Here is a 72089-nt window from a genome sequence, read left to right on the forward strand (position 1 = left end):
TAATACTTAATTCACAATTTGTTTTGTTTGATTTGTTTTTTAGCTTTATTTAATTTTTGTTTTTTTTAACTATATTAATCTATTTGTTAAATGTTTGAGATTCATTTTTATTTTTAGGTAGATAAGAATTTATTTTTTTTGAAATAAGATGGAAGAGAGTGATATATTTAATACTTGATTTCATTTTGGATGGTGGAGATATATATGATAGTTGTGTCTTCTTTTAATCTTTGTAATCCAATAATTTGTTAATTATGAGATTAGAGATGTTGATATAATTTTCAGGGGAGAGATTCCCGATGAATGGTGATTCTTATCAATGTTTACCATATGTTACTAATTATGCTTAGTATGGGAGAGATGTTGCCATGTGCAAGGAAACATTAGATCAAAAAATAAAAATAATAAAAAATAAATATGGATCTATTAAGAAAAATAATAAAAATAATAAATCTATAACAATGATTCCTCTTGAGTTGAGGGTTGCTAAAATGACTTTCTATATTTAAGAAAAATAATAAATCTATGACAATGCTTCCCCTGACTTGAGGGTTGTTATGACAAGCCTCAACTAGAATGTTATTGCATAGTTTAGTACCATTGAGGGTTTGTTGGAAGAAATTAAATCCAATATGAGAGTGAGGTAAAGGTGTTCCTTGTCCCTTACAATTTTGCCATATACATTGATAAGCTAGAAAATTGTTTGGAAGATGCAAGTCGTATTGGGCTCATGCTTGTAAACAAGCCTCAAAATAAACTCCATGAAAAAAAATGTTTGCATCGATGTTGAATTCATTCATTTACACAAAAGTAAGGTAGGTACGAGTCAACTTTGTCTTAGTAACTTATTAACGGAAAGTAAATCTATTAATTAACTAATATGGTACAAAATAATCTCGAATGAAACATTCCTCCCTTAATTAATTTCAAGGGACATTTGACATGCCAATTAACATTATGAATTTTCAAACTTTCGACGTCCTAGTACTTTGGTAAAAATATCTTCGATCTTCTTCTAAAGTAGGAAAATGTGTAAGATGAATGGCTTTGGCCTCCTCTACAAATCAAATCAAGTAATATTGGTGTTGACATGTCTGCTTCGATCACGAAATTTAGGATTCTTGGCTAATTGAATTGCAAAAGAGTTGTCAATGAATAAAGTAGACAAAGTATTTTATTTCTTCTGCAAATATTCAACTATTTTGCAAAGCTAAATTATTTCTTTTGTAGCTTGAGTTGTTGCAACATACTTGACTTAAGTGGTAGAATTAACAGGAACATATTGCTTTCATGATCTGCAAGTGATAGTTGTTGATTCAAGGATCATCAAATAACCAAAAGTTGACAGCCCATGCTCCTTATCTCCATCAAAATCTGAATTTGAATAACCAATGTAATTGTAGTCTGAAACTTTGGAATATTTGATGCCATATGACTGAGTGCTTTCTAAATATTTGAGCACTCATTTTGCTTGTTGTCGTCCAATGGCCTTCAAGGGTCGTAATGTTGAGTTGGTAGCGATCATTTACGCATTGAAGATGTGTAAGCACTATATTTTTGGAAGGAGGTTTGTCCTTATGAGTGATCACAATGGATTGAGGTACTTATTTTATCAACCGAATCTAAATTCCAGTGAAGCTAGATGGTTAGTTACTCTCAGTGAGTTTGACTTCGAGATCAGGTACATTAAGATAACAGGATCGCAAATGCTTTTAGTAGAAGAGCACAGGTGAATTACATTGCAAAAGTGAGTTCTTATGGGACAAACTTGTAGGAGCGGATCTTGCAGCTAGTACACTAGGATGACAAGTACCAACAACTTAAGCATAGGTTACAACAACATGATACACGTAATAGGGATGAGAAGTATCATCTCAAATGGCTTGGTAAAATTAAGAAACAAGATTTATGTGTCGGATGATGGCGAGATTAAGAATCTTATCTTGAGGGAATTTCATGTTAAGCTATATTCAAGTCACCCGAGATATCAAAATACATTGACAACAATTTAGAAATTCTATCATTCACCAAACTTGAAGAAATAGATGGTTGAGTTTGTTGCGAGATGTTTGGATTTCCAGTAGGTAAAAGTAGAGTGTAAGAATCTAGGTGATTTATTGTAGCCAATTATGATTGCATAATCGAGGGAGGTCACTTCCATGGATTTCATTACAGGTTTTCTGAGGACATTACAGCAACATAATTCCATCATGGTTATGATTGACAAGTTAAGTAAGGTAGCTCACTTCATTTCAATTAAGTCTATGAATTCGGCAAGTGAGGTAGCTCATATTTTCATGAGGTAGATAATGAGATTTCATGGTGTTCCTAAGAAGATTTTATTTTATAGAGATGCCAATTTCACTTCCAGGTTTCGGAAGGAGTTGTTTCCAGGCCTAGGGGATAGAGTTAGCCTTTATAACAAATTATCATTCATAGATAGATGGATAGACATAGAGGGATTATGGGATTCTTGAGGACATGTTGAGGATGTATGTTATGCATCAACATAAGAAGTGGGAAGAGCATATTCCACTAGTATATTTTGCTTATAACAATGGATATCAAGAGTCCTTGAGGATGAGTCCATTTGAGACAATTTATGGATACAGTTTTAGTTGGAGTGATTAAGTGAACAAGGTATGGATTGGACTGGACATGTTGGAAAAAAGCGAACAAGAAATGCAAGTTATCAAGAAGAATCTAAATGCAGCACCGGATAAGCAGAAGAGTTATGTAGATCAACTAATCGAAATCTGGATTACGAGCAAAATTTTCCTAAAAAATCAAAGTGCTCATAATCGCTCAAAACTTGAACGACCACGTCTCAGCGATATGATCCCAAGATAGCTTGTGTCACTCAAAACAGAGCTCGTATGAGAAAGAGGAACTTTTGTCCGCTTTCACAAACAGAGAAAATTTTGGGTACAGGGTTGATTGGAACGTTGACTTGGCATCCGTACAGCCCAGTCAGCAAAAATAATATTCCAAGGAATAGTCCCAAAATATTCCCATAGGTGGCTCTATCAAGTTGTGACAAACGTCAGCATGTACTTGGTCAAAGGAATTTGTGAGGACCAATGAGAGGCTGACATGTGACAAGCCTAGGGGCCACCACGTGCCCTCTCAATGGTCATGTAAACATATTTGGAAGATCTGCAGAATCGAACCGTGACCTCACCCACACAAGCACCGTGCTTTACCGCTATACCAACACTGTGTTTCTTAACCAACTATGGGCACGATTTTCATTTAAAGAGTTAAAACGTGGCAGTTGGGTAAAGAGTGGGCCAACCCCTACCGCATGTGACCAACACCATAACTAGAGGTCGATGCTTATTGCTAACCATGCGCTTAATGTGATAAGTGGAGTTTAACGGTAATTAAACCATCATTATCACTTAATTAAATGCAGATTTAGTTGGTGGCAGTTTTGGCAGGTCCAACAAATCCGACATTGCACTATTAGCGTGCACAATTGAAAGAAAGAATTAAGCACTATTAGCATGCACAATTGAATTTAACCAACCAATTCCAATTCGGCCCGTTTCATTTTGTTTGAAAAGACTATACACGAACATTTCATCGCTGAAAAAAGCATTCTAAAGAATGGGGCTGGGGCCGCCGATGGAGCCTATTGATTCTTTTACTATGGAGGCACCGCCGATGGATTCTGTTGATTCTTTTACTATGGCTATGGAGGCGCTGCCGATGGAGTATGTTGATTCTTTTACTATGGAGGCTCCCGCGGGACAAGCCAATTCTCCAATATAGCACGACCGGCTCTTCGTGATCTTTTGTAGACCAACAATAATGTCACAACCGCCAGTACTATGAGTAGTACTAGAGCGAGTGACACACTAATGACTACCGTCCAGAATTTGAATGCATTCCTGGGGCAGGATTTTATCGCACTGTTGTAGAGTCCAGAATTAAAGAAAGCCGCGGCACCAAATTTCTTGACGTCCGCGTCATTGGCTCTTCCCGATAAGTTATTGTAAGAAATATTCAGAAATTACAACTTGTGGCCGACATCAATTGTGAATGGCCCAGAGAGATTATTACAGGAAAGGTCGAGATAGAGTAAGGAACTAATTCGAGCTAGAGAATCAATAGGTCCATTCAGATTACAGTGGGATAGATCCAGGTATTTAAGCCTGCTTGAATTCTTCTTTTTTGACAGCACTAGTGGTGAAGTAATTGAGAGCAAATTATTTCCAGCCAGAGAAATCTTGGTGACGCTTTCCATAGTGAGCAGTTGAGCAAGTACCTTGTTACCCATAATCTTGTTGTGGGATAGGTCGACAACCTTAAGATTTCGAAAAATTTCAAGATTCAACGTGTTGTCGAATGTACTGAATCTGTTATAAGACACATTCACCGTGTGTAACGCTGAAAATCTTGGAAAGACGTTGAAGTTGAGGGTTCCTCCCAATGCGTTGCTCGCCAAATTTAGGTGTGTGAGCATTGTCATCTTCCATAGGTCGTCTCCTAAACGCCCCGAGAGAGAATTGTGTGAGAGGTCGAGCGTTTAAAGATGGGGTAATTTAGAGAGCACCCGCCAGTTCACCACTCTTGACATCTTCCGTGAATTTAATTTAATTTCTCGGATACTACTGCCACACCTCCTCGCGCTCCCGCAAATGTCCGAGACATTCAATCCTGACACACTCTGAAAAGCCATTTGGATGATGTCAATGTCCGAATCTTTCGCCGAGACATTGAATTCAGAGTCCATTTTATGATTTGGATGTCGGAATCGTTGGCCGAGGCGCGTCCAGGAAGATTAGACAAGAGAATCATCAGTAACAGCCAAAGTGCAAACCTTGCAATTTCCATTGAATATTGGAGAACTTTAAATACAACCGTTCTGCAAACAGGATCAACATGATCAGGATTATTTATTTATTTGTGTGCAATTAAAGAAAGATGCTGAAAAAAATTAATAGTGCCTACCCCTGTCTCACTATTCTTTCTCACAAACAGTAACACACTATTCTTTCTCACAAACAGTAACACGATTGTTTCACCGCAGTAGTATTCTTTCTCGCAAACAGGATTATTAAAACAGCCACATGAACAGTAGTATTCTTCTCGCAAACAGGATTGTACAAGCACAGGAGGTTTATCAAAACAAGAACGAAAATTTGAGTCCGCGCTTAGGTTTCTGCCAATGCCAATACTGTCATCAAATAATAACTGATATCTCCTAACTTCCCTCCCTTTTTAACATATTTCAGCTAACTGATATCTCCTAACTTCCCTCCCTTTTTAACCTATTTCAGCTTGAGCCAGCTAGCCATTCCAATTGTGGGCCCGCCACCAACTTTTAACATATTTCAGCCCCAGCCAGCTAGCCATTCCAATTGTGGGCCCGCCACCAACGTCTAGTCAAACTTATTGTAGATGGTGAAACTAACCTATTTTACTAACGTTTAAAATCTATAAAATTTCATTGTAATTATTTTTTCACAGTATATTTACTTATATAACAAAAACGCAATTTTTTTAATTTTTATTTTATTTTGCTAAAGTTTAATAGTTATAAAATTTCATTGTAATTTTTTCACGGTATGTTTACTTGTTTCAATTTCTCCAATAACATATTCATGTTTTTATTAATCAAATATATTATATATATATATATATATATATATATATATATATATATATAGATATATATATATAATTTTAATGTTAAGTGGAATGAATGTTTCTTTTTAATAGTGTGAGAAACTTTTAGTTTTTGTATTTCAATTCCTCCAATAACATATTCCTAAAACACAGTTAGCATTTTCATATCTTCTTAATATAGGATTAGTTTGTACTTTCTCTTCTCAAGTTTTTGGTAGAAACTTATGAATTCCTTCAACTAAGATGCATTAGATTATTATATAGTATAAATATTTAGTAGAAAAGACTTCAGTAGGATTGAAACAATGATAAGTATTCACATCATATAGCGATGTTGAAAGATGGATTATTTTAAATTAATTTTAAATTATATATTTGATTTTTATTAACAAATAATTTATTTAATACTTAATTCACAATTTGTTTTGTTTTGATTTGTTTTTTAGTTTTATTTAATTTCCTTTTTTTAATGTATTAATCTATTTGTTAAATGTTTAAGATTCATTTTTATTTTTTAGGTAGATAAGAGTTTATTATTTTTGAAATAAGATGGAAGAGAGTGATATATTTAATAGTTGATTTCATTTTGGATGGTGGAGATATATATAATAGTTGTGTCTTCTTTTAATCTTTGTAATCCAATAATTTGTTAATTATGAGATTAGAGATGTTGATATAATTTTGAGGGGAGAGATTCCCGATGAATGGTGATTCTTATCAATGTTTACCATATGTTACTAATTATGCTTAGTATGGGAGAGATGTTGCCATGTGCAAGGAAACATTAGATCAAAAAATAAAAATAATAAAAAATAAATCTGGATCTATTAAGAAAAATAATAAAAATAATAAATCTATAACAATGATTCCTCTTGAGTTGAGGGTTGCTAAGATGACTTTCCTATATTTAAGAAAAATAATAAATCTATGAGAATGCTTCCCATTGACTTGAGGGTTGTTATGACAAGCCTCAACTAGAATGTTATTGCATAGTTTAGTACCATTGAGGGTTTGTTGGAAGAAATTAAATCCAATATGAGAGTGAGGTAAAGGTGTTCCTTGTCCCTTACAATTTTTGCCATATACATTGATAAGCTAGAAAATTGTTCGGAAGATGCAAGTCGTATTGGGCTCATGCTTGTAAACAAGCCTCAAAATAAACTCCATGAAAAAAAATTGATTGCATCGATGTTGAATTCATTCATTTACACAAAAGTAAGGTAGGTACGAGTCAACTTTGTCTTAGTAACTTATTAACGGAAAAGTAAAACTATCAATTAACTAATATGGTACAAAATAATCTCGAACGAAACATTCCTCCCTTAATTAATTTCAAGGGACATTTGACATGCCAATTAACATTATGAATTTTCAAACTTTCCACGTCCTAGTACTTTGGTAAAAATATCTTCGATCTTCTCTAAAGTAGGAAAATGTGTAAGATGAATGGCTTCGGCCTCTACATAATGTCAAATCAAGTAATATTTGGTGTTGACATGTCTGCTTCGATCATGAAATTTAGGATTCTTGGCTAATTGAATTGCAAAATAGTTTTCAATGAATAAAGGAGACGAAGTATTTTATTTCTTCTGCAAATATTCAACTATTTTGCGAAACTAAATTATTTCTTTTGTAGCTTGAGTTGTTGCAACATACTTGACTTAAGTGGTAGAATTAACAGGAACATATTGCTTTCATGATCTGCAAGTGATAGTTTTTGATTCAAGGATCATCAAATAACCAAAAGTTGACAGCCCATGCTCCTTATCTCCATCAAAATCTGAATTTGAATAACCAATGTAATTGTAGCCTGAAACTTTGGAATATTTGATGCCATATGACTGAGTGCTTTCTAAATATTTGAGCACTCATTTTGCTTGTTGTCATCCAATGTCCTTCAAGGGTCGTAATGTTGAGTTGGTAGCGATCATTTACGCATTGAAGATGTGTAAGCACTATATTTTTGGAAGGAGGTTTGTCCTTATGAGTGATCACAATGGATTGTATGGATTGGACTGGACATGTTGGAAAAAAGCGAACAAGAAATGCAAGTTATCAAGAAGAATCTAAATGCAGCACAGGATAAGCAAAAGAGTTATGTAGATCAACTAATCGAAATCGGGATTACGAGCAAAATTTTCCTAAAAAATCAAAGTGCTCATAATCGCTCAAAACTTGAACGACCACGTCTCAGCGATATGATCCCAAGATAGCTTGTGTCACTCAAAACAGAGCTCGTATGAGAAAGATAGAGACTTTTGTCCGCTTTCACAAACAGAGAAAATTTTGGGTACAGGGTTGATTGGAACGATGACTTGGCATCGTACAACTCAGTCAGCAAAAATAATATTCCAAGGAATAATCCCAAAGTATTCCCATAGGTGGCTCTATCAAGTTGTGACAAACGTCAGCATGTACTTGGTCAAAGGAATTTGTGAGGACCAATGAGAGGCTGACATGTGACAAGCCTAGGGGCCACCACGTGCCCTCTCAAAGGTCATGTAAACATATTTGGAAGATCTGCAGAATCGAACCGTGACCTCACCCACATAAGCACCGTGCTTTACCGCTATACCAAAACTGTGTTTCTTAACCAACTATGGGCACGATTTTCATTTAAAGAGTTAAAACGTGGCAGTTGGGTAAAGAGTGGGCCAACCCCTACTGCATGTGACCAACACCATAACTGGAGGTCGATGCTTATTGCTAACCATGCGCTTAATGTGATAAGTGGAGTTTAACGGTAATTAAACCATCATTATCACTTAATTAAATGCATATTTAGTTGGTGGCAGTTTTGGCAGGTCCAACAAATCTGACATTGCTCCATTTTTGGCAGGTTTAACTGGAGTCTCTACAGATTTGGTGGCATTTTCCTAGGGAAAACTGAAGAGCCACAACTTCTTCAAAATTCGACCAATTTTGGCTAAAAAAGAGTCATTCCTAGATGATTTGGATTCTCTAAATACAATGGAATAGGTTGTGGAGGCATAAGGCACTTATGTATGTGATTTTTCTACTTTGAAGTTTAAGAAAACCTAGGGCCACCAAGACAGGAAGTCAAGGCTAGATCAACTAAAGTCTAATTGCAGAGCTTGAGTAGTCATTTTTTGGGTTTCTCGGTCTTCCGAATCCAATGGAGAAGGTTGCAAAGCCATTGGAGCACTGAATGTGTATGTAATTAGAGAATTGACCAATAATACGAAGAGGGCCTAGCCATTGGAGTAGGTCCAAAGAGATGTAGCCCAAAAGGGGTGAAATCCTTTATCATCTTTTTGTTATGAGTTGCTATGTTTTACTTATCTACAATTTACTTGTTATATATGCTTTTTAAACAACTATTAACTTCATAAATTTCTCATAAAAGACACTCAACACTTGACACATAATTCCTCACATTTTTTGTTAATTTGAGATGATACTAAACACATTTTTTTTAAATACTGATGAGGGATCTTTCATATAATTAGCAAGTTTTCCCAACATTTAGATAAAGTAGGTATTAAAGAATTGTTAGCTCATTTTAACCCTGAGATGGTTTTCCAAGGTTAGTTAGAAAATTAGTTATTGGTTTTGTATTTGTGCAAGGAGAATTTAACTGTGTGCAAATTTATGCGTGTAAGCTGAAGAAGGGAGATGGTCTGAGATGCTTCTTTGGTGAGAAACATTTTGAATATTTGTGAAGATTTTTTATGCATTACAAGTGTGATGGAAGCTTCAACAAGTGATGTTTCTAATCCATGTTCCTTAGCAAGACTCTTTGATTTAGAGATGTTGCAAGAGCTTATCATCATGAGAGATATGGTGCAAGAGATGAATGAAGATAGGAAGGAGAACACTATATTTGAAGAGGAGTTGATGGCCATGAAGGAGGAGAAGAAAGAGCTTCTTGAAAATATGCATGACATGGAGATTCAACTTCATGATGCCAAGGAAACCCTAGCCAAGTATGTTAATGAAAATGAGGTATGCAATTCAAGTTTATATTCAATTTCCTCTCAAAATGAATGTTTTGGTGCTTTTGACAAACACACTAGAGGAATAGGGTCCAAATTATTGATGAAGATGGGTTATGAAGGTAAAGGTTAGGCAAACATGCAAAAGGCATAGTTGAGCCAATTGTTGTTGAGGAAAGGCCCGGGTGTTTGGGTCTTGGTTATGGACAACATGATGGAGAATGCTCCAAAGTCAAGGAGGCACATGAAGGTGTTCCAAGAAGGACTTTAATTACATGTTCATTACCTCAAGCTTGTGAAGTTTGTGTTCACAAGGAATGCAAAGTTTTTATACCCACTTTGCAAGAAGATTCTCATCAGCGTGCAACTAGTGGAAATGGGAAACAAGAGGATGTTGATAGCTCTAAGGTAATTGAAACCATTGCTGGTATTCCAAAGAGAGCCACTACCTCATCAAATTCACCTCTTTAAGAAGGCAACAGAGGTGAATGTGCAAGGTATAAATCTGCCTTTAATCAAGTTTCTTTTGATTATGATAAACATGGTAAATCTTCACATAGGATTTGGAGAACATTTACATGTTCCTTTTTTGGGTTGAATAACAATATTGTTTTGAGGTGTTGGAAGATGATAGACATACAGATGAAACTTTCAAAACAAAAGAGACAAAAATCCAAAGGTCTATTGGATGATGGAAACCATGTTGAAAAGAAGATGCAATTATTTTGCACTCATTACCATAAGCAGGGTCTTCTTCTAGACAAATGTTGGACTTTGCATCCAACAAGTCATCCATGACATTTGAAGAAGGTGGAGATAGATTTTAGCAAGAATGGAAAAGGGAATTCCATAATTGATGTGGGTCAGGATGATACACATGATGAATTGCAGCTGAAAGAAGCGCCATTGAAATGGTTTGGAAAGAGATGGTTAGATTTCTTAACCAATTAAGGCCTTCCATTTATTTTGATAATTGATGCAAATTTTTCCTTATTGATGCATTTCCTTGTTATTTGGATGCACTTATTTTCTCCTGAAAGTATGTTGCATATTGCATGAAGCAAGATGTTGGAAAAGTAGAGTTAGGTTGACTCAAATGCAGAAAAGATGGAAATTTTCAACTACAAATTTGCATGCATGTTGCATTCTTGAACTTGCATGTTTATGACAGGAAGGTGTTCAAAAGTGGAGTATGTTGACTCACTTTATTGCAACCAATTTGGTTATTCCAGCTCTTAAAGTACTCATACATACCAATGGGATTCTTGTACTTGTGATTGTACTTGTGAGAGTTGAGAATTATTATGCATGCATGAGAGTTTGTGTCTGTGAACAATGAAATTTTTAATAGTTTCATTGTGCTTGAAAATGCGTGAGTGATTGACTTGTGTTGGTTGATTGCTTTGTTAACATGTATGTTGTCAACTTGAGAATGTTGATCATTTGCACATGCATGAGTGTCAACTTATGTGGTCGATTGATTGTTACATGTATGTTATATCGACTTGGAAGATTTGATTTTGTCTTCAAAGATAAAAGGGAGATTTGAAAAATTGTTTCATGAGAATGTAGAATTCTTCTTGTAAATCATTAAGTTGTTGTACATGTTTTTGCTGGACTTGAAAGTCAGTTGTTTGAAGAAGCATGTTTTGTTGACTTGTGTTTAGTAGAGGGTTTATACACCAAGATGTAAGAGTACATGGGGATGTGCACATGATGTAACATTTGTTTATTTGAAGAAACAAAAGGAAGAGTTCATCAAGTTATATTCTTGCATGAGTGTTTTTCAAGGCTAATGGTGTTTCTTGTGACAAGATGTTGCAGGATTTTGGAAGGTCTACGCTTGAGCAAGAGGCCCATGATTAGCCTTCATTCTCAAATAATGACATGAGTAGCATGTGAATACTGGAGGATGATGGAATCAAGAAGCGAAAGTGGACAAAATTGCCAACAAAAATTTCACCCATTGTAGACCATTTGATGTGTTGACACCAAGAAGTGAAAGAGATGGTGGATGCATTCTTCTAGATGTGGAATTTGGAACCCTGGAGGTAAAAGAATGGTCATTTATTTTCTTGTTATTATTGATATTGTAACTCATTGTTGTATTTCACTCAGATGGGCTTAACTTGGAAAAGTGATTTCCAAAGAGAAGCTTGCATTGAATGCATGTGTTGCAAAGGAGGAACATGATTCTTAGTGGGAAGGCTATTAGTTATCTTTCCAAGCACCAAGAGATCACTTTGGTACAGAAGGGTGTTTAATCAGCAAGTAGCCAATAAGTGTTGGATTGGGTCAGCAGTAAAAGGAGAACATTGGTTGAAGTGCCAAGCCATTTGCAAGGCAAGGCATGTCAGTGAACCAAAGTGGTTGTCATGGAGATTTTTCCAAGTAGAATCAGTTGATAAACATGGGAAGGAGAAGAGTATTACTCTCATCAGATAACCAACTTTTGTGGGTCCAAACTCCTGTCAGTGGGAAGGAGTGATCGGAATCTGGATTAGGGGAAATTTTTTTTCTCAAAAGTCAAAGTGCTTAGAATCACTCAAATCTTGAGTGACCACGTCTGTCTTGGTGATATGATACCAACGAAACTCGTTTCACTCAAAACAGAGCTCGTATGAGAAGGATAGAGACTTATGTCCGCTTTCACAAATAGGGAAAACATTGGGCACAGGGCTGACTGGGATGCTGACTAGGCATCTGTATAGCCCAGTCAATAAAAAGAATATCCCAAGGAATATTTCTTAGAATATTCCTGGAATATTCCCACAGGTGGTTTAATTAGGTTGTGAGAAATGTTGGCATGTAATTGTTCAAATGCATTTGGGAGGAGCAATGAGAGGTTGACACGTGGAAAGGCCAGAGGCCATCATGTGCCCTCTCAAAGGTCATGTAAAATTATTTGGAAGGCTAGCAGAGTCAAACCCGCGACCTCGCCCACACAAGCGCCATTATTTACCGCTATACTACCACCATGTTTCTTAACCAATTATGGGAAATTTTTTCATTTAAAGAGTTAAAATGTGGTGGTTGGGGAAAGAGAGGGCCAGCCCCCTTTGCATGTGACCAACACTGTAACCGGAGGCCAGTGCTTATTGCTAATCGCGTACTTAATGTGCTAAGAGGAGTTTAACATTAATTAAACCCTGATTATCAACTAATTAAGTGTGATTTAGTTGGAAGAAGTTTTGTCAGGTCTGAAAAATCCGGCATTGATCCATTTTTGGTGGAGTTAGCTGGAGTTTCTCCAGATTCGGTGGAGTTTTCCTAGGGAAAACTGAAGAGACCATAACTTGTTCAAAATTCGACCAATTTTGGCTCATAAAGATTCATCCCTAGATGATTTGGATGCTCTAAACACAATGGAACATGTTTCATAGGTAGAAAGACACTTCCATATGTGTTTTTTCTACGTTGAAGTTTAAGGAAGCCTAGGGCCACCAGGAGAGGAGGTCAATCCTAGATGAGCTGAAGTCCAATTGCAGAGCCTAGATAGTCATTTTTTGGGTTTTTGGGTCTTCTGAATTCAATGGAGTAGGTTGCAAATCCATTGGAGCATTGCATGTGCATATAATCAAAGAATTGACCATTAATCCAAAGAGGGCCTAGCCATTGAAGCACATCCAAGGAGATGTAGCCCAGGAGGGGTGAACTCCTTTATCACCTTTGTGTTATGAGTTGTTGTGTTTTACTTCTCTGGAATTTATTTGTTGTATATGTGTTTTATACAACTAATTAACCTCATAAATTTCTCATAAAAGACACTCAACATTTGACACATAATTCCTCACATTTTGGTTAATTTGAGACAATACTAAACACATTTTTTTAATACTAATAAGGGAGATTTCATAGCATTAACAAGTTTTCCCAAAATTCAGATCATCAACACAATGTATTTAAGGAGTTTCAGGTTGTGGAGCATGTGTACTTGCACATCAAACCCAAGAGGAGATCCTTGAGGATTGGACCATGTGACAGGTTGGCGCCTCAATATTGTGGGCCTTTTGATATCCTTGAGAGGATTGGATTAGTGACCGACTGACTTACAATTCCTCTAATGGTGAAATTCCATGATGTTTTCCATGTTTATTTGCTTAAAAGATACGTGAAGGATGGTGATCATTTGACTGACTAGTTTGTATTGCAAATAGAACTAGAAGGAGAATTCCAGTTGGAAAATCAGTGCATTTTGCAATGAAAGATGCTCATGCTCCATAATCGAGAAATCAAGCAGGTTAAAGTGCAGTGGAAGCACTTTAGGCCTAATGAAGCTACATGGGAGATGGTTGATCAAATGCAGGCTATGTATCCTTCTCTATTTCTGGTTGAGCGGATGTATTCTGATATATGTGTTTGATGTTGTGTTTTGGTCATGTAAATATATATAAATATATATATATATAAATAAATATATATATATATATATATATATATATATATATATATATATGTATATATATATATATATATATATATATATGTATATATAGATATATATAGATATATATATATATATAGATATATATATATATATATATATATATATATATATATATATATATATATCTATATATATATATATATCTATATATATCTACATATACATATATATATATATATATACATATATATATATGGTGTTCATGGCATGATGGTCATGGTCCTGGCAGTTTGATATGATTTAAATGTTGCATTGAGTTGTGTTATAAAGCTCCATGGGAAACATGTGTTTTGTTGGTTTATAAGCGTCATTGAACACCGAGGACGATGTTCCCCAAAGGGGAAGGTGTTTGCAACAACCCCTAGTTGATTTCCTATGTAAATAAAAATAAGACCAAGGTCATAGGACACTTATTCCAAGCTGAATGTTGGGAGAAACATAATGATGGGTATCACTGGCGATTAATTAATGGCTATGGAAATTCATTTAATAGGGTAAGGTATGGAGGGAAAAGCCTCCATCAAGAGGAATAGTTGACCTCATTTAGCTAGCATATGTCCAACTTATTTGAGATCCTTTTTTACTTTTTTTGCCTTTGAATCTTCTTGGTTTTCGTTTGTGGCTTTGTGTATTCTCTAGAGTTGTGGGTTTGGATAGCTTGACTTGAAGAGCCTCATATTTGGAGAGGTTAGTTAATTTTGATCCCATATTTTTAGATAAGTTCGGTATAACATTTGAAACTTCTATTATTGGACCATTTTGAGGACCTTACTTTGTATTTGCTTTACTAGATTTGCAAGAGTGACCTCATCCACACCCATATCCTTTGTATCTCTTTTAGCTCCCTTTTGAGAAGATTGTTCCTCTTTTATAGTGTTATTATGTGGCTTCTCATAGCTTGGTTTTGGGGCCTTTGTTTTTGTTGGGTTGTGATCTATAGGTGGGTCCACCAAGAAGGTTTATGAAATAAAGACATCTTCCATTTCTAAATCATCACAAAGTAACAAACTTGTAAGAGGATTTAGGAGCGTCTTTGGGCTGATGAGTTTCCTAGTGCCGTGTGTTCCTTATGCAAGTGGTGACTTCCTCAAAGCTTTTTCCATCATTTTTATTTACCTAAGTTTGAGGATATTCATGCTCTATCAAGGGGAATTTGCAAATAGGTGGTCGTACTCGTGAGATCTCCGACAATGAAATGGGACCGTGTTCATAGTCTAGGGTTTGTTGATGCAACTTTTCATGATAATAGAGATTTGTGGAGGTTGACAAGCGCTCCAGGATGTTCATATATATGAAAATGAAAGCATATGAGGTGCATTGACACCTCTTGTTTGGTTATGATATTTTTACAAGAATTACAATTGTGTTCCCTATACCCTCTAAGGCCTCTTCATTCCAAAATTCCCTGTGGAGAGAGAAGTTTCAAATCCATACTGGAGCATCTAGAAATTCATCATTCTCCAAATTGTAGCACTCCTTCCATAATCATATGAGGAGGCATGCCTTATTGATGAAATAGGGTCCACTTTCAAAAACCCAATTATGTTATTCCATATTTTTGAATATAACCATGGAAAACTCTTGGCCTTGAGTTTTAGATCTATTTGGTCCTTGCATTTCCATTTGTTTTGAATCTAGCTTACCAGAGCTCTCTCCATTCGTCATAGTCCTATGAACTTGCAAATCAAGGAGGAATCCTTAATATATTGTGTTCAATCCTCTAATATTCAATATCTAACTTCGAGTTTAGGTTTTCTCGACAATTCTTTGGGTAGGAATCTACCCTGGTTATGGTTATACCAGTAGGCCCCCATGAGAGTTTTGTATCCACCACCAGAACCAATTATTCAACATGTGCTTCTGAGTCTGATGGTGATTGACGAGGTGTAGTTGATGCATTATCGTTGGTGGCACTATCTCTTGAGACAACATTTCGACAGAAGGGAGTTGTGATCCATCCAAACGACTGTGTCATTTTGACACTCGAGAGAAGGGTGACATGGAAGATTGTGTGAAATCCCTAAGAGGAACATGAAAATGAAGAGGGAAGGTGTTGAAAGAGAATACCAACATGCATACACGCCAATATGGTCTCATTATATGATATTTATTTTTTTGATTAGTTTTTCAACAAATATTAATATAAAATTAAATATGTGCAAGTATGTTCATGTGAAATAATGAAGGGTGGGATCTTAAGTATTATTTCAAATTTTGGTAGGAAAGAAAAACATGGAAACTTATTTGCTTATATGTTTTGATGAAATAAAAGTAATTTCATTGAGGTTTTTATTGAAATTGTTTTTTGAATGTTTAAATTAGCGTAATTCTTCAAGAAGAAAAAATTAAAAATGTTTTTCAGTTTAGATTTGTTGGTGCCTGTTGTATTATTTAATTAGATAAGGATAGTGAAATAGATACATAACAAAGAAATTTAGTTTACGAGATTCATTCCAAATTTTTTATACAAAATTCAAAATGTTTAATTATTCAACTTAACTTTCACAAAAAAAAAATTATTATTATTATTATTATTATATATATATATATATATATATATATATATATATATATATATATATATTTTAAATGGAATTTTTATATTCCTTATTTTTTTTTAAATAATAATTTTGATATGAAACATTGATATTAATTTAATCCTTTTGTTAATGGTGACATGTATAATATTTTTTATTCTATTTTAAAAATCACAAATTTAAATGATGTTGAGATTTTTTTTTTCTTTTTAAATATAATGAACTTTGTAACACTTATCAATTCTAAGTGAAAAAAATAAAAAATCATTGCCATAAAATAAAATAACACTCATTATGAACCATATAATTTTAGAACCTTTCAATGAATTCATTTTTTTGCTCGAGTTCAATGAAATATCAACATGAGAATTTAATAACACGTACTTTGTTTTCATTGTGTACTCAATGGAATGTGTCATAAACTTACGCAGTTAACTGGATTCTAATCACATAATTTTGTAAGCCAGGTTATGATTGTGGTACTATTGTGCTAAAAGCAATATTATGTGCACTTAATATCCTTTACGGGTGTTGGGTGGGCACTAACTATCCCGTAGTTTTGTCATCACGAGGAGCTTCTCAAGGGTTCTATAGATCAGACACCTGGAACAATGTTTGTCATTGATCATGTAGGGTTACAATCCTATGGTCACAATTTCTCAAAAGGTGATAAGGGAAAATTACCAGGATTTCCCTCAGATTATGTTGCTCATTTGAAAGGAAAATGAACCATGAGCGCTCTACAACGAACTCTTCAGGTAAATCATTCTCTGTTTGATTACGTGACTCATTCTAGTTTCTTCCATGAGGTTGGTCACTTCAATATTAAGCGAGGGAAAGTTGGTGGAGTTTTGGTCTGGAACCTACATGGTTTAGAATTGCAAGAAGCCATTCTACTCAATTCCACTCATATTTGTAAGATATTTCGTGTAATATAAGTTAAAATTTACATTTCGAAGTTGGATTTTTATCTCTCATTTCTCTTTGCCTATTACGAGGGTTTCTTACACTAAGGGTTGCAAATTTAAGGTTGTAGAGGTCTGGTGAGGGTTCAACATCAGACAACTCCCTGATGATGCAAAATGCCCAAGGCATACTCGATTTATTTCTTTTATTAGGATTTTTGTATCCAGATGAATTAATTATTGTACCCCCTTTATTTACAAGTTAACACTCGGGTAATACTTCTGAAAAACTAAATCGGTTTTCTTCAAACATTTTCTGTTGCAATGGTTTTGATGTCGTGATGCCTTGATTGAAGGTTTCCTTCTACTACGAGTACTTATGCATTTGAGCTTCTCTTTGATGGAGTAGGAACCTGTTTATTGTTCTGTATGTATCTCAATTAGGTTGTGGCGGAAATTTCTTACATATATTTATGTAGTTTCTCTTTTAAAGACGTTGGCTTCCTTCAGCAGAGTTGTTTTGTTGACTCGACCATGCAATCGTATTTTTGTTCTTGGTTATTGCCCAACACATTTGGGACATCCCTAGTTATCATTATATGTAGTTTGTTCTTAATTTTCAGAGAAGGGTTTGATATGTTCTTTTGCTTAATGTATTTGAGAGAAGCTGGAATTAATTGAAATTTCAATCTTTCTATGTGTTGCTTTCAAGTTTTCTTTTCATGGGTGTACAGACATATTTGCTCCGTGTATCTGGTTAGTCATAGATTCTAGATATTTTAGTTAATTTTATGTGTGACTCTAGAAAGGTATTCACAATTCTATATTTAATTTTTTTTTTTTTGTCTTGACCAATAATTTAAAATACCAAAGTTTGTTTAGTTAATGGGATTCAATCAGGATTGTTCCCAGGTGGCCAGTTGTTTCTAGCCTAGCTTGGGAACTAACCTAAAGCGAAATTTTATCGTTTTGTCTTCTTCAGTCTTAGTAGGATACACACAACTATTTACAACCACCCATTTTCCTAAGAACAATAGGGTCTGACCCTTGTAGCATGTTTAACTTATTAGAAGGGAACAAACCCACCCATTAAATCGTAATCCTATGAATAAATTCTTGTGCTAAGTTTAGTTTATTCACAAATGTCCCAAATAGCACATTCTGTTGTTACTCAATTGTGAAATACATTCACATTCACTTATATTATTTTATTAAGGTTACTATTTAGTATACATGCTAGAACCCAACTCTCTTAATTCAACTACAGACACAGGATTTAATAATGAACACACATAGAACTAAAACATCTTTACAGATACAGTGTGTTAAATACTTATCTGAAGTATTGAGTTATCTAAGAATCCATGAGGTAACCATGCCACAAAATCTTTGAGAAAGATAATTACGTCCTTTTCTCTCCCCCGAGAATCTTTGAACCAAAACAATTTCATTCCATCAGTACCCCAACAAGGTCAATTCTTAGGCACTAGAAACCCTTAGGCTTGAATTGGAATTGCTTCCACTGGCCCTTGGTTCAATTCAGGAATACCTCCTGGCAATGTCCTACCTTCACCCCACACTATCCTATGCAGGCATTCAATCTAGTTATTATTTTCCTTTCCTCCCGTTGCCTCCGGCTCCATTCTGATTTCCTTCCTAGGCTTCCCCCTTTGAGATAATCTGTTTTATGTCAAATGAAAATAAGGTAACTTATTTTGTAACTGTCTTGTAAAAGTTATTCTTTCTTTTTCAAGGTTCCCTCTGTGATTCCAAGATTACCTTCACTATTATTTGCATATAAGTATATGTTTTAGAAATAAGCATAAGCATAATTTAGTTATCCAAAATTCACATTAGGCTTCCACTTAGCCTTTAAATCTTTTGTTTTGAGAAATAACAAAATTAAATTCAAGTAACTCACAGATTCAAAATCTCTAGAGGGACGTTACATCTTCCCCTCGAAGCATAACATCATCCCCAGTGTTATCTTGTCACTTGAATAAATCATGATAATCTTCCTCCATAAAATGCTCATCCTCCCAATTAGCCTCTTCAAGGCTAAAGTGCCTCCACTACACTTTAACCTGGGTGATGGCTCACCTCCGTAACATTGTTTCTCTCTACTCGAGAATAAGCTGAGGCTCTACCAGACACTGTCCATCTGGCTCGACCTATCACATAAACAATCATCATAGTTAGCTCATATTAATCATCTTATCATTACTACTTATACATCATTGATTTTCCTTTCTTTTAAACGTTACGTGGATATCTTTCCAATGAATAAGATGTCTAGGATCATATACATATTTCTTCAGTAATGAAACACAAAATACTTTATGAAATCTTATGTGACTAGGAAATGCTAAATGATATGCCATTGGTCCAATTCTCTCTATTATTTGAAAAGGGCCACAAAATCGAGGGTAAGTCTTGCACTGCTACCCCATCTTAAGGTACTTTTCTTTAGCTTAATTCGTACATATACATGATGCCTGACTCTAAAATATAAATAAGTTATTTTCTTACCAGCATAAGCCTTCTGCCTATCTTGGGAAGATCTTCAATTTTATCTTTAATTTTTTTCATTGTTTACTCCATCTCTATAAACATATCCAGTCCTCGTATTATTGTACCTTCAGGACTATTCTAGTTAATATGCATTTTTCATTTCCTCCCATACAACACCTCGAATGGGCTCATCTTTAACAATTCATGATAACTATTATTATATGCAAAGTCAATGAGATGTAAATATTCTTCCCACTTGTTAGATTGTTTCATAACAAACATTATTACCATATATTCTAGTACTTGGTTCACACGTTTAGTCTTCCCATCCATTTGAGGATGGTGCATTGTGCTGAACTGAACCTGAGGTCTCAATCCTGTGAAGAGAGTCTTCTAGAAAGTTGAGGTGAATTTTACATCTCTGACAGATATAACTATTTTAGGTACCCAATGTAATTGAAACACTTACATCTATTGAATCTATATGTGGCTCGTGAGTAAACTTTCCCATCTCTACGTCATTCGGGTAATAAACTACTAGCGTACAGTAGGCCATCTATCCATACAACTATTCATGCGTGGACGAAGAGAGAAGCCACTCAAGAAAGGAAAAATAGCTTTGGATGTGGAGAAGCTATGGGTTCAGGAAAAATAATAGTGTCGGGCCTTGGTTTGGGGGGGAGAGGGGATACATGTGAGTAGAATCCCCTCTTTCCTCATGATTCCTTTACCCCTATTGTTATTCCAAGATGAACCTACCCACCTATATTGAAATGCTCCTAGACCAGCCTAGTTATTGATATGGTCCAACCACTAATAATATACACACAATATACACGCAGTATTGTTTCTTCCAAGGAGCACCATGATTGTTTTACCACAATATTCTTTCTTGCACTGAGCAACACGATTGTTTTACTGCATTATTCTTTCTTACAATGAGAAACATGATTTTTTTACCGCAATATTCTTTCTTGCAATCAACAACACGATTGTTTTACCACAATATTCTTTCTCGCAAACCGGGTTATTAAAACAGGCACAGGATTATTAAAATAGGAATAGGTGCGGTGAAAATATGAATGTGCGCTTAGGGTTCTGCCAATGCCAATACTATCACCAAAATCAAAATAACTGATATTGCCAATACTATCATCAAAATCAACATAATAACTGATATCTGGGAACTTCCCTCCCTTTTTAACATATTTCTGCCTGCGAGCAAGCCTGCTCCCACATGAGCGTTTCCAATTCTGGGCACGCCACCAACGTCTAGTCAAACTTATGGTGGATGGTCAAACTAGCTTATTTTAATAATACATTTACTAAGGTATACATTTAATATCTAAATAGGATAGTTTCTCCCAACGTCTATACATTTAATATCTAAATAGGCTAGTTGCTCCCAATGTCTATACATTTAATATCTAAATACGATTGTTGCTCCCAAATTGAAATAGTCTATAAAACTTCATTTTAATTTTTTCACTATCTATTTATTTATTTTAACAATAATGTAGTTTTTCTTGATATATACTTATATTTTTCCCAATCTTGAGAAATAAAAAGAAAATAAAAGCCTTGAATTCATTTCAATAAAAAGAAAATAAAAGCTTTGAATTCATTGCAATAATAATAATGTCACAGCCATAGGCATCCATACAATAGAAAAATCAAATCTGGAGAAAAGATTGGTTTCGACTCTAAAACATGTGCACCTTTGTAACATATGGAATTGGTCTCCACTCTAAAACATGTGCACCTTTGTAACATATCCCACACTGATCATGCCAATCACACTAATTTAATTTTAGGTATAATTTTTATTAATGCACATTGAGAAAAGTTCGTTAATTCGAGGACTACGAGTCATGGTTAATGATATAATGCAATAAATCACTGGTCATTAATTCGATGGTGCATTACCGAACCCATGCATTGTTATTTGAATTAATATCGCAGGAGGGTTTTACTCTTACCACCGAATTCAATCCTAATATGTTGGTTAATGTTTATTGTTACGGTGCATTACCGAACCCGTGCATTGTTATTTGAATTAATATTGCAGGAGGTTTTTACTCTTACCACCGAATTCAATCCTAATATGCTAGTTAATGTTTATTGTTATGGTGCACTACCGAACCCATGCATTTTTATTTGAATTAATATGGTAGGAGGGTTTTACTCTTACCACTAAATTCAATCCTAATATGCTAGTTAATGTTTATTGTTTTGGTGCATTATCGAACCCATGCATTGTTATTTGAATTAATATTGCAAGAGGGTTTTAATATTACCACCGAATTCAATCCTAATATGCTGGTTATTGTTTATTGTTATGATTTATATATATGATACCTGGGTCACAATAAATGAATTCTAATATCAGGGGCAATTTACGTCAACCAAACCCTCCAGATATCCCAGGTGTCACTCATTTGGAGCCATTGGGAAACCCACCTGTAGATTGACGGCGTAGAAAGAATTTGCAGATCCTACGGTGAGGAGGCAAGCGGATAGTTAGCGTAACCACCGCCTCACTATTGCGGCCTCCTCCTTCGATCATTTGCAACACACCGTTAGAACCATGGCTCTCTGGACCTGCAACACACTGCTAGAACGATGGCTCTCCAGAGCTGCAACACTTCTGCCAAAACTGTGGCTCTACAGACCTGCAACACACTGCCAGAACCACCATGTCTCTCCAGAGCTGCAACACTTGCGCCAAAACCATGGCTCTCCGGACCTGCAACACACTGCCAGAATCACCATGGCTCTCCAGAGCTGTAACACTTGTGCCAGAACCATGGCTCTCTGGACCTGCAACACACTGCCAGAACCACCATGGCTCTCTAGATCTGCAACACTTGTGCCAGAACCATGGCTCTATAGACCTGCAACACACTGCCAGAACCACCATGGCTCTCCAGAGCTGCAACACTTGTGCTAGAACCATGGCTCTCCAGACCTGCAACACACTGCCAGAACCACCATGGCTCTCCAGAGTTGCAACACTTGTGCCAGAACCATGGCTCTCTGGACCTGCAACACACTGCCAGAACCACCATGTCTCTCCAGAGCTGCAACACTTGTGCCAGAACCATGGCTTTCTAGACTTGCAACACACTGCCAGAACCACCATGGCTCTCCAGAGCTGCAACACTTGTGCCAGAACCATGGCTCTCCAGACCTGCAACAAACTGCCAGAACCACCATGGCTCTCGAGAGTTGCAACACTTGTGCCAGAACCATGGCTCTCCAGACCTGCAACACACTGTCAGAACCACCATGGCTCTCCAGAGCTACAACACTCATGCCAGAACCATGGCTCTCCAGACCTACAACACATTGCCAGAGCCACCATGGCTCTCTAGAGCTGCAACACTTGTGCGAGAACCATGGCTCTCCAGACCTGCAACACACTGCCAGAACCATGCTATAGATAATAAGAATCTAGTCTTAGTGTTTACTCAGGGTTTTCGTGTACTTAGGAGGAATGGTGTAAATGTCGGTGCTATTAGGGTCTCCAATCACTGATTGGCATTATGGTTACAGGGGCGTGGTAGGATTGTTTTGCTACAGTATTTTATCCTCTGGCCAGGCAGCACTACAGGTTGCATCACTAATCATTCAATTTGGAGTTACAACTTTGACCTTTTCCATCTCGACAGTACAGTACTTGTGTCGTTCGCATTTGTTTAGGGGATAAATCCTCTGCTAGGCCAGGCTACTAGTGCGGCTAGCGGCTTATTGGTGACCACTTCCAAGTATACTCCTCAAGCACAGAAAGGAAACTGATATCTCAGTTAATTTGTTAGGGTTTTTTAAATTCCTTATGTTTGAAAACGATGGTAATCGATTTTCTTGGCTTAGTTACAGGCGGGTTTCACATAGATGTTCACTTCACGCTATTGCTGCTCGACTTCTCTAGAATTTGGTACTCACCAAGCTGGAGTTCCTAGCCTTCACAGACCCAAGTTCCAACTGTGTATTTTTCTGTTGCTAGCTATGATTTCGGGTTATGGATGTTGGTTAGGGTTTTAAACCCTGCCTGCACATGACAGGGTAGTTGTATTTATTCTTTGGTGGATGCATTTTTCTAAATTTATAACTAAATTTACGCTAGAATATATCATACCCTAGTACCTTATAAGCTAGAATATATCGTACCATAATAACTCTTCTAAATTTTCTGTAAGAAATGAATGTAATTCGTGTGTGTGTGTGTGAAATATAATCTTTTCCATTTTCCATTTGGTTACTGTTGTAACAACTTGCATCACTAATCATTCAATTTGGCAGCCTCGGATTGCTACCACCATGTAGCTTGGTAGGAGGTTAACCCTAGTTTACTTGAGGATTTACTACCCAATTTTCCCTCTGTTCTCCATGAACTCTCAATTTTCCCCCTTATTCATCACATGTTCATTCTTTCCTTTAATATTAAGGTTCCTCGAACAACATTTCTATTTACCTGATTCTATTCTATTTACCTGATTCACTATTACCTAATTCTATTTCTATTTACGCGATTCACTATTTACCTGATTCTATTTCTATTTCTATTTACTGATTCTATTTCTGTTTCTATTTACTTATTCTATTTCTGTTTCTATTTCTATTTACCTGATTCTATTTCTATTCTATTTACCTGATTCAGTACTCTAAACATAACTTGTTTATATAATAAACAGGAAGACAAACATAATTATAATTAGTAGAAGTAGACCTAACAAATCATAGTTTTGGGATCTTCAAAAATAAATAAGTAGAAGTAAATATAATCATAGTTTTTGGATGTTGAGAAATATAAGGAACTAAAGGAAATATGTAGACAATATGAACAAACAAAAAGTAGTTGAAGTATGAGAAGTAAAGAATTGCGTATGCGGCCATGATAGATTTCACAGGTGGCCTATCAAATGTTGGGAATTTTCTGGTAAATTTCAAAACAAATAAACTGCACAGAGAACAATGCTCTGTATTTCTCCAGGATCTTAACACAAAAAAAAAAAATTGAGCAGACAGGGTTTTACACACTCATAAAAACTCTTTGTATTCATTAATAAGACAACCTGTTACAAAAGGCTCTTCCTCTTAATAGAGGGATTCACCAAGAACTTCCAGTTCCATAAAAAAAGATTACTCTATCTCTTCTGGAAATTTTACACTACTGTGTGTAAAATTTCTTTACATTCACTGCTGTAAAAAGGACAATCTTACATTTACTGCTGTAAAGAAAAAAAAATTCTTTACATTCACTGCTGTAAAAAGGACAATCTTACATTTACTGCTGTAAAGAAAAAAAATTTCTTTTACATGTGCTGCTTCCCATTACATTTTGTTTCTTCAAAAAAATATCTTCATGCTGCTGCATTTTTTTTCATATTCACACTGTTGTGTGTTTTTACAATACATATGCCGCGCACACTAAAAACTACATCCGTGAATAAAATTAAAAACAATATAATTAAAATACTATTAGCCATGCCCATACTTCCGTGACTTAAACAAATAATAAAATTAAAACATTTACCTATATCTACCCACCAAAGTACATTTACATTAATTTCATTTAATTGATTTATGGACAAAACCGGCGGTCAACAGAACTTTACTTCACGTCACGTAATGGTGCAGCAGGCCTGTGCACAACTTTGGCTTTAATCAACGGACATCATCCATCCTTGCAATTAGACGAATATTGCTTTCCCAAACCAAACGAATAATACGTCCCGATGAAAAGGTGGTTTTGAAAAAGTACTGTGGACACGCGTCGAAAGGTGTACAGTATCGGAGCCCCTCGGAGGAAAACCACTGCCTCAGCAAAAGCGGTCTGATGGGAGACTAGTGGTATTTCTGAATTAAATACGCGCGGCAGTTTGAAATTAATATTTCAACACTCCCCTTTAATTTCAACTTCTCGACATTCAATCATACCCAAACATTTCCTCAAAAATTGGAAGCTTTTCTGTTCCAATGGCTTGGTCAGAGTGTTTGCAACCTGCTCTTGAGTCCTCCAATGTTTTAAAACAATTTCTCCATTGCTTACCAATTCCTTGATGTAATGAAACCTTGTGTCAATGTGTTTCGTTCTCTTATGAAACACAGCATTCTTGGATAATGCAATAGCTGAGCTATTGTCACAAAAAATCATCGTTCTTTTTGCCTGCTCTTGGCCTAAGCTCCTTAACATTCTTCTCATCCAAATTGCTTGACATGCTACTGCTGTAGCTGCCACATATTCTGCCTCTGCTGTAGACAATGATACAATAGGCTGTTTCTTAGAAGCCCATGAAATGTCTCCTGAACCCATGTGAAAGACATAACAGGATGTGCTTTTCCGATCATCTACACTTCCAGCCTAATCACTATCAGTGTATCCAATTAAATCTGAACATTCTGAGACAGTATATAAAATTCCTAACCTTTTAGTACCTTTAACATACCTCAAAATTCTTTTTGCTGCCTGCCAATGTGCTTATTTCGGCCTCTCCATGAATCTGGAAATTAAACTAAAAGCAAACATTATATCTGGCCTAGTTGCTGTCAAATACATAAGGCTGCCAACTATGCTCTTGTACAAACTAGGATCAAAGTCCTTGTTGATGTCCTCTTTGCTGAGTTTTAATCCCATCACTGTGGGAGTGATTGCTGCCTTGCTGTCCTGCATGTTAAATCTTTCCAACACTTCATTAACATATTTTTCTTGTGAGATAAAAATCCCATTTTCATTTTGATCTACTTCTATTCCTAAGAAGTATCTCAGCAAACCCATGTCAGTCATTTCAAATTCCTCTTTCATGACTGCTTTGAAATTTTCAATGAGATATTCATCATTACCTGTGAAAATAACATCATCAACATATAACACAACAATTAGTAATTTACCATCCTTTTCTTTGATGTAGAGGGTGGGTTCTCCCTCACACTTTTCAAATCCATTTTCCAGTAGATAGGAATCTATCCTACTGTACCATGCTCTTGGTGCTTGCTTCAGCCCATAAAGAGCTTTCTCCAATATGCACACTTTGTGCTCTTGGCCTTTCTTTTCATAGCCTAGAGGTTGCTCAATGTAAATGTCTTCCATTAACAATCCATTCAGGAATGCTGACTTCACATCCATTTGGTAAACTTTCCACTTGTTTTGTGCTGCTATGGACAGCACTGCTCTCACTGTTTCCATTCTTGCTACCGGTGCAAAAGTTTCCTCATAGTCTCTCCCATACTGCTGCTTATATCCTTTGACAACAAGTCTTGCCTTGTGTCTTTCTATTTTGCCTTCAGCATTGCTCTTGGTTTTGTAGACCCATTTAACTCCAATGACTTCCTTTCCTTTTGGTAGTTCAACCAAATCCCATGTCTTGTCTCTTTCTATGGCATTGATCTCCTCATCCATAGCTTCTATCCATTTCCTATCCTTAATATCATCTTCGAAATGAATAGGGTCATCAACATGACAATATAAAGCAAACAAAGAATTCATACCTTCATCATAAATGTCACTTAAATTTCTGAACTTCTTACCTCTTTCATTTGGTGTACAAGTGCTTGAAGACGCACTTGAATTTCCTCCTTGTGGTGTGCTTGGAGAAGCACTTTCATTTCTCCTCAAGGGTGTCTCTTGCTGCCCTTGTGTTGGCGCTGCTGTTTGGGGATGTATTTCAACCATCTCCTCATCATCTTCGCCATGTGACAAAAAGCTTTTAACATTTACTGTTTTCTCTATGCTTCCATCCCAAGCTTCCTCCTCAATGAATTGAACATCTCTGCTCACAAAAAACTTCTTGGTAGATGGGATATACAACCTGTAATCTTTGGGTTCCTCACTGTATCCAATGAAAATACATTTCTCCCCTTTGCTGTCCAACTTCCTCCTTAGCTGATCTGGAACGTGTGCATAAGCCACACAACCAAAAATTTTCATGTGGGTGACTCCTTGCTTTCTCCCACTCCATGCTTCTTCCAACACTCTGTTCATGACTACTTTTGTAGGGAATATATTCAAAATATATACTGCACAGTGTGCAGCTTCAACCCAATAATCATTTGGCAAATGCTTTGTGTTTAACATACTCCTCACTATATCCATGATGGTCCTATTCTTTCTTTCAGCTACTCCATTTTGCTGCGGAGTGTACCTTGAGGTAAACTATTTGTGTATTCCATTTTCTCTACAAAACCATAAGAATTCCTTGGAGATATACTCACCTCCTCTATCAGTTCTTAGAACTTTGGCTTTGGTTTTCCACAAGTGCTTTGAAATTCCGAAATTTTTCAAACACTTCACTTTTGTTCTTTAGAAAATAAGCCCAAGTTTTTCTAGTAAAATCATCAATGAATGTTATAAAATATTGGCTGCCTGCTAGTGATGGAGTTTGCATTGGTCCACATAAGTCTGAGTGAACAATTTCTAAGGGTGCCTTTGCCCTTATACTTTTCCCTGATGGAAAACTTTATCTGTGTTGTTTCCCCAAGATACAACCTTCACAAAGGTTGTCCAGTTTCTCTATCAATGGTAATCCTCTTACCATTCCTTTTCTACTCAACAAGTTAAGACCTCCAAAGTTGAGATGTCCAAATCTCAAGTGCCACAACCAATTTTCATCCTTTGGTTCGCTTTGGAAAGCCTCTTGGGTAACTGCTGCAATTACTTCTTTATTTTTCAAATCTACCTTTATTCTGAGAGGGAACATCATGTTCCTCTTCATCTTCACTTCAACAATACATCATTTGTTGGGTGCTCTATCCATGATGGTGCATACATCATTCTCAAAGAAAACATTGTACCCCTTTTGAACAAGCTGTCCAATACTTAAGAGGTTACACTTCATTCTAGGAACATAATAGACATTTGCTATGGTTTTCTTTTCACCTTTCTTTGTAAATATGTTTACTTCTCCTTTTCCCATAACAGAAATTTTACTATCAGTCCCAAGTGTGACTTGTGACTTCACACTTTGATCTAGAGCAGAAAATATAGCTATGTTTCCTGTCATATGGTTACTACAATAGGAATCTAGAAACCATATATCATCACTGTTTGTTTCAGCCATGTTACAAGCTAACAGCACATTATCTTGGCTGATATTTTGTCTAGTGAAATTTGCACTAGATCTACTACTCATATCATGCTGCTTCTTCCTACATTCATTTTCATAATGACCCATACAATAATAGCATTAGACATTGGATTTTCATACCTTTGTCCTTGAGCATGATGTTGTCCACTTTGTTGACTGCTGCCTTGGCCTTGGTTCTGATTTGGAATGTTGCCTCTTCCTTAAGCATTTTCTGAACTGTTCCTTCCACCTCTGTTTTGGCTTTTGCCTCTTCCTCTCTTGCTTCCTTTGCCTTGACCTCTTCCTCTTCCAAAGGACATCTGGGTCTTAAAGACTTGCTCTAGAGATGATATTTCATTTCTACTCAACCTCTGCTCATGTGTTACCAGTGATGCATGAAGTTCATCAACTGAAAAGTTTGTGAGATCCTTTGTCTCTTCTATGGTGGTGACAATCACATCAAATTTTAAGAGTAGGACCCTCAATAGTTTCTCCACGATCCTCCTTTCTTCAAGAGTTTCTCCATGAGATCTTATTTGTGTGACCAGACCAATCACATGTGTGAAGAATGAGTCAATATTGTCTGACTCCTTCATACACAGATTTTCAAAATATCTCCTTAGCAATTGTAGTTTTACTGTTTTCACTTTCTCCATGCCTTGATAGGTTGTCTTGAGAGTTTTCCATGCTTCTTTGGATGTCTTTGTTGCTGCTATCCTTGGAAACACACTCTCATGCACTGCTTGATATAAAAATACGAGGGATTTTGAATCCTTCTTCTTATTTCTCTTCAACAGATCTTTCTCTGCCTGAGTTAATCTATTAAACTCATCTTCATCTCCTGGTTCTTCAAACCCATATTCAACAAGTTCCCATAAATATTCTGAGGCAAACAGGGCTCTCATGGTTATTGCCCAATAGTCATAGTTTTTCCCATTAAATTGTGGGAGCTGAGTATTAAAAATACACTAGTGCTGGTGTTGGTGTTGGAGCCAGCCATTCTTTCACTTTAACTATGGTTCAAATATACTTGACTGTGTATTTAAAAATCACTGACTGTCTTCAACAGCTACACAGAAAAAAAACTTGGAGAAATACCTGAATCCTTTCTTGACTGTGTCTTCACTCTGCTGGAGAAGCTGCTGCAGCAAAGAAAATTATTCTAAGCAAGAAACATCTCTTGAGGGGTTCTTGTTTTTTAGAAGAAGAGTTCATTGTAAAACAATAGGAGGAAAGAAGGGAGGAAATTTTAAAGGTTAGGGAAGCAAGCGATGAAGGAAAGAGAGCATGGATTTATAAAGGCAACGCTGTGATAGCACAATTTTGACCTCTTTCTAGAACAGAGCAGCAAGATGGTAATAAAGAAGAGGCAACAAACTCTTCAACAGGAAATCAGAAAGCAAGGTCGGTATGGGAAAACAAGGACAAAGACTCAGATGTGAGTCTTGCATGTCAAAATAAATAGTAATCAAGTCATACCCAGGTTTCCTTAAGATTAGTTTGTTGGAACTGCAGAGGTTACCCATGGAGACGAGGACCTGGGTTAGGGCCTATTGCGGAAAATAGAGACATAATTTGCCTCATAGAAACACATGAGCATGAAGGGTGCAAGACACCTTTGTTTGAAGGATACTGGAAGATGGCAGTGTGGAACAAAGCAGCAGGGAATGGCAAAGGGCACAGGGGTATCATGGTTTTAGTAAGGAAGAAAGAAGGTCATCTTATTCAGTTAGAAAAAGAAGACTCAAATAAACAATTCATTTGGTTTAAAATATTAGAAAATGGAAACCACATCATAATTGCAACATGCTATTTTGTGCCACAGGTTTCAAAAATCTACAAAGGTAGAGGGATTGACCACAGATCCATTTGCAGATTTAAAAGCGGATATTGCAACATATTCACAGCTAGGTGAAGTCCTTATAGTGGGTGATTTCAATGCTAGGACTACAAGTGAGCAAGCTAGCATTCTTTGTTTTAAAGATGATTGTGACCCTATTTGGCTTACAGAAGAAAGTAATCATCAGTGGAAAATAATTTCAGAGGACAAGGGCTGCAATCTCTTTGGTGAACAATTGCTTACTCTATGTGGGGCCTTTGATTTAGTCATTTGTAATGGCTTGACTAGATGGGCAAAGTCCGGTAATTTCACTTGCAATACTTACAATGGAGAAAGTGTGGTAGATTATGTAATTTTCTCGCATGGTTTGTGTGAGAAAATGGAAGAATTTTTGGTTGGAGATTAGCTGTGGGATTTGAAATCAGATCACAAGCCAATTTATTTATGTTTCTCTTGGATTGGAAGAAAAAAATTAGAGTAAAAAATTCAGCATGTTAACAAAATCTCCCACAGGGCAGAATTCTTTTGATGCCAAAAAATTGTAATACCTTCAAAATGATGCTAGAGAGGCTCTTTGAGAATGCGAAAATTACAATTCACAACCTTCATAGTCATGAATTAACATATTTAATTCAATGCGCATTTGCAAAGTGCAAAAGAACAAAAATTAAGAAGTTTGAAACAAATTGCTTTCTGGTTAATGCTTTGTTTGACGAGGAATGCAAAAAGGCAAGGAGAATGTGGAAAGAGTCAAACAAGGATAACATAAAGCTCAAATCGTACAAGCAGTTATTATGCAAGAAAAAGGCCGATTCATGGTTTCAAGGAGGGAAGAACTAAGCTTCCTTGGGAAAAATAATCCCAAATTATTTTGGAAGGAGCTCCAACCGAAAAAGATACAAATTGGAAATAATATTACAACTTCTAAATGGTTTGATTATGAAAGACAGGGTCCCAAGGTTGACCCTCCCCCCTTGGTCAACACTGATACTGAACTCTTCATGGTACAAGAGGTAGAGATGGGTATCAAGAAGTTGGGCGTTGGAAAAACAAAAGACTTAGATGAACTCCAAGCAGAATGTCTAAAGTGGGGCTCAAAGATTTTTGCACCTCACATTACAAAAATCTTCAACAACATCATACAACAAGGGCTCCCCACAAATTGGTCAACTAGTTTGGCAATACCTCTTTTCAAGAGCAGTGACATCAATAATCCCTCCAATTATAGGATCATCATGATAAACCCTTTGTTTGCAAAGCTATTTGGAAGCATGCTAGAAAACAAAATTAGCAAGTGGGCAGAAGAAAGAGATAAGTGTGCTAAAGGGCAAGCAGGTTTTAGACCTAAACATTCCACAGTTGATCATTGCATAACTTTAAGGCACATCATTAAAAAACTTTGGGAGAAAAAGGAACAAGCCTTTTGTTGCTTTGTTGATTTCAGAAAAACGTTTGACTCGGTTCCTAGGGATAAACTTTGGCAAAGAATGGAGGAATTTGGGGTTCTTAAACATTTGAGAGCAGTTGTGCATAGGTTGTATGAAGATGTGAAAGTCAAAATTAGAACTTTAGCATGCATTTCTAAAAGTTTTAGAAGCGATATCAGGGTCAAGCAAGGTTGCCCACTATCTCCTACCCTTTTGGTTTATATATCGACAAGCTTGAGGAGTGGTTAAATTCGCAAGGGGTTATGGTATCTATGTGTGCAAGTTTGTTATAAGGATTCTTTTGTATGCAAATGACCTTATTCTGATTGCTAAATCGGCTCTTGGTTTGCAAGAGCACTTACTATCCCTTGAGCATTTTTGTAGAAGTGTGGGGATGCAAGTCAATATCAGCAAAAAGAAAGTAGTGGTCTTCTCTAAGAAAAGAAAACATAACCAGCATCAGTTCTACTTTGAAGGCAACATTCTGGAAAAAGTTGCGGATAGTTTAGATTTTTGTTGAAGTCAATCCTGAGGTATTTGTAATCAGTTCTACTTTGAAGGCAACATTCTGGAAAATGTTGCGGATTACAAATACCTCGAGATTGACTTCAACAAAAATCTAATCTGGAATGGTTGTAGAAAGAAAAGAACTTTGGGGGGTTGGAAAGCATTTTATGCTTTTCAAAATAGGTGTATAGAGGTAGAGTTATGGGACTGGAAGACCACTCAAACTCTTTTTTGGCTTCTAGTGATTTTGGTGATTCTCTATGGTTGTGAACTGTGGGCTAGCAGTACCTCCGAAATGTAGTGGAGACAAATTGAGAAAATTTAGAAGCGTTTGATTACAAACAAATTTAAGATGAAAAGTGCAGTTCCTTATGATATCTTGTTAAGTGAAATGGGGACTGCTAATATTGAAGCAATTGCTATGGTGCGAGTCATAAGGTATTTAAAAAAAAGTGAGCAAATGGAAGATGGTAGATGGCCTAAGGTTGTCTTTAATGATAGATTGTGCAAGAGCAAAAAAACTTGGATGCAACAAAATAACAAATGGTTTAGTAAATGGGGTATTTGCTTGAACGCGTGTCCCATAAACAACAAAGAGATAAAATCTTTTGTTATGGAAAAGTTCCACAAACGTACATGGGATAAGGAGTTACGAAGAAAGAAGAATTACAATATTGAATTGTTCAATCCCACTCATAATCATCAAGCAAAAGCATACATAAGAGTCCAATATCTCTTAGAGAGCCAAAATTCTTATTGCTCAGTTAAGGGCTAATTCTCATCAACTCCGTTGTGAAACAGGGCATTGGAAAAGGCCAAAGGAAGTGTGGGAGGAAAGGGTATGCATTTTTTGTTCTTCCGGAAAAGTGGAAACAGAAAAACATTTCATTTTAGAATGTGAGGCCTTCAAAGACAACAAGGAAAGTTATGCAGATATGCTGGCAGCGAGCTCTTGGAATAATCTATTTAGCGAGGGGTTTGTCGAGAAGCTGGGAACAGTTATCGTGAAGCTTCATAGAAAAGGGCCGAATACATCAAGCAGATGAAGAAGCAATCTGTCCCATAGGCTATCTCTAGCCTTGTGGACGTTAAAATAATTTCTTTCTTTCTTTCATAAATTTGGTGTCATCGCCGACTTGTGGAAAGAGGACGAGATTCTTCCATGAGTTTCGAGGTGGATACCTCACCGCTAATATAAGGGAGCTTTACAACAAAGTTACTAACTTAATTAAAGGGAGCTTTACAACAAAGTTACAAACTTAATTGAGGATTGAGGATTTCAATGGTTAATTTTTTTTGAAGTCGTATCAAATCTCGATTTTCATGCTAAATATGAAAAGTGGTGATGTAACATCACTCTCTTCTTCTTCTTTTTTCTTCTTTTTTTTGGTTCAAGTTAAAAAATACAACATGAAAAATCAAATATCATGATTACAAAAAACATAAAAAACCATGTTGAAACAAAAAACATAAAAAACCATGTTGAAATGCAAAAATAGTGAAGCAACATCCATTTAAAAAAAAAATAAAAAAATTCAAACATTTTTCAATTACGACATTATCAGGACTATGAAAGACATAAAAAAACAGGTTGAAATGCAAAAGTACCCATTTTTTGTGATTAAAATGTTGAATAGTGTTGTCATTGATGCCAACGTTGTCTTTGAACGCTCCTAATATTCATCTCTGTATTGCATTGATTAGAAGCTCCACTAATCAAGAAGCCCTAGAAGGATGATAAGCTTCTATCACAAGGATATGCAACACCACCTATTTCTTAATCTTAGGTTACAACAATTTTCAACTTGACATTAAAAACCAAATATCATGATTACAAAAAACATAAAAAACCATGTTGAAATGCAAAAATGGTGATGCAATATCCACTCCTTTTTAAGAAATAAAATTCAAACATTTTTCAATTACAACATTAAAGACCAAATATCATGACTATGAAATACATTACTAAACATGGTAAAATGCAAGAGTGGTGATGCAACATCAACCATTTTTTTATGATTAAATTGTTGAATGGTATTGTCATTGATGCCAACATCGTTTTTGATCTCTCTTAATATTTCTATGGATTGCATTGATTGGAAGCTCCTATAATCAAGAAGCTGGGGAAGGATGATAAGCTTCTACAACATAGTCATAGGTTTTTGATGACGAATTTAGATGTGAAAATCATGGTTTTTGGGTTCAAGACCATTTTCATTTGATTCTCTTCATTGTGCCAATTCCAATGATAGGTGGCACACCCCATAACTCCTCATGATTGAGGAGATATACTTTGCAAAATTTTATGCCTCAAGCATATGGTCAAAGTACCCAAAATGAGATGATGTCACAGTCCCACAATTTGCTAAATATTTGTTCAAATCATTGGGCCAAGAAGAATTATTATTGGAGGACTTAATTAAATATTTTTTGAGGTCAATCTTGGTTGCAAAAGAGGATTTTAGAAAATGGCATATTTACTAATATTTGAAGGTTAAGTTGACCCTAATGACTATTGGGTTTTTGGTTTCAAAATTTCATTTTGAAATTTAAAATTCAATTTCATTTGTAGGTCGATTCTAGCGCAACTCGTCTGCCCTCAAGTCACATCTAATCAACGCCTATTTTCTTCACGATTTCTGTACGGCCTAGAACAATCACACACAACAGAAGAAGGCCAAAGTTTGAAGTGGGTTTTTGGGATTGTTTCTTTGTTTTTATGAAGGTTTCTTTGTTGGGTTATAGACCATTTGTTTGAGGCGGAGCATAAGTTTTTTCATTTGGTTTATGAATAATTTGAATAAGGTTATTTTGGGGCACAAAGGCCTAAATTTCAGACCCCTCTATGGACTAATTCAGACCCTAAAGGTCACTCAGCCCTTTGTGGCAAGGCAGTTTCTGAGAAAAATCTATGGATTTGAGTAAAAATTTTTACTCTTTTCTAGAACCCTTTTTGTGGGTTGTTCAATGTTTATTGAAGGACTATTCAAGGAAGTTTTTGTCTCTGCGATTAGGGCATGATCAAATTCAAACCAGAACCTGAGACTATGTTTCTATGATTTAATAATTTTATTTAATAATTAAACAATGAATGGTAAATTTTTTTAATTAATAATTAAATTATGAACTAAATATAAATTTTATAATTAAACATAATAAACAATGAACAATTATAAATTAAATAATTAAACCAATAAATATAAATAAGATGAAATTAATAAAATAGGGGTAGGGATTAGATTAAATTATTTATATATAATAGAATGAATTCATAAGGGAAAGGGTAATATATAAGAGGATCTAGGGAGAGAAAGAATACACTAAATTAAATTAGGAAGAAGGGATGAAGGTAAAAAAAGTGGGGGAGGGGGGAAGAGGGCAGGAATACTTTTGATGAGAATTGGAAAGCGAGCCATCAAGGAGGGGGTTGGTGAGGGACCAACTAGAAATGGAACTAGAATTAGGACGACCAAAATCAACAAAAAGAAGGAAAGAGGTGGGGGAGGATTTATATAGTAAGTTGATGAATAATTGGCTTCCAGGAGGGGTTAAGTTTATAGCCATCTTCTCGGTTGAAGTTATTTGGGTGCTTTTCGATCTCTAAAGATTCTTTGATGATTCACGAATTATAAAAGGCAATACAAGCTAGGATTTTATATTGGTCTAAACAAATAAGGTGTTTGGTATTTTTATTAAATTTTATTAATTTATTTTATAATTTTTTTGTTATGTTAAAATTGTAGCAAGGAAGGGCTTCTTTTGACTAATGCCTTAGTCAAAGAAGCAAATTCAAATTCAGTCCCATAGAAATTTGAGTTAGTTGTTAGTTAACGTGTGTGATGTGACCTATCACTAGTTTATTGTCAGTTAATTTGAGATAGATGCCTTTGAGTGAGTTGTGGACCAGTTGATGGTTAAAATTAGCTAACTAGTGGAGTTATCTCTAGTTTCTATTAGTTAACTGATCTATAGTTCTAGAATTGAGATAGTTATGAGTTTAATTGGGTAGTTAACTTTTTGTTAACTCAACTTACTCTCAGTTAACTAGTTGTAACTAGCTAAATTAGCCCTAGTAGGTCATGCAATTCGAATTTCCTATTGAGATTGGATGAAAGCACAATTGTAATTCATTATTGTACAACAGGTTTTGTGTACACACTTGAGAATTGAGTAGGCCTATTTCTCTTGGGAATTGCACAAGGAAATAGGACAAATTCCTATTTTTTAGGGGCTGAATTACGCTAGGAAATAGGCGCTTCCTAGCAAGGTTTATTTGCCTAAGTTTTGGGTAGTCCTTTCGTGGAGTTGATCAATACTGTAGGGGCTTCAGACTTGAAGAAAACTCTTTGTAATAGACTAGATTGCTCAGTTGATAATACATTGAGCAAGAGGGGTTTTCCCCAGTTGGGTTCCCCAGATAAAATTTGTGTTCCATGTGTTATTGTGTTTCTATTCATTGTTTTCTTCCGCGGATTTTTGGTAGAGAAATCTTGTGTCTTTTGTGATAAAGTTGCTCTCATTAGCAATTGCAAGGTTTCATGCATTTTCTACATGTATATATATATATATATATATATATATATATATATATATATATATATATATAGATATAATTCACTTTTTGGTACTCGCATCCAAGAGTTCAATCTACTCCAATGTCCAGCTACCTTTCTATTTTTAGTAATTGTTGAATAAAGATTTCCAAGAGCTTGTTGCTACTAATATAATAGTGTCTATATATATATATATATATATATATATATATATATATATATTTCCCTTCAATGTCAACTACATAGGAAAAATGAAACGCTATTGACTTCAATATTCCCTTTTCTTCTAACAATCTTTGAGATGGGGAGAATAAAATGCATTAGCATACGGATAGTTCTACAGTTGTAGAAAATACTGAGTCTTCCTACAGAATCCTTGTGTAGTAGTGGTGCTTTTTTAGTAGGTGGTGAAATAGTGCCAGTTTTAACAGTAAGCATATTTGTAGCATGATTCACACCAAATATCTACAAAAAGGTTCTATAGCAAGGCCTAGTTGACAAGGATATACATCAATGGTACCACTAATGATATGGATGATGTATAGTGCTGAGGAGTAAGAATGATGGATAATTGACTATTTGGCTTTTGTAACACATTTTTCTAACTTTTGTAGGACTTTTCTTTTATATGAATGTCTCTTTACCTATGTAGAACTTGTCTTCACTTTATATTCAAATCTAATTATTCATTTATCATGTACTATGTCCATTTACAACTTTATGAAAAATCCTTGTTATTGGTTAGTAGCCTAAGTTCATATGTAGCAAGCTTGCAATTACCAAGAACCTAAACTTTAGATATGGTTTTTTCAAGGACCCAACAAAAATGATATTGCATATTCTTTTTCTTGATGATATTCCACTTTTGTAAAATTAGGTCTTTAGCAACTACTCCTTCATGGATTGATCTTCTTGATCCTTCTTTGGCCTATAAAAAACTAGCACTTGTTTGCAGTAAAATGTGAGATAATGGAAGGTGTAAGGAATTTATTCCTAAAATAAGTATAAATAAAAATAAAAAATTAAAATTTCATATAAAGCAACTCAAACAAGAAAGGGCATATTAAGTAATTTTCATTTTTAAAAATTAAGGAGAGGTGGTCACCACAGACTACCCAACAATGCTTTAATGATAACTTTTTCATTTGATGCCAGGTTGAGTGAATACAAAGCCATATTAAAGTAGATTCATAGCAATATATCCATTATAAATATGCTTTTAAAATACCTTAAATTCATATCTCAAATATACTAAGAAACAAGTTGCATGGCATAGCTATTTTTGAGTTTTATCCAGGACCAACAATCACTATTTTAAGCACAAATTTTCGTCCAATGTTGGATTGATATGATTCTAGTGGGAGATGAAATTAGATTCATGTATATATCTCCAATATAAACATGCTTTGAAAGTGAATTTAATTGCTATCTCAAATCCCGTCGAGGAACAAACTACAAGATAAAACCATTTCTAAGTTTCAATTTGGCCTAATAGTAAGTATTTTGGGCACAACATTTTCATATGATATTATATAGACATGATTCTTGTGGGAGGTTAAATTTTATTAATGTATTTATTTTCCATAGGAATAGGCTTGAACAACATGAGGAATTGCTATTGCAAATAGACTAGTAACAATTTCATAATTTAGGATAGGAAGTTACTAATTTTGCAATAATTTTTTTCATATAATATCAAAATTAACTGTTTTGAAACTAGTTTTGAAAATTCCTTCATTTAGTCCCTCAAAATATGACTATCCCAACTCTATATTTTAGCATATTTGTGAATTCAAAATGCTACAATTTTAAGAAATGGCCCATTTTCTTGAAGTATGATCTAGGTGTTTTATATTTTTGGTGGTTTTGTCTAACACAATGTAATCACTTCCTTACGAAAAACCTCAAATACCAAGTTCCTATATTTTTGTTATATGACCTTCATAAGTTCTGTAGCAAGTGCAAATAACATCTATAGGGGTTTCATAACAACTTGCTACATATTTGAATAGAAGAACATATCTCTTAAAATGTGATTTAGGTATTTTGGATTTTTATGAGTGCATTAGTCCCATTGTAATATTCTAATGTACCAAAAATCTCATTGACCCATAACAAAGTTTGTGAAATACAAATAAATATTTATAAGCCAATTTTTATGTACTTATCCAAAATTCAATAATTTTCATTTGAAGAGAATGAGAAGGCTTCCGAATTTCATGATTCAACAATACACGATATACTTTTCTAAAATAGATTGAGTTGACTTCCCTTTTCTCTTTTTCAATGGAATCCTCAATTATTAGTGCTTCTTCCTCTTATTGATTTCCTACAATGAGGTTGGTATTGTGGGTGGCTATTATGGCATCATGTAAAATCTTAATTAATGCACCTATATGCCCTAAATTACATGCATAAAATTTTATATGAGACTCCATAGAGAGGGTAATCTACATTTCCTCTTTGTTCATCCCTGTACCATTCATAAAAATGTTGTTGTTACCTTGATATCTCCTTAGCAATGACACCAAAATGATGGCCTATTTAATCACCTTGCAATTTACAACAAAAACAATCAAATATATTATCATTAAATTTTCCACTCGAGGTCCTAATGATTGCGATATTTGATGCACTATATATGCAGGCTCTAGGTTCTTTAATTTCACTTGTTTTCTAACATTCTTTTAAAAAAGGAAAACACTAATCTATGAAAGGAAATAATATTGTATAACTGAAACATTGTAAAACAAGATTTCAAAAACAAAAACACATTAAAATAAAGAACTATTAAACAACACTATATTCTCAGAGAGTGAGCTTTGCATCTAGAATAGGATACCAAATTGAAACCATAACAACATAAACAAAATCAAATCTTATGCATGAAAAATGAGAAATATGTAAATTAAATTAAAAGAGTAGATCTCCATAGGTTTTACACTATTCCTTGATAGCTCAAAGTCTATCCTCTAAGCATTCTCTCCTTTAGAATGGAGATGGCACTCTATTTTATACATGCCCTTAGAATATAAATAACAATTATCTAAATAGATCCATGTGAGCATATAATATTCTCAATTGGTTACAACAATACATAGCTAAGCACATAAATAGTTCCAAGATTCTTGTTACACCCATAAATGTGTCCAAGATGGTTGCTAATGCTCCTAAATCCATGGCATAATCAAACATTGGAATATAGGCTAAAAATAGATTCAAAATATTCATTCATGTGCAACTTGTGGATCCATAGCAAGTGGTTATGTAACAAACATGTAATTATATAGCAAACGATTCCATAGCAAGTGGTTATGTCGTTAAGTGGCATACTGAGTGGTTCCACATCAATATACAAACTAATCTATTATTCAACAAAAAATAGAAATATGCACTTTTCTTGATATTTAATTAGAAAATGACGTGAAGTATTAGATAATTGCAATGGAAAGCACCTTGAACCTAAATCTTTGTTTTGAGCTCCAAAGAGGACAAAGATAGTGTCATGACTAACTAAAAAGTGTTTATAGGAAAGAGAAATAGGGTAATTCAAATGGAAATTTTGTGACTCATTAGGTATTCATTATCATAGGAGTTTGATTGTTTCCACTCACATGATATCCCTGGGCCTCTTCTTTACTACTAGGTAGTGTCAAGGGAAACTCGAACCCAATCCAAGCTTCTATGTGCATGGATGTTTTTGATATATATATATATATATATATATATATATATATATATATATATATATATATATATATATATATATATATATATATATATATATATATATATATAATATGAGTTCCGCTACTTTGGGACGAAAAAAATCTCCTCAAGTGTTTCATTATTGGCTAGCATTTCTCCTTCATCTATGGTATTTTTGCTGGAAATATCCTCTATCATATGATCAACAGACTCAATGGAATTGCGATTGTTGTCATCAAAAGATGGAAGTATAAACTTGACATCATATTTTATCTCTATAGGAGGATATTGATGTTTAGGGATTTACTCATCTCTATTGTTTATAGGAGGTAGTTCAAAACATTTCTTAACTAAGAAGATTTAACAACCAATAATTTATGTTCTTTTTCATAAAGTATACTCACTATCAATAAAGTGACAAGCTAGACCTAGAAATCTTCGAGGATGAAAATGTGATTCTTCGATATTATACTTTTCTTCAGGTTAATCTCTAATCTCATGAGAAACATATTCTTTATAACTTCATTAATATAATTGGCCTCATGCATTCCGTCTTCTACCTAACATCCAACATATTCACTTTCTATAGATTGTTCCAATGATTTTTCCATTTGATAGATATGAGAAGAAGAAAGGAGATAAATACCAAGTAAAGTTGGGTTACATACCACTTGTTATTTTTCAAATGGAAGACCTCAAATCTCCCCACATATATTCCTAGATGGAAGCTTCATTAGAGTAATGGAACTATGAAAGTTGCAGATAAATTAGTCTTCAAAACTTCCTTGCCTGAATTTATAATAAATTGCGACATCATCCTTGTTTGGTCAATTTAGTGTCCTAAATTGCTCTACATAAATTATCAATCCAGGTATCGTAAACTAATGAAGTGTAGTGCACTATATGTGCTAGATGACCCTTCTTACCTCACTGTTTTTGAGTTTTATGTTGTTTTGGGGGTTTGATCCTTTAATTCCTAATGTCTTGTAATGTACTCAACAAAATATTAAATCTACTGCTGCTAAGAATCTAGAGAAATGAAATGAGGACTAAAAAGTTCTTTAAGCCAGATTTGGAAGTAAAGTTTAACCAAGAAAATGAAAATAGAGTTTCGATTCCTTCTCTTATTATTGTTCCAAATCATGACCTAAAAGGACTTAAAAGTGAAATTGCAACTATCTACTATGGAAACAAAACTGAAATGAAATACTGCAAGTGAGGTTACAACTATTGATTAGTCTATGGTAGAATCAAAACTTAGTGAAAAACTAAAAATGAAATTGCAACAAAGCTTAAATGAAATGCTAAGACTGAAAATGAAATTGCAACTAATCTACTATGGAAACTAAACTAAGTGCTTAGTTACTCTATTTCACAATTTTGGGAGAACATCCTCCTTGTGATAACATTTTGAGGAATTCGTGTACTTCATTGTTCTAAGGGAAAATAAATACAAAAATGTAGAAAAAGACTCATTACATAAATGAAATATTCCACCACTTAGTTTTAAGATGAACCCTCAACTAGAAGGTCTTTTAAAAACATTCACTTACCTATTAAGTGTTGGAAATAATACTGAGAGGGGGGGGTGAATCAGTATTATCTAATTCTTTTAATAAATCTTCCTTATTTGTTCTTTGAATTAGTTTTGCATGTCAGTACCATAAAATAATGAGCATGAACAAAGAAAACAGATAGTCACACCAAAGAACACAAGATGTAAGGTGGAAACCCAATGTGGGTGAAAACCACCTGCTGCAATATGTCTCTATCTTCTTTCAAATTAGAAACTCCTTTTACAATGGTTTTGTACTGGTGCAGTCCTTTACCAGTACGCAGGCTGCAACCTGCAGAGAGCTACAACTCTCTCTCTCTCTCTCGTTTTCCAGTCTCTCTTGGAAGGGAGCTACAACCCCCTACTTCTTTTCATGAAGCATCAAATGATCATTAAGTACATGAAAGTTACAGTCCACTTACAGTTATCAGATCAGCAATAATAGAACTAACCCAGAACACCTTATCAATAGAGAAATTCAGTCAACAGAAAATTTTAAGATAGATACGCAGTTTTCCCTTCTGTGGCCTGCGTCGCTACGCAGTTCACCTTCTGCTTTCCTGCGTATAACCGCAGGGATCCTTCTTCCCAACTGCGTGCCCACGCACTGTTCCTTGAACCGCGCTGCTTACTATTACTGCAGGGACGCACCCAGAGACATTATCGCGCCGCGTACTATTACTGTAGGGGCGCACCCAAAAATACTATCGCGTCACGTACTTTTACTGCAGGGATGCACCTGAACCTTAGTCGCTCTGCGTACCCACGCAGCTCTCCTTCTTCTGCTCTGCGTACCCACGCAGGTCTCCTGTTTCTACTCTACGTCCCGACGCAGATCTCTTGTTTCCGCTCTGCGTACCGACGCAGATCTCCTGTTTCTGCACTGCGTACCCACACAGCTCTTCTGTTAAACACCTGCGTCCTTCTGATTAGGGCCGAATAGGCAGTCCACCAGAGTGGCACAGTTGCTCAGATCTGATCATGCGCTCGAGAGATCACCCTTCACAGATTCGCCTTCAACTTCCCTTTCATATAGATCAAGCTTTTAAGACCATAACCCAATATTTCAGATCTAAAGATATTCAATTGCAAAAGATACATAGCCAAGTGATCTCCTTTGCTTTATATAGGCAAGCTCCTCCTAAAATCATGGAACAATACCATGAGCCGACATCATAATAACCCAATACCGTCGGCTAAATACCAAGAGTAACACATAAGAAAACCCCACATGTGAATTTCTTTGCCTTGAAATGTGTGCACTGGGGGTACGTACCTCCTGAACGGCTGGCCTGCGTATCTGGACGCGGTCCCTGCATGGTGTACCTGCGGGTACGCACCTTCTGAACTAATTTCCTGCGTACTTCTTAATTTTCAACAAATTGAGAGCCTTGCCACGGGAGTTGCCATCAAGTACAACATCTGTAACATATAGCCATACCAAAAACATAATGCCAACAATCTCCCCCTTTGGACTTGATGGCAACCTCACAAACTTCAGCTTCATTCTCCCCCTTTGACATCAAGGGAAAAGGGGTATGCTCCCCCTAAGATCATGCTCCCCCTGAAAATGAACCAGATCTGCAACAAAGAACCATAATCCACCATGAAAGAGATAGAGACATATTGCAGCTATTTCCAAGATCTCCTTCTGACCATCCTCCATAATGCCAACAATGCATTATATGCTCCTCCTGAACCTGTACCATCAATCAGAAAAGGTTCAACAATAATATGATGCATCAACAACCCCCAGCTTTTGCCTGAGGTATTCAAAAGTGTCCCTGGGCAATGGTTTGGTGAGAATATCAGCAACTTGTTCCTTAGACGGAACATACTCCAACTTGACCTTCTGTTCAAGCACTTGTTCCCGGAGAAAATGATACTTGATTGGTATGTGCTTGGTTTTTTAATGCATAACAGGATTCTTTGAGATGCCAATTGCACTTGTGTTATCACATAAGATGGGGATTGGTGGTGTACAAGTGATTTGAAAATCCTGCAAAGTCTGCATCATCCAAAGGAGTTGGGTGCAACAAGATGCATCAGCAACATATTCCGCTTCAGCTGTAGACAAGGCAATCGAACTCTGTTTCTTGCTGAACCAAGATACCAGTCTGGAACCCATAAAGAACGCACCACCACTTGTGCTTTTCCTGTCATCCACGCTTCCGGCCCAATCTGCATCTGTATAAGCATGAAGTGTAAGATCTGTATCTCTAGGATACCATAAGCCATAATTTTGAGTCCCTTGAAGATATTTGAAAATTCTCTTCACTGCCTGAAGATGAGTCTCCTTCGGATTTGCCTGAAATCTTCCAACTATTCCAACTGCATGCATGATGTCCGGTCGGGTACCTGTCAAATAAAGTAAACTTCCAATCATAGATCTGTAGGTTGGTTGATGTACTGCTGCAGATTCATCATTTGCACTGAGGCTACATCCTGTGACCATGGGTGTACATACTGGTTTTGCATCTTCCATACCATATTTCTTCAGAATCTGTTTGAGATACTTGGTTTGAGATAAAAAGATTCCTCCTTCTTTTTGTTGGATTTGCAAACCAAGGAAATATGTCAGTTCTCCTAGCAAAGACATTTCAAATTCTTTCTGCATGACCGAGGCAAAGCTTTGACTCATAGCTTCTTCATTGCTCCCAAAAATAATGTCATCTACATACACAACAAGTATTAGCAATTTGTCATTTTCAACTTTTATATAAAGATTGCTATCTGCTGATCCTTTTGAAAAGCCTTGTTGATGAAGATATTTGTCCAACCGGTAGTACCAAGCCCTTGGAGCTTGTTTGAGACCATAGAGAGCCTTTTTCAATCTGCATACAAGATTTGGATCATTTCCAAGAATGAACCCATCTGGCTGTTCAATGTACACTTCTTCTTCCAAGTCTCCATTCAGAAAGGCTGATTTCACGTCCATTTGAAATACTTTGAAGTTTTGAAAACTTGAGAGAGCAAGGAACATTCGGATGGCCTCAAGTCTTGCAACAGGAGCAAAGGTTTCTTCAAAGTCTATTCCTTCTTGTTGCGCATACCCTTTACAAACAAGTCTGGCTTTGTTTCTAATTACTTCTCCATTTTCATTCAATTTGTTTTTGAAGACCCATTTTGTCCCGATAACATTCTTATCTTTTGGTCTAGGAACCAGCTCCCAAGTGTTGTTCTTTTCGATCTGCTCAAGTTCTTCATCCATTGCTTTCACCCAACATTCATCTTTGCATGCCTCTTTCACATTTTGTGGTTCAGTAGAGGAGAGTAATGCCAAATAGCTTGAAGCTTCTGCAACTGTTCTTCTTGTTTGTACACCTGCTTCTTTCTGCCCCATAATCTGAGATTCTAGATGATTCTTCTGAACATATCTGGATGGAGTCTTTTCTTCTATTCTTGTTTGCTCCTCTGGTTCTTCTTGAGGTTCTTCTTGAGGTTCTTCTTCTTCATTATTCTGTCGTTGGGGGTAGCCTTCATCTTCTTCTTCATGATGTACTTGCCTAGGAATGTATCCCTTCTCATCAACCACTACATCAATGCTGTCAACAATTCTGCCAAGTCTTTTATTGTAGCATTTGTATGCTTTGCTATGTGGAGAGTAACCAAGAAGAATGCCTTCATCTGCTCTAGGTTCAAGTTTGCCAAGCTTCTCATCAGTATTCTTGATATAGCATTTGCTCCCAAAGATTTTGAAGTGCTTTACCGAAGGAGTCTTACCACTCCAGAGCTCATGAGGAGTTTGAGTGTTGTTCACCCGGACATTTGTTTTGTTGAGAATAACAACCGCAGCATGTGCAGCTTCACCCCAGAAAGTTGCGGGAGTTCCTGATTCATCAAGCATAGCACGAGCCATTTGTTGGACTGTTCTGTTCATTCTTTCTACAACTCCATTTTGCTGAGGAGTTCTAGCTGTAGAGAATTCTCTTCTTATCCCATGTTCTTCACAGAAATCGAAAAATTCATTTGAGGTAAACTCCCCACCTCTGTCGGATCTGAGGCACTTAATTTTGTGACCTGATTCATTTTCAACCAAGGCTTTGAAGGATTTGAATTTTTCGAATGCTTCATCTTTGTGCTTCATAAGTCCTAGCCAGACAAACCTGGAGAAATCGTCAATGAATAATATCAAGTATTCTTCTCCTCTAGGTGTTCTTTTCCTGAATGGACCACATGTATCTGTATGTACTAGCTCAAGAGGCATGCTAGCTGATCCTTCCTTCTCTGGAAAGTTAGTTCTGGTTTGTTTTCCAAACTGACATGATTTGCATATGGTGTTGTCAGGAATTTTGATATCTGGAAGATCACGAACTGCCTGATATTTGCATGCTTTCCTTATTTGTGAAAAGCTTAGATGCCCCAACCTCCGATGCCATAACCAGTGCTCATCATCCTTGCTCAGATAGCATTGTTGTTGTCCTTCTTCAAATATGTACAGATTATTTGGAGTTCTTTTGCCTTTGATCATTGTTTTACCTGTATCAAGATCACGAAAAAGACATCCATTTGATCTGAATATGACCTCGGTTCTTTGATCACACATCTGGCTGACACTTAGAAGATTATGCTTCAATCCATCAACATACAAAACATTTCCAGCCTTGACCTTTTCTTTTAACTGAGCAATGCCTTTTCCTTTTATAGTTGCAGGAGTATCATTTCCAAAAGAGACATTCTTTCCTTTTTCTAGAGCAGAATATGACTCAAGTTTTTCTTTATCACCTGTCATATGCTTCGAACATCCACTGTCAATGTACCATAGATTTTCATGTCCCTCTGCATAAAATGCTATCCCACATCTTTCTGTTTGTGGTTCCTTTATTCTCCATGTTTTGGTGCTTGGGGCTTGTTCCTTTTTCTGCTGAAACCTGCTTCTGCATTCAGAGTCTTCATGACCAAAGTTATTGCAAATAGAACATTCAACTTCATTTTCAAGAACCGAAAAGTTGTTATAGGTCCTTTTTGTAATCCCGATCATACTTCTTTGTTTTTGAGCTTCCCTAGTCATGATTGTTTTATATGCAACACATTGAGCTGCTTTGTGGCCAAAGTTATGGCAAGAAAAGCATTGTCCATTGAAGAAACTTCTGCGGTTATCGAATCTACCAGCCAATTGATAATTTCTATTGTCATCTATTCTTGAACCAAATTGAGAAGATTTTACCTGTGGCTGGTTGTAGCTTTTGTTCACCCTTAAGATGGATTGCCCCTGATAGTTTCTGTTTGTAATTCGTCCCTGCTTTACCTGATGATCTTCATTGTGCTTTTGCTCATTTCTTCTTGCTGCATCAAGATAACTTTTTGAGGTGGATGCTTGAGAAGTTTCTCCATTATAGCCCAGACCTGTCTTGTTTAGTGGAGACCGCTGCACATTGATAATCTCATCCAAAGTTTCAGATCCTTTGACAAACTTGAGATTAATATCTTTTGTTTTTTCAATCTCTTTTCTAAGACCAACAATTTCACCTTCTAATTTTTCAAGATGTTTTTCCTTTTCATCAATTTGAAATTGTAGAGTATCAATGATCATGTTCTTTTCTTCTATACATCTCTTGAGTCTAGTAATTTCATCATAAAGGTTATCCACATCTATAGCATCCATATAATCATCATCTTCAAATGCCATTAACAACTTATATTCATTACCTTGTTCATCTTCATCACTGTTTGATAGACCATCACTATCTTCATGAGTGTAGTAGCTTTTCTTATTTGCGTTTTGTTTCTTGTTCCATCTAGCAGGTTCCTTTCCTTTATCCTTATAAGGACATTTTGCAGCATAATGACCTACTCTTCCACAAGCAAAGCATTTAAAAGGTAACTTACCTCTGAACCTTCCAAAACCCCTTTGAAGATTTCTGACAAAATTTGATTCTTCTTCCTCTTCTTCTGGGACGTGGCTTGCTTCATAATAATCTCCTTTGCCTGATGCCTTGAAAGCAGCTTCTCTTCTGTCTGATGGACCTCCCTTTCTCATTTCATAAGCAGTTAGAATTCCATGTAGCTGAGACATAGTAAGAATTCGTAGATTTTCCTTTTCTTCTATTGCAGATACTTTAGATTCAAACTTGGGGGACAATGATCTTAGAACCTTTTCAACCACAATAGCCTCTTTTATTTCTTCACCCAAATTTTTCATACAATTAACAACCTCATCTACCCGAAGAAAATAGTTAGCCACACTTTCATCATTATACATTTTGAGAGTCTCATACTGAATTCTGAGAGTTTGAAGCTTAGCACGCTTTACCTGTTCATCTCCTTCATAGCTCGTGACAATTTTGTCCCATATCTCTTTTGCGGATTTATAGTGCATTACCTTCATGAATTTTGATTGAGATATACATCCTAATAGAGTACTGACTGCTTTCGCATTTGTTTCATACTTATTTTTCTCGGCTGCATCTGTAGGAGTAGCTGAAGGAAAAGCGTAGCCTGTCTCTACGATGTCCCAAACTTCTGTACCAAGAGATTGAAGATAGGCAGTAACTCTTACCTTCCAATAATTGAAGTTTGTCCCATCAAAAACCGGTGGCCTGATTGATGCTTCTCTCTCGTAGTTGCTCATGATGAACGATCTACCTTCAAGCGATCAAGCTTCTCTGAAGGACCTGCTCTGATACCAATTGTTGGAAATAATACTGAGAGGGGGGGTGAATCAGTATTATCTAATTCTTTTAATAAATCTTCCTTATTTGTTCTTTGAATTAGTTTTGCATGTCAGTACCATAAAATAATGAGCATGAACAAAGAAAACAGATAGTCACACCAAAGAACACAAGATGTAAGGTGGAAACCCAATGTGGGTGAAAACCACCTGCTGCAATATGTCTCTATCTTCTTTCAAATTAGAAAATCCTTTTACAATGGTTTTGTACTGGTGCAGTCCTTTACCAGTACGCAGGCTGCAACCTGCAGAGAGCTACAACTCTCTCTCTCTCTCTCGTTTTCCAGTCTCTCCTGGAAGGGAGCTACAACCCCCTACTTCTTTTCATGAAGCATCAAATTATCATTAAGTACATGAAAGTTACAGTCCACTTACAGTTATCAGATCAGCAATAACAGAACTAACCCAGAACACCTTATCAATAGAGAAATTCAGTCAACAGAACATTTTAAGACAGATACGCAGTTTTCCCTTCTGTGGCCTGCGTCGCTACGCAGTTCACCTTCTGCTTTCCTGCGTATAACCGCAGGGATCCTTCTGCTGAACTGCGTGCCCACGCACTGTTCCTTGAACCGCGCTGCGTACTATTACTGCAGGGACGCACCCAAAGACATTATCGAGCCGCGTACTGTTACTGTAGAGGCGCACCCAAAAATACTATCGCGCCGCGTACTTTTACTGCAGGGACGCACCTGAACCTTAGTCGCTCTGCGTACCCACGCAGCTCTCCTTCTTCTGCTCTGCGTACCCACGCAGGTCTCCTGTTTCTGCTCTGCGTCCCGACGCAGATCTCCTGTTTCTGCTCTGCGTACCGACGCAGATCTCCTGTTTTTGCACTGCGTACCCACGCAGCTCTTCTGTTAAACACCTGCGTCCTTCTGATTAGGGCCGAATAGGCAGTCCACTAGAGTGGCACAGTTGCTCAGATCTGATCATGCACTCAAGAGATCACCCTTCACAGATTCGCCTTCAACTTCCCTTTCATATAGATCAAGCTTTTAAGACCATAACCCAATATTTCAGATCTAAATATATTCAATTGCAAAAGATACATAGCCAAGTGATCTCCTTTGCTTTATATAGGCAAGCTCCTCCTAAAATCATGGAACAATACCACGAGCTGACACCATAATAACCCAATACCGTCGGCTAAATACCAAGAGTAACACATAAGAAAACCCCACATGTGAATTTCTTTGCCTTGAAATGTGTGCACTGGGGGTAAGCACCTCCTGAACGGCTGGCCTGCGTATCTGGACGCGGTCCCTGCATGGTGTACCTGCGGGTACGCACCTTCCGAACTGATTTCCTGCGTACTTCTTAATTTTCAACAAATTGAGAGCCTTGCCACGGGAGTTTCCATCAAGTACAACATCTGTAACATATAGCCATACCAGAAACATAATGCCAACATTAAGTCACTAAACTGATAATAAAATGGCAAGACAGAAATTGCACTGATCAGTTTTAACTAAAAACTTAAAGACTAATGAACAACAAATGAAATAAATTACTCTACACTACTGAACTCAACTTCAAGCTACTGATAAGAAACTAGAAAGAAATGAGCAAAAGAACTATACTGTACTGAAATAAAACTATTCTGCGTTAATAAGAAGATGACAAAAACTGCATTATGAACAAAGTTGGAAAATGGTTATAAACATCATGGAAAAACACAGTGAGTTTACAGTTCAACTATGAAAGACAAAACAAAAATGAAATGTAACCTTAGCCAGTGCAGGGGCCCTTTACAACTGCTGAGGTTAAATGTACTTTCAGGTATCCATGAAACACACAGTCTTCATATTAAAAACAGAGAATGAGTTCTCAAAATTACAAAGCGGGAATCTGAACTTAACACATGAGAAAAATCGAACTGGTTCTGTGTTCTTCACACAGGTATTTATAGAGAAATTATACAACTGTTTTAAAGAGAAAAATAAGCTACAACAAAACATGTAGGCAGATAGGTACACAGAATCCTCTTCCTTAGTTGTTGGAGACATAAATCTAAGGTAATGGTTGTTGGATTCAGTTTGCATAAGTGGATGATGAAGTCCGTGGCCTCAGGAAACTGCTTTGGATCCCATCACTGAGAAATGTGTACAAAACAAAGTCTTGTTTGCCTTAGATTTCTATGTTTGACTTCCCTTTAACCGGATTCTTCCTTGTCGACCTGGGCCAGGTGAATAGGACATGATCCATGCCCTGATGTTTTCCAAGTTGCCCATGTAGTCATTTTTCCCTCTTGACACCTGTAACCTGTAAAAGCGTGGAAGTAGCTGCGGAACAACTGATTAGCTGCAGAATGTGGCTGCTTTCCGTAGCTAAAAGAAAAAAACTTATTCAAACAACAAACATAAAAGTATAACATATAAATCATTAAAATGTTCTCCTTGAGGCAATGTATAATGGTGATTGATGATAAGGATGCATTTTTCATGGAAAAGCAAAGAAGAATGGATGAGAAAATTTGCTAAGGAAAGGGCAATTTTGGAGCTCAACAATCTCGTGACTTTATTCACAGTGGCTAGCATATTTATAGGAACAAAATTCTAAATCAATAGTCTACATTTTGTGGTAGTCTTGTAATTTTCCCCTAAGACGATGAGGAGTCTCTATTAGAATTCTTAACTTTTATGAGTTTTCAATCTTTTGGATTGCAAATCTGATTGAACACATATGCTCAATGATTTCTTCCATCCATATTTCTTTACTCTAAGGACAGAGAGAGGAAGAGTCATATCATATTCCATTTCAAGAACCAAACCAATGTAGAGTTTCTAGGTGAGATATTTTTGCCTAAAAATCCACTACTTGCTCACCATAAGAATTAGATAATTACTAGGAAACTAAAATAAGGCTTCATTCCCCAATAGATTCACCAATAACTTTCCATACAGATGAACATTCTTCAATAATGCAATATGATGGATATCGTTTCTCACTTTATTAAAACTGAACATATCAACAATAGAGCCACTCATATTTTTCATAATATTTCTAAGTAAAACTTTCTCCTTGAGAATGACACCATTTCTTATTTTTTGTACTAGTTTGTTATTGATCTCATGAGGTTAATGTAAGGGCACAATGTGTAGGAAAAATTCTTACTCCACTTTCTACTTGAGCTCGTTGTTGGGTTAGGGAAGAGTGGTACCCTTGACGAATATGATACCCTCTTGGAATGCACAATATGAGTTTCAAGAAGATAACACCATCGTAGCCTTCAAATACGAAAAGGAGTTTTGGGTTATAGTTTTGAGAGTGAAAGGGAATCCAAACATGGGTTTAGTTATTTAGCCATAGGAATGATATTTTAATCTAAAAAATAGCATAATTTAATTTTGCGCAAAATATAAGTCTTGTAAATTGGATTTGTAGTTAACGGGATGCTATTTATAAAATCTTTCCTATGGCTACAAATTCTATACAATAGACCTATTAAGCATTTAAAATAGATCCAACAAGTTGAAATGAATACCCATGACACAACAAGGCACAATAAATGCAAGAACAATGGATGGAACTTTATTTCTATTTCATTAGTAAAATAGAGCTAATAACTAATTTATAGAAGCATTCGACTGTTTAATTATTAGGAAACATCAAAATACACTAGGAATTTGGTTTATTTAAATCCATCCTAGGTTCCTCCACATATCCATTTAAAACAAAAAAATGGTCATTCGAGGAAAGGAAATGGCAATGGGGGTTGATTCACCTTTGCCCTCCACCATTCCTTAAAAAGTGAGATAGAATGCTATAAGGGGTTAATTCACCATTGCTGTTATGATATTCTTCATTAAAATCTCTTCTAGAATGATATATATTGGTCTCAAGGGTAAATTTTATTTCTTGGCATTTGGGTGTATATAATGATTACAATTTATATCTTGGGGATGTAGAAATAATGTGAGTGGATAAAAATATGAAGAGAAGAAGAATTACTTGTTTTTGTAGAAAGAGTGGTGCTCGAATAGATCTTTAATTTCCAATGGCTTCTTTTCTTTTAGTCTTACCCTCTATTGCAGATTTGAACTTCCAATAGTTATAATGGGAAAGTTCTTCTCTATTATACACTACTACAGAAGATATGTGATCCCCAAATTTCTCTTTTCACTAATTTTCTTTCTCAATGACATTGTTTGGATTATTTTAAGTCATGGAATTTGTTTCACTATTCCATACCTAAATGTTATGAAAACCTCATATATTCTTTTAAGTTTCCAATTCATATCATATGCATGACTCCTGGTTTTACACTTCACATTTACAACTAAATCACATGATTAATATGCAATTGTCATTTCTTACGCTACAAGGAACTTTTGGTAGATTTCTTTAAGACCTTACAACCTATTCCTCCAAAGCAATCCCATTCTCACCATACTTCATGAGTAATCTAGGTTGTGAATGGATGTGATTGGAGACCATTATCCATCATTTCCAACCTTCTTCGAAGTAAAGAAATCCCCTAAATATCACCATGGGAAATCCTCCATTCTTTAATCAAATTCACTAGAAAAAATCAAAGTTGATGAATATTTTGAGCCAAGTTGCCTTGCACTAAAAATGAACATTTTTGCATGATGAAATTTGACATCCATCACATATTGGGATCTTGTTAGTGAGACAATGCCAATACAAATTTGAGATATTGTAAAATGATTCTTTTGAGCCAAGTTTCTCCATTACAATCTAATAAAATTGAGCATTTTTTCACATATTGAAACTTGACATTTGTCACACAAAAGGGATTCCTCTTGTTGAGACAATATGTATATACCTTCAAATCACATGAAATCATGTACCATGCAACATTTGGAAGAGAAAACAATGGCTGCAAATTTCATCTACTCACTACAATTTTGAACCATGAATTGAATCCCAACTTCCAAGGTCATGTTGAGGAGACAAGGGTCATACAAGTTTTTCCTTATTTCTCTTATATCTAAACCAATTTTTGAAGCCACCATTGCCTTCTAATCATCAAGAGCTTTCCAATGATACAAATTTGATTAAATTTCAATCTTTGGGCACAAAGATAAGGCCCTCTAAATATTTCCATCACTTGGTTAGATCAACATTTTGTACAACTAACACGTCAGATGACATGGTACCACGAGTCTACATGGCACTTGAAGGTGTTGCCACGTTGGTTCCAAGGCCGCATGGCCCTGCACCCTCAACACCTAAATCCTCTTTAATTTGTTTAATATAAGTGAAATGTAAGTCATATGTATATATTCCATGAGAAATGTCTTTATATTCCATATAAAAAATATACACATTTTAGTCTTAAAAAAACTTCAACAAATATTAAAGTCATTACAACAAAGCTCATTATGTGATTTTAAAGAATTGACCATAAATAGAGAGAATAACAATTATTCTTCACAACATCAAAATAAATCTAATTAACATCTCTTTCTCTATATAAATAACACTTTATGACCCACACTCACTTTTTTATAAAAATCATTTTACCATTAAAAAAAAATACCTTATATTATTATTATTTATTATTTATGTTTTGAGTGCTTTCCCTAACATGACCGAGTCCACACCCAAATAACCCTACATTACAATGTATACCCACACAATACCTTCATCATGCCTTGCATGAGATCCAACAATGATACATCGATGAGGTTGATCACAGCGTTATTGGGTGTTTGAAGTGGGAAGGAGATAGTTCTTTCTAAGGGCACTCTCATAACCTTCTTGGGTGCTTTGGGAGCCAACCGAAAGCCATTTGGCGAGGGCCCAGAAACCATGAACTGAACTCCAAAACCATGAACCATGATGTGCCTCTACGTCAATTTTTAAGTTAAACATAATATTACACCATGGAACAACTCAACGGATATTACACTATAGAACAATTCAATTTTTAGTAAAACAAAATATTACGCCATGGAACAACTCAACAAATATTACACTATAGAACAATACTGTCTTCAAGGTTCAACTGTCTTGGGTGGTTTGTGGGTTGTTATGTTAAGTTTAATGGTTAGGCTCATGAATATGAAGGATATAAAGGTAGTTGTATTGACTTAATCTCAAGTTTTTTTTTATGACAAATAACATGGTTATCATACTAACTCAATTCCATTTTTTTTATGACAAACAACATATCGCACTAACTCAATCCCAAGTTTCTTCCATGACAAACAACCACTATCTCAATCCCAAATCTCTTCCATGACAAACAACCACTAACTCAATCCCAAGTCTCTACGATAGCAAACAACATAATAGTTGCACCCAAATCTATTTGATGACAAACAATACCTCTACCAATTCTTTTGATGAAAAAAGAGGAGAAAGCATTACACCCTCAAGGTGATGTGAAGACCAGTTTACTCAGACAACATAGAAAACATTACAACTCGTGTTTCCCTCCAGTCTGGAGATGAAATTGAGGGTTTAACTATGGATTTTTTAGTGGTGTATCGAGGTAGAGGTATGGCGCAACTCTGAGTGTCTTCGGCTCTCCCACTCCTCAAACACAAGAGTGTAAACTTGTTGAATGGATGCGAAGCCAATCTCATCAGAACCAAAGTCATCTATAACTACTTGCACTTGGTGTAAAGAGTAGTTAATTAGTTTGGCACTCTCTATTTCCATGTTCCCAAGCTGGTGGTCTGGTGTATTAGTACTGACACACACACACACACATAAAAGAGATTAAAGCTTGACCTGATCGTCAATACCTATTCCTCTTTCAACCCTAAAATTCAACAAAAATAAAATCAAAAGTTATAAATAACTTTAAAGTTATCCAAAAGCAATCCCAAACCTATATTCCTTGAAAATCCCCATTTGCATCTGAACAAAACTTATGAGAAGTGCCTTTTCCCTTGTTAAATCAAAATACATTTGGATTTTAAATTATATAGATTTATGTTATTATTAAAATACTCTTAAGCATGTAGAGGGTAACAAATAGAGTTTATTGAGAATTCATAGACATGCAATTGTAAGTTCTATGTTTTCTTGCATGACTTAACAAAAATAAATTCAATTAAAGCCATAAAAGCCAATTATTCTATGGCTAGTAAATCGTGAGCAGGACGTATGAATATAGAAATTAACTAGGCTTCAACAAAAGAAATTCAATTAAAGCAATTAATTTAAAGTCATAAAGTCCAATTACTCTATTGTTGGTAAATCGTGAGTGGGACCTTCCCTTTAGTTGAACACAAAATACTTATAGACCTTTTATCAAGATTATGACAACATGGAAATATGATTGTGTTCTGTTGAGAAATTAATAGGGTTACAATTGAAGTGATTTCTCTTAAAATTGATAATTTTTAATGATATTCTTGTAGAAATTCCCACTGTAGATCAACATATTATGCAATATACTAAAACACAATACAATATCTACTTCTACAACACTTTGCGGAAGCTTAATCGAATTGAGCAAGATCAAGAGAACACATATAAATGAGAATAAGAAATCAGTCACACATAACACAAAAGAAATAACTCGGGGAAAGCCTCAGCCTAAAACCCCAATCTCTGTATTATCATACAAGTGGAAATCTTGTTCAAGTTACAAAAAGAATCATCTCTCAAGCTATCCTACTCTCTCTGCAATCAAACAATACAACTCACAGACTGAATAGACACTGTATATGTCCTCCTCAAGCCCTCTAAGCCTCCTATTTCCTTGCGCAGTTTTTCTTAGGGTCTAGTGAAGCCACATGTGTGAATTGGCCTCATCACACTCACAAAACCTGAAGAAGTAACTGCGCAATCCTCAAGGAAAGAATTCCTTTTGCATGCAAGGAATATTCACAATGGAATATTCTAGCAACTGATAGTACACTGCCCCTCCATCTGATCTCAACTGGGTCTTTGTCTGAATTGACATGCATGAGTTATTTATGAGAGAATATTCAGTTATCTGAAGTGTAGTAGTTACATTCATGCATGCATTAAATAACTGAACTCACATTAATTCAACAAACTGTTTGAATTAATCTAATTGGACTTGACTTAGTTAGCTGAGCCAACTAATTACAACTCATCCTTATCTCTTTCACTGATGGATAAATTCCTCAATTAATGGAGAAATTGTTGCATGTCCCCACATAGACTTCACGTTTGATTTTCCTTAACTAATTAACTCATGTTGAATTAATTAATTATTTTACAAACAACTACTAAGATCAAATTCGAATTTTACTTCACTATTTTAGTTTAGGGACCGACTAAAATAGGAAGGTATCCCGAAATGTTGTTTATAGCAGTACTAAATTTAGCACTTCTATATTTAGAATTTCTTGTTGCTATTTTCAACACTCCCTCTCAACAAGAAAGGGATTATCAGTAACCCCAATCTTGTCTCTGTGGAACTCAAACTTGCATTTTGACAATGCCTTAGTCAAAATATCTGCGTCCTGTTCCTCGGTCGAAACATACAACAACAACATGATCCTCTTGACCACACGGTCTCGAAGATGGTGATACTCGATATCAATGTGCTTGGACCTGTCATGAAAAACTAGATTCTCAAAGAGTTTGATACAACTCTGGTTATCGCAATAGATCACTATAGGATCCATCCTCTGACCAAACAATCCCACTAGAATCTTCCGCATACAAATGACCTCACATGCAACTTGACTAGTAGCCATGTATTTAGCCTCTACTGAGATAAGTGCAACTGATCTCTATTTCTTGGTGTACCAGGAAACTGCAGTTGAACCAAGGTTGAAGATTCCTCTAGAAGTGCTCTTCTAGTCTGATGGACTCCCTGCCCAATCTGCATCTGTGAAGCCCTGAAGCTTCACTCCCTCTGTCTGTTTGTACCACAATCCGAACTAAGATGTTCCTCTGAGGTATCTCAGCACATGTTTCGTTGCCTTCCAAAACAACTTAGTAGGCCGAACCATAGCTTGACTCAACTGGTTCATCACAAAGCATAAGTCAGGTCGTGTGTTCACCAGATACATAATTGAACCCACCAGCTGCCGAAAAACAGTAGCAGCTACTACCTCACCTGAAGCAGCATCCTCCTTCCTCTAGTTCCCAGCTAGAGGAGTCTGCATGGGCTTGCACTTCTCCATGTGAAAGTGCCTAAGTATCTCATTGGCATACTTGCCTTGAGACACAAATACTTCACCATCTTTCTACCATACCTCCATGCCTAGAAAGTAGTGCATAAGGCCCATGTCCTTCATCTCAAACTCTCTTGCAAGGTCCTCCTTACAAGATTGTATCTGCTGATCATCACATGTCAAAATCAGATCATCGACATAAAGAACAATGATCAATGGTTTACCTTCTACCATGATGTGGTAAAGGTTCACATATGCTTCACTCTTGGTGAAGCCCAAACCAGTGAAATAGCTATCGATCCTGGTGTACCAAGCACGGGGTGCTTGCTTCAACCCATAAAAATTCCTCTTGAGTCGGCACACATGCGACTCACGATCAAAGGTTTTGAAACCTTCTGGTTGCTCAATGTACACCTCCTCCTCAATCTTCCCATGAGCAATGTTGTCTTCACGTCCATCTGGTGGATCTTCCACCCCATCTGAGCTGATAGTGCCAACATCGATATAATCGATGAGTACCTTGCTACGGGAGCAAAAGTCTCATCGTAGTCGATCCCCTTGACCTGTGAGAAACCTCAGGCAACAAACCTTGCCTTATGTTTCTCAACACTGCCATCAGCTATTTGCTTTACTTGTAAATCCATCTGGAGCTCACCACTGACTTGCCCTGAGGCCTTGGGACAACATACCACACACTATTTTGAATGATAGAGTCGTACTCCTCTACCATTGCATCAACCCAGACTGGTTGTTGCACTGCCTCCTCGAATGAAGAAGGTTCTGTATCTACACACTTCCCAACCAGGGCCATGTACCCAGTGTAACGCTTAGGCGGCCTCCTCTGCCTATGCTAAGAAGATGGTTGTCCCACATTCTCCCGCGCATCCAGCATCAGCCTGTCAGCTTCCCTTGAGCGTTTTTGCCCATATTTGGAAGTATCAGCATGAGTGGATGTCTCCACTCCTGGATCCTCTGCATGCGGTTGCTCCGCATCAATCTGAGGCTCCTCCTCCTTAGGAACTGGAATTTCCTCCTCTACATGCAACTTGAGCTCCATATCAAGTGACACTTGCATGGATTTTTTCTTGTCAAACTTCAAATCCCTGTGTACCACATTCCTCTGAGTGGAAGGTGGGTACACCCGATAGTTGTGGGGTGTATCCATGTACCCCACAAGTATTCCCAACTCAGTTGTTGGGTCTAGCTTCTTCCTTGCATATTTCGTCAAATGACAGTAAACTGATGATCCAAAGATTCAGAAGTGACTTACATCAGGTCGTTTCCCGGAATAGGCCTCCATAGGTGTCTTCATTCCTAGTATACAGTGTGGGCTTTTGTTCTGCAATTATACTGCTGTATTGCATGCCTCAACCCACAAATGAAGTGGTAGGCTTTGGGCATGCAACATCGCTCGAGCTGCTCCCACAATTGATTTGTTCTTCCCTTTAGCCACCCCATTTTGCTGTGGGTTATGGGGTGTTGTCAATTCCCGTTTAATACCTTCTGCAGTGAAAAAGTCTTTAAACTGTTGGGAGACATCTCTCCACCATTATCGCTACGCAAGGCTTTTATTTTCTTTCCAGATTCTTTCTCTGCGAAGGCTTTAAACTCACAAAAACTCAAGAAGGTTTGATCCTTATTTTGCATAAAGTAGATATAGCATCTACGAGAAAAATCATTAATAAAAATAACATAGTACCTTTGTTTAGTGGTGGAGGCTGTAAAGAAGGGTCCACAAACATCTGAGTGAACTTGCTCTAGGATTGCTCTAGCTCTACTATCTCGATTCGGAAAGGATCATTTTGCATACTTACTTAAGGTACAACCTTTGCATGTAGTTGTCTGCTCAAGTTTTCCCTTGGGTAATCCGGTAGAAATCTGCTGCATGATCTTCAGGGCTCCATGGTGCAAGTGGCCCAGTCTTCTATGCCATAGCTCGCCAACATCTTGGCTTTGCACCATCTCAACTTTGGAACTCAAAGCAGCACAATCGTCTACCTCCAGCTTGTAGAGATTCTTGACTCAAATCCCTATTCGCTTTGTCTGTCCAGTACCGATATGCCTCAGGAATACCTTTCCTTTACTAAAGACTACATCATAGCCTTTATCTTCTAGCATAGCGACAAACACAAGATTCTTCTTCAGACCTGGTACATACTTTACATCAGTCAGGGTGAGGGGAGCTCCATGCTCCCTCTGAAACACAATCGTACCTTCACCTGAAACACCATACTTTCCATCATCGCCCATCTCGATCCACATCTGGTGATTCTTCTCCTCCAAGGTACTGAAGAGATTCTTATCACCTGACATGTGGAATGAAGCTCCACTATCCAGGTACCACACACATCCCACCATGGATGAAACCATGCATGCGATAAGCGAGAAATCCAGCTCAAACTTTGAGCCTAGTGCCTCACCATCAGATCCCTTCGAGGAACCCTTCTTGGATTTCTTTTATGGACAATTCATAGCATAATGGCCCACTTCATGACAATGAAAGCATCGCACTTTCGATTTGTCAATCTTCTTCCCACCATGGGAAGAATCGGATTTGGATGGGACGCCTTCCCTTACCCTTTCCTTGCCTTACTCGCTAAGGCTATACTTTCCTCATCATCTTGCTTCGATGAGGATCCATCTCTGGTGCTTCTTCTTATTTCCTCTTGCATTAGATCTGACCAAAGTCGTTCCCAATCTAGCAATTTTTCTCTTCCATTAACCGAGTCTTGGTAGCTATGCTAGCTCTTAGGAAGAGTTCAGATATGTAGACATTGTGTCACCCTTTTCACACTTGATCATATGAAGCTTGTCTTTCAGTGCCAGCTTCCTCTAATCACTGTTGTTATTATATAGATCTTTCAATGTTTTCCACATCAAAAACAGTGTCTCCTTCCCATGGAGGCTTGAGACAATGTGGTCTCAAACTCCCTCCAGGAGGATTCTCCTTACTCTAGCCACACATTTCTTCCATTCCGCCAATTGAGTAGCATCATTCGGCTTGGGGACTTCTTGATCAATGAAGTCATTTAGATCGTTATCCTCTAATACTGCCTCCATGCAATCCTTCCAGGCTATATAATTCGAGCCGCCATCAAGGGCATACTCGAGTCTTAAACCACTGAACGCCATTAATGAAATTGAGATGTGATAAGAACTCGATTTCTATATTCAGGAACCACAAATTTTGAACCTCTCCTTCTTGTATACTGTTCTTCGCCTTGATCACCTTTGCTCTGGTACCATGTAGAAATTCCCACTATAGATCAATAGATTATGCAATATATTAAAACACAATACAAGATCTACTTCTACAACACTTTGCATAAGCTTAATCGAATTGAGCAAGATCAAGAGAAAACATATAATTGAGAATCAGAAATCAATCACACATAACACAAAAGAAATAACCCGCGGAAAGCCTCATCCTAAAACCCTATCTCTGTATTATCATACAAGTGGAAATCTTTTTCAAGTTACAAAAAGAATCAGCTCTCAAGCTATCCTGCTCTCTCTGCAATCAAACAATACAACTCACAGACTAAATAGACATTGTATATGTCCTCCTCAAGCCCTCCAAGGCTCCTATTTCCTTGCACAATTTTTCTTGGGCTCTAGTGAAGCCACACGTGTGAATTGGCCTCATCACACTCACAAAACCTGAAGAAGTAATTGCGCAATCCTCAAGGAAAGAATTCCTTCTGCATGCAAGGAATATTCACAATGGAATATGCTAGAAACTGATAGTACACTTCCCCTCCATCTGATCTCAACTGGGTCTCTATCTGAACTGACATGCATGAGTTATTTATGAGAGAATATTCAGTTATCTGAAGTGCAGTAGTTACATGCATGCATTCATTAATTAACTGAGCTCACATCAATTCAACAAACTGTTTGAATTAATCTAACTAGACTTGACTTAGTTAACTGAGCCAACTAATTACAACTCATCCTTATCTCTTTAATCGATGGATAAATTCCTCAATTAATGGAGAAACTGTTGCATGTCCCAAATAGACTTCATGTTTGATTTTCCTTAACTAATTAACTCATGGTGAATTAATTAATTATTTTACAAACAACTGCTAAGATCAAATTCGAATTTTACTTCAATATTTTAGTTTAGGGACTGACTAAAGTAGGAAGGTATCCCGAAATGTTATTTATAGCAGTACTAAATTTAGCACTTCTATATTTAGCATTTCATGTTGCTATTTTCAACAATTCTTTTACTTTTCTTTCTTATTAAATTATTTTTCTCTTATTATTATGTTGTTTGTATTATCAAATAGGTACTAAAAACATGGGGATCAATAGTACACAAGGACACAAGATGTAGGTTGCTACCTAGGACCAAAATCTCTAATAGAGACGAAAATCCACAAAAATATCTTCTCTTCTTATTGATTCTTCAAATGATGAATTCCAAGGCCTCTAGACCAAGACCAAGACCTTTCCAAGGCCATGCCAAACCTTTTGGAGGATATTTTTGTTCTTACTAAGTCAAGCCAAGTCAAATCTCTTCCAAGTGCAAAACTTTGACACCTAGATACAAAATTCAGACCTCACTGCAGGTTTGAAATTTTTGCCCCCCTGCAACAAGCTGCAACTTCACATGTGTGGGTGAATTAGAGCTCCTTAGGATTCCTCCTTCCTTCGTTGGGGCTGCTTTCTCTTCAAAGGATTGTAGGTGACCAAATAGACTTCTTCTCTCTTGATTTCAACCCTTCTTTGATGACTTGAAGACTTTGAACTTGTAGTTGCAAACACCCTAGCCTTCTTCGCACATGAGAGAGAGAGAGTGTGTAAAAATAATAAATTTCTTCTTCCTTCTTCCTTCTAGACCTTCACTTGTTTTTTACCTTCTTTTTCTTGCTTAATTGATGAGTGAGTGAGTGATTACTTTAAATTAGGTCGAATGATATCTTATATATAGCCCTTCCAGGAGTGTAGAAATTTTGATAGAAATTGCAAATTCTCAAGATTTCAAACTGAAAACAAGAGACAGAATTCTACGCTATTGATTTGTGGAATGAAAATCACAATTTAGAACAACATACATAGACATGAAATAAGAAAAACCACAAATACACAATGATTTCTAGGTGAAACCAACTGGGAAAAACCCCTCAAGCCTTTTTGTGTTAATCATATGAATAGATAAACTATTACAATTGCTAGCTCCAGCTCTGAGCTCAACTTGCAAAAGAATAATTGTTCTCTCCACTCAATGAGAAACTGTGGCCAACACTTAGCCAATTCTTTTCTCATTAAGCCTCCTATTTCCTTGTGCAAATCCTGAGGAAATTAGCCCATAAAAGATAAGAATTTCCTCCAAATTGATTGTGTAATTCCAAAGGATTGATCACTGACTGCATGCAACACCTATACACTAACAACTAGCTTGCAACTGATGTTACACTAGCTTGTCATCTCCACTTCAATTGAGGAACTCGAACTCGTTACACGCACTAGATATTTTTTTCTGATTGATCAGTTATCTAACAAATCTCTAAGCTAGATTGTTGTCCCACTACACAATTGACCTTCAAATGACTCCGACAATAGTTAGAGGTCAGTTAACTGAATACAACTGAAAATAATTGAACTATATTACTAACATTCAACAATCTCACCGGCACAATTGAACTCCAAGCCCTATAACTTGAATTTACTAAGTTAACTAAGTGACAAGAGCCATGTCACACTAGTTAACTGCCTCCAAGTTTTCCTACCGATGTGGAAATTTGATTAAGGATAAAGTCAAATTGAGCCTTTCTTGTTGCATTTTTTCAATGCTTCCTCTTAGCAAGAAAGGGATTTCCTACCACCCCTATCCTGCACCTGTGGAATTCGAATTTACCATTTGAAAATGCCTTTATCAACATGTCAACATCTTTCTCCTCAGTTTGAATGTGTTATAGCAACACAATTCTCCATTGTATATAGTCCCGCAAATGATGACATTGGATATCAATGTGCTTGGACCTGCCATGAAATACCAAATTCTCAAAGAGCTTAATACAACTCTGATTATAACAATATATCATTGTTAGATCCATCTCCCGACTGAATAGTCCCACAAGTATTTTCCTCATGTAGATTGCTTCACATGTTGCTTGGCTTGCAACCATGTATTCAACCTCTGCTGAGGTGAGTGCCATAGACCTCTACTTCCTATTGTAGTAGGAAATAACTGCAAACCCAACACTGAAGATAGTGCCTGATGTACTTTTCTTGTTAGATGGACTCCTTGCCCAATCTACATTGGTGAAGCCTTGCAGCTTCACTCCCTTTGTCCGTTTGTACCATAATCTATACTGGGTAGTGCCTCTAAGGTATTGTAACACATGCTTTTATTTTTTCCAACGTAATTTGGTAGGCCTCACCATAGCTTGTCTAAGCTTGTTGATTTCATAGCACATGTCGGGTCATGTGTTCATAAGATACATAAGTGAACCCATAGGTTTCCTATAAATGGTAGCATCAACCTCTTCACCGGAAGTGGAATTCTCCTTCCTCTAGTTTGTAACTAGAGGAGTGTCCATGGGCTTACAATTCTCCATGTGAAATATCTGAAGTATCTTGGTAGCATACTTTCCTTAAGACACAAACAATTCACCATCACCCTGCCATACTTCCAGCTTGAGGAATTAATGTATGAGGCCCATGTATTTCATCTCAAATTCCCTTGTAAGATCCTCTTTGTAAGAGCGAATCGACTGCTCATCACTTGTCAATATTAAATCATCGACATACAAAACAAGAATAAGAAACTTACCATCTACAACAATGTGATAAAGGTTCACATCTTCTTCACTTTTGATGAAGCCCAATCTAATGAGATAACCGTCGATCCGAGTGTACCATGCTCGAGGCACCTGTTTTAGACCACACAATGCTCTCTTGATTTTGCACACATGAGACTCCCAATCATAAGTCTCAAATCCTTTTGGCTGCTCTATGTAATTTTCCTTCTCAAAAACACCATTGAGAAAGGCAGTCTTCACATCCATCTGGTGGATTTTCACCCCATTTGCACAACCAATGCTATAATGGATCTGATTGAGGAATATCTCCTAATAAGTGCAAAAGTTTCCTCATAGTTTACTGCCTCTATCTGAGAGAATCGTTTGGCCACAAATTTGGCCTTGCACTTCTCAATGCTCCTATCACTACATGCTTCACTTTGTAGATCCATCTCGAACCAACCACTGATTTCCCTTCTGGTCTTGAAACCACCTCCCATACACTTTTCTTCATGATGGATTCATTATATTCTTCCACCATGGCATCAACCCAAACAGGTTGAGCAACTTCTTCCTCAAATGAAGAAGGCTCTATCTCAATGAGCTATGTCATGAGAGCTATGTAACATTTGTACCTATCAGGTGACCTCCTATGCTCGCACTGTGATTTAAGGCCTCCCACATTCTCCCTAACATCCTGCAACAATCTATTAGTTTTCTGGTTCTCTTTCTCTCCTCTCTTGAAGATTCTAGTTGAGTGGGTGCCTCCACTCTACCTTCTGTATGCTCCTCTGCATGTGGCTACTCCATAACCTCCTGAAGCTCATCTTGAGGGTCCTCATTTGGTGCTAGAGGCTCATGCTTTGGTGGCATACTCAACTCTTGTTCCAGAGAACATCTCATAGCATTATCCTCATTGAACTTGACATCTCTCCTTACAACTGTCATCCTTAGTGAAGGAAAATACACTTGGTAATTGTGTTGAGTTTAGGTGTATCCTACAAAACTCCCAAATCTATTGAAGGCTCAAGTTTCTTCCTCTAACACTTGGAGACATGACAATAAACTAAAGCTCCAAAATTTTTAAAATGAGACATATCAAGCTTTCTCCCATAGAAAGCTTCCTCCAGTGTGATCATACCATGTATCATATGAGGAATTTAGTTCTGCAATTAGACTAAAGTGTTGCATACTTCTGCCCATAAATGTAATGGAAACCCCTAATCATGCAACATGGCCCTTGCTGCTCCCACTATGCTCTTGTTCTTCCTCTCAGCTACATGTTTTTGCTGTGAGTTATGGGGTGTTGTCAGCTCTCTTCGAATACCTTCTTTGGCACAAAATACTTGAAGGCATGCAAAAAAATTCACCTCCATTGTTGCTCCTGAGAGCCTTCACCTTCTTTCCAGTATCCTTCTCAACCAATGCCTTGAATTCAACAAATTTTGAGAAAACTTCATCCTTATTCCACGTGAAGAAGATCCAACATTTTCTAGAGAAATCATCAATACAAATAACATAGTACTCTTTTTTTGGTTGTGGAGGCTGTAGAAAAGGGTCCAAAAGCATCATAGTGGATTCACTCCAAGATTGCATCTGCTATGCTATCTCGACTATTAAAAGCAGATTTGACATATTTTCCCATTGTGCAACCCTTGCAGACATCTTGCTGGTCAAGGAAACCTTTAGGGAGACTAGTGGTAATTTGTTGCACGATTTTTAAGGCTCCATGTTGTAGATGACCCAATCTTTTTCCAGAGTTCTCCAACATCTCGACTTTGCAATTTTTCAACCTTACTATTAAATGCATTGTAATATCCCACCTCAAGTTTGTAAAGGTTCTTCAATTAAACCCCCAATCCGCTTCACTTGCTCGGTGGCTATGTGTCTCAGAAAGGATTTCCCTTTACTGAAAATAACATCATAACCACGATCCTCCAAAACTGCTACAAAGATCAGGTTCTTCTTTAGCCTAGGTACAAACATATCATCTTTGAGGCAAAGAGGAGAGGCTTTCTCCCTTTCAAATGTGATATTAGCAATTCCTGTATAAATGTACCTCCCATCATCCCCCATTTTGATATACATCTTGAGATCCTTCTCCTCCAAGCTACTGAAAAAATCCTTGCACCTTGTCATATGGAACGAGGCACCATAATCAATGTACCACATACTTCGCATAACATTGCTAGCGATGCATGCTATTAGGGTGAAGTCTAATTCAAATTGTGAAGCTAGTGGTTCACCTACTTCTCCTCTTGAGGGCTTCTTGGTAGACTTCTTGTTTAGACATTTTGTTGCATTCTGCCTGAATTCGTGGTAGTAGAAGCATTTTTCGTTGTTCAAATATTTCTTCTTACCACTATTTTCGTTGTATTTAGGTTTGGTCCGGGTCTTATTTCCTTTTCCCTTCTTCCCCTTTCCAACCAAGGAAAAATTCTCTTCATCCTATGCTTTGTATGAAGTTCCATATCTGTTATTTCCCTAATGAGGAACTCCAAGATTGTAGAAGCAACTCCAACATTATGCTAAAACAACAAGAAGAAGACATGTTCAAGCATAAGGAACAACACTTGAAGGTATGGAAAAATAAGAAAGAGACTCAAGAAGAACGCGATATTGCATTATATGCTCAAAACAAAGAAATAAAATGGTAGGTTGATAGTGCATGCTCAAGGCACCTGATAGGAGATCAAAGTAAATTTATTAACCTAAAGGAAGAATATGGAGGGAGAGTAATACTTAGAAACAATTCATCAACAAGGATAGTTGGAAAAGGCATAGTTAGTATAGACAATGAAAAAAAAGCTCATAATTTCTGGTATGTTAAAGGTATAAAACACAATCTCCTAAGTGTCATTCAAATGCATGATCAAGGATATGATCTCACATTTCATTCTAAAGTATTCGAGATAAGAAAACACAAACATGAAAACTAGTAGCAAATGAAAACCAAACTTCAATCAATGTTTATATTCTTGATGGAGCAAAAGGAGAAAAATGTTGAGTAGGTAAAGTGGATGAGAGATGATTATGGCATAGAAGGCTGAGTCATATCAGCTTTGACAATCTAATCAAAATAAGCAAAGCACAAGTTGTAATAGATATGCCAAAATTGTAAAAAGCTAGATAATATTATTTGTGAACCATGTCAACAGGGGAAGAGGACTAGGGTTTTCCTCAAAACAAAATAGTACTCCGCATCAAAGCTAATGCAACTCTTTCATACATATCTCCATGGAACAACCAAGAAAAAACTTTACAAGGTGAGAGATATATTATGTTGTTCAATGATGATAGCACAATAATGATGTGGGTCGCATTTCTTAGAGAAAAAAATTGAGGGTTTTGTGAAATATAATTTTTTTAAGGCTCTTGATGAAAATGAGATTGATCCGAGAATCAAATGTTTGATATTAGATAGAGGAGGTAAGTTTGTTGAAATATGTAACTAGGTTTGGTCTTCATTATGACATATGTAATTATGATTTTATGTATTTATTGAAAAAGAGAAAACTAAATTTATTATTGCGAGTCTTGAGGCATGGGTTTTATAGGTCAAACACCTGTTAAGTGATTCTAGGTGTTTCATAAAGTCATTGAGTCATTGTCATGTATTGAAGACCCATTTGGGAATGTTACATATTGTTAGATTTAATTTATTGAGTCAAAAGACCCTCCAAGATCTCGTCATAACACAAATATCAAGTTGACCTACATGAAGAGACAAGTTGGCCTAAAGGAGAAATTCGACCCATTGAGAAGCCTATATATAGAATATTTTGACCTCATTTGGATGACACACTTCATACACATAAGTTCGATCACAAGCAAGAGAAATTGTGCGAAGAAGAAGAGGATGAAGGAAGAAGAAGTCAAGTTTTTGAGATTGTTTTTGGGATACTTCTCTCCACACATGTGAAGGAATTAAGGTTCATGCTACTGTAGTAAAGTCGAGTTGCAGAAGTGAAGTTAGGTGATTAAGAAGAGGTATTTTGGAGCTGAATTCTCTAAGAGAGAGAATTTACCGAAGCGAAGAAGAAAGGAGCATAAAAACACCATTATTTCTCTCACGTGCTATGGTTAGGGAATTTGTAGAAGAAACTACTGGGCAAGTTTAAATTTCAGAAGAAGTTGTTGGGCAAGTCGAAGTTGAACAAGAAACTATTGGGCAAGTGGAAGTTGCAGGGAAGGTCGAAGTTGCAGAAGAAGCTATTGGAGGTCATATTTGCAAGAGTTTCTAGAAGCAAGGTTTGACTTGGTCTTGGAGGGTCATGGTCAAGGGTTAAAGGTCTTGGAATTCTTCAATTGAAGGTCTATAAGAAGAGAAGAATTCTTGTGGGTTTTCCTCTCAGTTGGAGAGGTTTTGGCCTTGGTTTATTGCTAGTATATCTTGTGTCCTTTTTCTTATTGTTCTTTATGGTTTGGTAGCTGTTTGATGAAGAGAATACTAATAATAATCAAATGAAAGAAGAAAGATAATCAAGTTAATTAAAAATACATCACAAGAAATTATCAAGTTAAGAGAAATCATCTACTCTAGCTACCCCTAGATTTCTCAATAAAGTTTACCTCTAATGAATTTAATAATTTTTTTGAAAAGCATGGGATAGTAGACAACTATCTATTTCCAGGGCACCTCAAGAAAACAAAGTTGCTGAAAGAAAGAATAGAACAATGTAATAAATGACAAGAACATTGCTCAATGAAGCTAATCTACTAGATAAATTTTGGAGAGAAGTAGTCTACACAACTATCCACATTTTGAACAAGGCACACATAAAAGTAAACAACAAAAAGACATATTATGAATTATGGAAGCACATACCAACTACAGTCAAACAATTCAAGGTATTTGGAAGCAAAAGTGACATAAAGATAAATAAAGATAATGTGGGAAATTTGGATTCCAAAATAGATGAAGAATTTTTTCTTAGATATGCATATAGAAGATGTTGGGAAATCTAATAGGGCGGAAAGTTAATTGATTTCTCTTATTATGACATTATCTTTTGATGTTTCATTATTAGTTTTCTTCTTTCTATTTATCTTATTTTTATCATCAAGACTAATGCCAATCAATAAACAAAAGAGGACAGGAGATGTAGGCACGCAGCCAGGGAAAAACCCCTATGTAGGGGAAAACCTAGTCAAGTAATTATTCCTTTAGTAGATTCAAAAACAAGATTGAGATGATTAAGACTGTCATAACATAGACCAAATACTACCTTCATCCATCAAGTCAACCTTGTCATGTTATACTTCAGTTCAGTTGTGTCCAATGATACTTCATTCCTATAGCAGTAAGCCTTCTTTATACTTCAGTCCTGAGATCCTAATTATACTTCGGGGAAACTTTCTTATATTTCAATCTTGTGATATCTTTCCTTACTTATGTCATACTTCAGCCATTCTCGTATCATAATCTGATCCATCTACAATATAACATAAATATATTTGCAGTGGTAGCATAGACATAACTTGGTCCTTCATTTATGTGGTGGCAATATAAAAGTAACTCGATCCTTTAGTCCTGCAGTGGGAGAATAGGTATGAATTGAACCTTTATTTTGGTCTTGTAGTGTTAGCCCAATTCCTCGAATCTGTAATGTTGGCCCAGTTCTCTTGTCCTGTAGTCATATAGTTATCTTATACGAATTATCTTCCCAACAGTTGCACTGAACTTCATCTCTAAGATATTCGAACTTATGTCTCTAAAATTTTTGCGAAGTTATGTCTTTGTGTTTTCAACGAAGTTCACACACCTATATATAGTGGTTTCCCATAGTAAAATAAGCTGACATGAACTTGTTTTTGAAGCTAAATTTTGGAGGATAAGTTTGAAGGGCGACATTGCAAGGTGACTTGATGGAGGAGTTATTTTGAAAAAACAAATTAGAATTTGACTTAAATAAAAATCTTAAAGCGTACAATGGAGGCTTGACCTATGAAAATTGACCCAAGCATGAAACCAATGCTTTAATCAATCAATTTTTATTTTTTTTCCTTTATGACTCAAGTACAATTATGAAGATCGAACCTAGTTACATTATTCAACACTCCCTCTTAAATAGGGAGGTATTCATTCTTACATACGTCTATAGAGGTTCATGGAAAATCTCAAAACGTATTATCTACGAAGAGTTTAGGCACCATAATGCCATGGAATGGATTCCTGACCAGGGAAATCTATCCAAGGTCCTTAAACATTTTAGGCACTTACAATTCCATGGACTAGATTCTTGACTAGGGAAATCTATTTGGTTGGGACCACAAGGGCTTCACTCAATGAACCTATGACATAACCCGTGCGTTCGTGGAATACTAAACAATACCCTTAATTTTACTACATATTGAAAAGTACCTCTAAAAGTCACATTATTTAACCCTCTACCAGTACGAACCCAATACACCTTCCCAATTTAAAAAACACATGCCTTCACTAAATATTGTAGGTATCCATTTTTACATCAACATTTTTTATACCCCTTTATAATTTTTATTAACTTTGACCTCCATCTTTATACCTACCAATATAAAAACCCTTTACCACCTATTATATGTCATTTTTTCCTCAATATATATCCCCCAATATGAATGCACATGGTATGGCATTTCTCCCCCAGTGAAGCCCCCATGAGTGGGACTAATATGGGCTAAAGCTTTTAGCCAGTCTAGGTACCATGAGGCTTAATTGCTAACAATCAACCCAGCGATCTCAGTGCGTATCCGAGGTCAAAGCTCCATGACCAACGCCACCCTCCCTCTTCGGGATCTAGACATCAATACATATGTCGACCAAATGTCCTCCCATGCATTTTACACACACAATGCCTCAACACATCAAATCTCTCTAACCTCATGCATGTTTTTTCAAAAACCTCAGGATAGTTACCTGAACAATAGCAACCCCAATTAATAAAAACATTTTCAAATACTTATGAG

Source organism: Pinus tabuliformis, chromosome 7, assembly GCF_031772625.1.
Source record: "Pinus tabuliformis cultivar Carrire ecotype Pingquan chromosome 7, CPIR1, whole genome shotgun sequence".
NCBI classification, from domain to species: Eukaryota; Viridiplantae; Streptophyta; class Pinopsida; order Pinales; family Pinaceae; genus Pinus; species Pinus tabuliformis.